The 72,089-nt window shown below is 45.4% G+C and overlaps 1 protein-coding gene across 1 annotated transcript; it reads left to right on the top strand.

Annotated features, from left to right (window-relative positions):
• Positions 1 to 25,881: 25,881 nt before the first annotated feature.
• Positions 25,882 to 50,013, top strand: LOC142768323 (uncharacterized). Its single transcript, XM_075870292.1, has 6 exons — positions 25,882 to 26,354; positions 28,738 to 29,158; positions 38,741 to 38,745; positions 40,842 to 41,164; positions 46,008 to 46,332; positions 49,522 to 50,013. The coding sequence occupies exons 1-5, from the start codon at positions 25,995 to 25,997 to the stop codon at positions 46,315 to 46,317; spliced, it is 1,419 nt and encodes a 472-aa protein (XP_075726407.1). The 5' UTR covers positions 25,882 to 25,994; the 3' UTR covers positions 46,318 to 46,332; positions 49,522 to 50,013.
• Positions 50,014 to 72,089: the final 22,076 nt, after the last annotated feature.

Genomic DNA, 72,089 nt, shown 5'->3' with positions numbered 1-72,089 from the left:
TTTTACTTATATTATTGCCAAAATTGAGCATCTATGAAATCAGGGTAACTAGATATTTAATTACAACTTAATTAGGATGAGTTGCTAAAGCACTCATAAACTCCAGAATTATCTCAATACTCTTGCCGCAATGAAATATTGAGTGCCTTGAAGTTACGTAGTAGCAATTTGACGCATGTACATATAGTTCATCATAGGTGGCGCCCGAAAGGGGGAGTGGTAGGTGCATTATCCCACCTACATAAGTAGGTGTACGCCTAAAGCAGGGAGACACGATCTCTCCAATTCTATTCACCGCGCGCTTACAAGATGTTCTCAGGGCTCTAAATAGGGAAGAGTTAGGAATAAGAGTTAATGGAGTGTACGTCAGTAACCTGTATTCGCTGATGATATTGCCTTGATGAGTAATTCAGGGGACGAATTACAGCTCATGATTACTGTACAGGACACAAAAAGCAGAGAAGTAGACTGAAAATTATTATGCACAAAGCTCAAGTAATGTGCAACAGTCTCGGCAGAAAACAGCACTTTGCGATTGGTGGAAGTGATGAATGAATATGTCTACTTAAAACAGGTAGTGATTGCGAAGCCGAACCATGATAGTGAACTAACTAAAATAAAGATGAGTGGATCACATTTAACAAGCATTCTCGAATCTTCTATGGTAATCTGCCACGAACCCTCAAGAAGAAGGTATATAACAGCTGAATCTTGCCAGTACTTATCTACGGTACAAAAACTTGGAGGCTTACAAAGAGGGTTTAGCCTAAATTGAGGACGACGCAGCGAGCGATTGAAAGAAAAATTACACGTGTAGCCTTAAAAGACAAGAAAAGGGCCGAGTGGCTCAGGGAACAAACAGGGGTAAAAAATGTCACAGTTCAAAATCAAGAAGAAACGGACATTGGACGTAGCATGTAGGCAGGATAACAGCTGCTTATTAGGGATAACTGATTGGATTCGAAGACGAGGAAAACGCATGAAGGAGACACAGAAAGTTAGGTGGACCTATGAGATTAAAAAGTTTGAGGGTATAACGTGGACACGGAAAGGACAAGGCCGGTTGAGTGGCGGATGATGGGAGACTTCTTCACGCTGCAGTGGGCGGGGTCAGGCTGATGATGATGATGATGTATCGTTGCACCGCTTTTTTTTCGACATTCCAGAAGCAATACATGCTCATTACTGTTTTATAATACACCTTGTTCTGCATCTCTAACTTGCCGTAATATTGCTAACCAGTGGTCCCTTCAAAAGAACACAGACATATCCACCCGTAAAGTATAAAAGTGAGTAGTGACGTCTGAAGCTGTGCACCACTAAGCCGCAGCCAGCAGCCGACTCACAGCGCCGCCAGTCAGGATCTATAGGTTCTGCAGCACTTTCAGGCTCGAGACATTCATTCACTTCTTGAGATGCATTGAACATTAAAAATTCATTAAAAACATTCTAAATGTCCACCAAAAGTGAAGGAGGATTATAATTTCACGATCTACCTACTTCAACAGATTAAAAGATATTTAAAGGTCCTGCCAGTTGATCTTCAGAGAGCCCTTACAAGTGAAATGTGTTTTCGCTGAATTTGATCAGAGCCTGAATTTGATCAGAAAAAAAATCTAATGCGTGAATGTGCAGCATGGCTCGAAAATATTCAATAAAAATGCTCCAAGCTTTTTTAACCAAGGCAATACAGGCAAGGAGACTTGTGTTGAGCACCGCCAAAAGCGAAGCAAGCATTAAAGAAGACGAAGACTCCCAGATTTCCCAAACCGAAAACCTTAAGAAAACAGAGCTCGAAACTGAACGATAAGACCACAGCATTTTGTCGTGTCCGTAATAATATGCGTAGAGAGTTTGTAGCCCACGGCTCAACTGTTAAGCAGCGTTTTCAATTGACTGTTTCAGAATGTTCATGACAGATGTGCAAAGGCACCGCGTGAAGCCTTCGTTAGGCGGCTGCTTCATTTTCCAGGTCAGTGCCCCCACTTTAACCATGAGTTTACGAGTGGACCATAATTTTGCATTTTGTTCTTCCTTGCCTCCATATACACCTCACTTCATGCATATGATTTTGCTTTATTTACAAGAATGAAAAAGATAACGATAAGAATGACACTTTATAATGATGAAGCGGTGGTGAAAACAGCTTCGCAAAGCACACTTGATGACATAAAGGTTGAATATTTTTAGGCATACTTCAAACAGTAGACACAAAATATTTCGAAAGCGCGTCACGTTTTTTTAATAGTACTTTAAAGGTTACTGAAAGAAGTCTGCGAACTATTTCACAAGTCAATTAATTCTGTAACTAATGTTTATTGTTTAAAAGGGAGGGGGCAGGGCCCTAATTATGGCTAGCATCGTCTGCGTGAAGTCAGTGACGTTGTTTCTGACGTCGCCGAATTTCGTTCGTAAACTCCTTATGATGTGTTAGGTTTAGGATCGGCAACCTTTCGAGGGGGAGGGCCAACTGTGCGGACAGTGAAAGGGCTGTGTGAGCTAACCTATATAAGCATGCTAGCGTGCGGGAGGGGAGGGGAAGGGTTGCTTTGAAGGTAAAGCAAATAACTTCCTGATAATTAGAAATCAGGTTTACTTACTGCCAGTTTTCATGTCACAATGTTAGCATGAAAGATATCTTCTTAAGATATATCTTATATTTGGTTAAAGTGACCATTTCGGCGTTTATTTTGTAAACGACAAATTTATTTGAGGATAGGGGGATGTTTGTGGTCGTGCTGGGGCCGCGTAATGCTGTCTTTCGGCTGCAGGTAGCTGGCCCCTGCTATTGGTCACTGAACTTTGGGATACCTCAATAAAAATATACTGATTTTTTCAGTTTATTACTACTAAAGTGTACGTAGACTCCATGGTAGCTCATTGGCAGCCAATCCCCACAAAAAACGGTAGGTTGATTGTTCGCACAACGTTTTGCAGTTAGTGATGTCCTTATCTAAATGACAGAAATATTGTACCGGGTATCACTCAGGCTCCGACACTGGTTCTTTTTGTGTTGGGTGTGTCAGGTTAGACGTTCACCGGGAGTGATGGTTTTATGGGCAAAGCTGGTGCCGGGCCGCGCTCTAGTGAGTTAAAGTGGCCTAGCAAAAGGAGAACGGCCGTTTTCATGACAGTTTCTAGCGGCACGACACCCACACTCACGTGTCGCTCATGTGCGAAGCGTTTGAACGCCTGACAGAAAGAACGTCAAATACATGTTTTTTAGTCTCTTTTGTTTATATCATTGGGACTTCTTCTGCTTAAGACATGATTCAGTGCTCTAACACTTGTAATTAGCTCGCGTTGTTTTTTTTCTTGAGTGAGACAGCCACATAGACAATGAACTTTATTAGAGCTTCAGGAGCAGCTGACAGAATAAATCCAACAGGGGGCCGTTGAATTCCATTTTTTCTTCGCTTTATTTATGGTTTTGTGCGCTCGCATCAATCTCCTTTGATCCGGTTTTGTCTCGCAGAGCAAATAAAAGTCACAGCTTCGTGGCGAGGGCTAAGCCATGATTATGAAAGTTAGATATAGGAATGTCACACAAAGGGCGACAAATGGCTTTATACTTGAACTGAGTTGTTGAAGCACAAATATGCTGCACGAAAAGAGCGTACATGTAGACGCAGGACGAGTGTCACGTGAAGTTAGAACTGACACAGTTGCTACTTCTTTATATTCGAGCAAGCCGCAGCGAATGTTCATATAGCGAATGGCGATGCTCAAGGATGATTCTTTTTATTTTGTTTTGACCTGAGGTGCATTGAGTGACCCCACTGCGTCCTCTGACAAGCAGTCGTGTAAGACGCAGGGTGTGCATGGCCTTCTTTTAGGGGCAAAACTCCTTAGAGCGGCACCCGCTCGTCCCTCGTAGCCGTTGTAGTGCGAAACAAGTATAACACTTTGACCTACAAGGTGGTGCTGGTGACAGATTTCTTTTGTGCGTTGTTGAACAATAAAAAATAGTGTTTAATGTACATGTCAATGGCTGCTAAGGGAAATTAAATACAGGAGCATTCGGCTTTTAGTAAACGTGCACGCTGCAATCCATATTAGCAGCCATTGGCACGTACATTGAGCACTATCTGACAACAAAGGGTTCCTACGTTATACTCGCTGGGTGTAACCTCCTTAGTTTTAGAAAGGTTTAGTAAGCGTTTAGCCGCAGTGCCATGAATACAATGAACTAGTATATACCATGAATTCGAGGTGGTTAAAGGTGGGAAGTAGATACGAAGTGCAAGCCGTAAGAAAGTAAAAGCCGAATTCTCCTGTCTCTCATTTCCCATTAGCAGCCATTGGCATGTACATATGGCACTATCTGACAGGAAAAGGTTGCTAGCTTATACTCGCTAGGCGTAACCACCTCAGCTTTAGAAAGGTTTATCGAGCGTTGGGCCGTAGTGCCATGAGTACAGTGAACCAGTATATATCATGAATTCGAGGTGGTTAAAGGTGGGAAATAGACCCGAAGCGCAAGCCATAAGAAAGTGTGCGTGTGCCACCTCTCGTTTAGTCCTTGGAATGTCCGCTGGATGGCGTTGCTTATATAAGGGGAATATATGATGAACAGAAGCGAGATTGTGGTACTTGGAGTGTTGATTAAATGGACGAACGGAGACGCAGACAGATGCATGGATGGACGCGAGAACGGACGCAGGGGCGGATGCATGGACGAACGCAGGAACGGACGCACGAACAGACGCACGCACGGACGGGCAGATGGACGCATGGACGGACGGAAGCAAGAACGAATGACGGACGAATGCTACGTTCCACTCTCCTTTATTCACTCCGTGGATAAGCTGCCAATTTTTTGGTGTGCGTTTCCGTTTCAGATCACGAGAGGGTACGAAGAATTCCGTTTTTCAGTGGGCGTCTCAGGGGCCACTTTTAAATTTGAAGACAATCGAGGAGCGTTGCGTAATGAAGATCAAGCTCAAGCTCCTGCGAGATGCGCATAGCACCAGCGTTAAATGCTGTATACAAATAGCCCACCCTTATGGGTGAGCGTGGTTCAGTCGTCTTGTGCAACACACTCTGAAGCGAGGAATGCAAAATGGAATGCAAAACTTTATTACAAATAGCTTTTTTCCGGTGAAGGTGGAGCCATCAGTCCAGGGCCCCTGTGGCCTTTGCCATCTTGCAAGCTCTCTCGATCAGCTTGAGCTGTTCTTCAGGCTTAGAGCAGGACAGCGCAGCCTCCCACTGCTCCGGTGTTGGTGTACAGTTTCTTGGCACTACCTGTGTGTGTTGGCAGGCCCATGTTACGTGGTAAAGCGTGGGGTGTTCTCTGCATAGCGGGCATTTGTTGGCGTATATTCCCGGATAGATTTTACTCAGAAGACTGAGATTGGGGTACGTATTAGTCTGCAGCTGTCTCCAGGCAACCGACTGCTCTCTGTTGAGGTCTTTGTGGGGAGGGGGGTAAATCCTCCTCAGGGCTCTCTGGTGTTCTAAAATTGCTCCATAGCGTCTTGTAACTGTGGCTGGTTCCTCTTCGTTGTGCGCCCCCCGGTCGGCGTATTCTCGGGCAATGGCGTCGGCACGCTGGTTCCCTGTCACAGTTTCATGGCCTGGTGTCCACGTAATGGAGCAGCTCGAGAAGTTGATTTTTCTTCCCTTGAGTATGCGGATGGCAGCACTGGATATGCGTCCACTGCTGTACCGTCGACACGCTTCTTGCGAGTCAGTAACAATTTCTGTAGTAGACTCTTCGCTCTGGTGTGTGATGGCGAGCGCGATCGATAGTTCCTCAGCCTCGAGGATGTTGTTGCTTTTGATCGAAGCGCTGTTGACTTCCCCAAGTTGGTGATCAACAACGCTTACTACTGTCCCGGAGTGCTCTCTGTATGTGGTTGCGTCAACGTACAATACGCCGGTTCTCACCTTGAAATTTTTTTCTTGTGCTTCTGATCTGGCTTTTCTTCGAGCCTTATGGATTTCTGGATGCATGTTTCGAGGTATTGGGCTGACTTCAATGATCTGGCGAATGTCCTTTGGTATGCTCGCCGTGTTATTGATTTTTCCGCAAACATCCCTCATGCCCATTGCCTGCAACGTATGCCTGCCCGTAGCAGTCAACATTAATCTCATTTTCTGCGCAACAAGATGCGCCTCGATGTGTTCTTGCGCTGTGTTGTTTATCCCGAGTTTAAGGAATTTCTCTGTCGAGGTGCTGACAGGTAGACCAAGGGCGCACTTGTAGGCTTTTCTGAGGATTGCCTCTAATTGTTCTTTTTCCTGTGGGAGTGGTGTTTGGTAGGGAACACTGTATACAATCCTACTGACCACGAGGGCCTGTACAAGCCTACAAGTGTCCTCCTCCTTTAGACCCCGTCTTTTGTTAGAGATTCTGGCGATCATCCTCGTGATTTGCGCTGTAGTGTTTGACAGCTGTCTGATGGTGTGGTCTATACGACAGATGCTTTGTATCCACATGCCGAGGATCTTGATTCGGGACACTTCTGAAATCTTCTTTCCCCCTATATAGACGTCTATGGAGCTTTGAAGATCGTATCCTCGTCTGTAGACTCTCAGAACTTCTGATTTCTCCGGAGAGCAGACGAGGCCACAATGACTCACGTAGTCGTGAACTGTATCAGCTGCGCGTTGCAGAAGATCTTGTTTTTGGCATAGAGATCCTCTTGTCACCCAGATTGTAACATCATCTGCGTAGATGGCATGTCTGAGTCTTTCAATGTTTTCGAGGTTCCGAGCTAAGCCAATCATAACGATGTTGAACAGCATCGGCGATATCACAGAACCTTGGGGTGTTCCTTTTGTGGGCGTATAAAACGTATCTGTGCGGATGCCTCCTATACCGATTGTGGCGGTTCTGTTACTGAGAAAAGCTTTGATGTAGTTGTGTATTCGCTTTCCACAGCCTAATTTGCTAAGCCCCTCTAGCACAGCCTTATGACTGACATTGTCGAAAGCAGCCTTAAGATGCAGTGCAAGTAGTACGTTTTCGCCATATTTTGGGACATCGGTAAGCACCTCCTCCTTGATTTGCAGAAGAACGTCCTGTGTTGAGAGGCATTTTCGGAAGCCAAACATGGTGTGCGGCATAAGTTCGTTGTCTTCCAGGTAGGTCTCCAGCCTATGAAGCACGATTCTCTCGTATACTTTTCCCAAACACGAAGTCAATGAAATGGGTCTTAAATTTTCCAAACTTGGAGCCTTTCCAGACTTTGGAATCATTATTATTTCCGCATGTTTCCAGTCGTTTGGAACGGTACCCTCTTCCCAATGTTTGTTGATGAATTCTGTAAATCTTGTGATAGATTTGTCATCGAGGTTCCGTATCATAGCGTTGCTGATGCCATCCTTTCCTGGCGTAGTGTTCTTTGTTGCCGACAGCATAGTATGTCGAACTTCTGTGGTGATGGGTTCGTCCAGAGCGGGATTAGCTGCACCAGTGTATGCCAGTTTGCAGTCAGTATTCGTTGTATCGCCAATATAGCGCAGCTTTGTGTATTCTAGCAGTTCCCGGTCTGTGCCTTTGAATTGGTGTGCAATCTTTTGAGTCGTCTTACAGGTTTCTGTCTTGGTCATGGTTGGGTCTATGAGGGCCCTCAGCAAGGCCCATGTCCTTTACCAACCTAGTGTATCTTGTAGCTCATTGCATTTTTGGTCCCAGTTGCGCCTTGACAGCACCGTCGCATACTCTTCGGCTTCCCTGGTGACTGCGGTGATCCTAAGTCTCAGATTGCGGTTGTGTTTCTGCCGCTTCCATCTTCTTAATAGGCCCCGGCGGGCGTCCCAGAGGTGTAGGAGATGCTTGTCCACCTCGGGCATGTTTGTAGATAGGATAACTTCTCGGGTTAATCGTTTCCAGTCTGCCTTGATTCCCGAGACCCAATTCTCCATGTCCGCAATTTTATTATCCTCGAATTCTGCCCTAGTTTTTCTAAAAGCTTCCCAGTCTGTAAGTCGAGCCAGGCCATGTCGTTTCTTAACCGGGAGGGTTTCTGTCTCGATGCGCAAAATGCAGTGGTCACTGCCAAGCGTTTCCCCGCCGTTTTCCCATCGGGCCTCCCTGACACCTTTGACAAACGCCAAGTCCGGGCACGTATCTCGGTTGATACTATTCCCAACTCGCGTTGGTTGAGTGTGGTCTGTAATGAGGCTTAGCCTTCTGCGATCAGCTTCTCTGGCCAAATCCTTGCCTTTCTGAGTTTCCTTGACATATCCCCAGCTCTTGTGCCACGCATTAAAGTCTCCAAGGATGACAAGACCCTTTTTTGCCTGCTGCTTGTTCTGCCTTGCGCAGAAGGGAGCTGAAGTTCGTTTTCCACTGGCTTGGTGGGCTGCAGATATTGAGGAGAAATATGCTTTCGTCGGTTCTTTGTTTCGTTATGATTTCAATGAGAACGTGGTCAATGTCTGTTGCATCGATGTCATGTCTAATTGCGGTGACCGCTTTGGCTTCCAAAGTAGCGACCTTACTTTGGCCAAGACCCTCATAAACCGAAAAGCCAGTGAGTTTAGGTGAGCAGCCGGTTTCCTGGAGGGCGATGATGTCTGGTGGTGTTGTGCATTTATTGATGTATTGATTCAGAAGACCTTGCTTTCGACGGATTCCACGACAGTTCCACTGCCATATTTCGAGGGTTTCCAACTTGAACGAGCATTTACGGCTGCTCGCCATACTCAGGTGATGGCCGAGCGTAGGGTTTGCCTCTGGATTTCATGGCTGTGAGTTGCACCAGACGTTCTCTATTCTTGCGCGCCTCATCTTGGATGTTAGAGATGAGGTTGCCAAGATTCGCTAGGGCATTTTGTATGGCAGCCATGGTAGTTGTGAATTCCTGGCGCCCTACGGTGGCTGTCAGCGTTAAGTAGTCTAATTGGGGGTTAGCATTGGTCTGTCCTGTTCTCAGGGCTTTCAGTTCATCTATGAGATCGTTTAGTTTCTGCCGGAGTTCGGCGTTTTCTGCCCTGAGTGTCTGAATAGTCTGCCTTAAACCTTTTACTTCGTCGTTAGGTGGCGCATTGCCATTCTTACCGACTATTACTGTCTGTGTATTCGTGTTGTTTGGAGCAGTGGGAGAGGCAGAGAAAAAAGGCGCTTTCCTGCTCACCATACCGTCGTCTTCCTTCCTGGTGGAGGGTTTCTTCTGCTGCTTTTTCTGGTTTTCTTGAGCCTGGCGGGTCCTGGACGCCGATCTCGACCATGACCGTGGTTTCGATGCTGATCGGGACCTGGATGGTGAGCTTCCATCTCTGCTGAACCAGCGTTTCCGGGCCCGGCCGCGTCCATCGGCGCCTTGTGCTTCGGCGGCCGTCCGCTCTTTTGTTCTTGGTCGTGGGCTTCTCGGTCTCCTGAGGCATTCCTTGCACTCCTTTGCCCGCGTAGGGTGCGCTTTCTTGCATAGTGCGCACCGGGGCTCACAGGTGTGTCCGTCCTCTATGACTGGCTCGGTGCAATTTGAGCAGACAACAGAGTCTGGTGTTGGGCATACGTCTGCCCTATGCCCAGGCTTGAAGCATATATAGCAAACTTGCCGCGATGATCGATAGAGGTAGCACCGTGTTTCACCACCATAGTAGTAAACATAGCGCGGGACGATCTTGCCCTCGAAGGTAATGACGGCACTTTGGGATTTTCCGAGTTTTCTTGCGTAAAGTATTTTCACTCCTTGGGTACGCACCCGAAGATGGGCTAGTAATTCGGTTGGCGTGGTCCCGGCGTCCAGTCCGTGAATCACACCCTTGCACGAGTTGTCCGGCGCGGCTACGTAAGCCATCACTGCATAGTCTTTTGCACCAAAACGTAGACTTCGAAGGCTCTGCACATGTTGGTGGTCTCCATGCTTGGCGTGCTGATTATGGCGATGTTGGATCTATTGCGCAGCCGTATAAGCAGGTTACCTTCGTTGCAGATGTCTGGGTTACCACATGCCATAGTTATAGCGCGCACCATCTGATGCGTGCTTAATTGACTGATGTTGAGCCCATCCCTCGGTCTAATGATGACCTTGAAGTCGGTTTTCGGCAGTAGAGGCAGTTTCTCTTTTCGAAGAGGATTCCCTTTCTGTTTATGTTGGCTCGACGCTGATTTGTCTACCGCTTCGGCCCCGGTCTTCGGAACGGCGATCAGCCTTGAGTTGTGGTACGTAGCAGTGAACCATCCCCCGTTGTCAAAAGGCTTCTTTTGCGAGACGCTGGTAGCATTTTCTCCGCCTTGAGTTTTTTCTTCGATCGATGTCGTGGCTCCGGTTGACGCAGCCGCGTCGTCGTCAGCCATTCTCGCGCGTTGCGCGGAAACGCGAGTAGCGTTTCGTCGGGCCAACGGCCCGACGCCGCTTAGGCTTAGAGCAGCGTTCTTCGCCTTGGATCTTCAAACAAGCAGACTTTCAAGAAATGTGGACTTACGGTTAAAAACCGGTTATCCACCGACTGCGCTTGATTAGTAGAAAACGGTCCAGTACTTCATAGGTGGTGGCAATGAGGTTTTCCGGGTGAGATGAGGCGTCGAGGCGGGAGCTCACGAAGCACGTTTGCTTCGACTGGCCCCCTAGCGTCGTCCTCCTGAAGCGAGGAGTCGCTACTTGGAATACCCAGTCAGGTGCGTAGATTTTTTTTCCTTCTGATTTATTTAATTGGTCTTTTAAATACATACATACATACATACATACATACATACATACATACATACATACATACATACATACATACATACATACATACATACATACATACATACATACATACATACATACATACATACATACATACATACATATCCTGGACATGACGGGAACGGTGGCGGCGAAAATCTGAGATTGTCCATGTTCTTGCTATCATAAAGGTGAAATTTTAGACTTCCACTCTTTCGAGTTTGCCACTGTCCGCTCACCAGTGCCAAAGATTCAACGCTACAAGGGTGGGGTGGGTGGCTAGAATGTCTATTTATAAAGACTGCTACAATGCTTCATGAAGTCATCTTATAATATGGTACGTGTTTGTAGGTGTTCTGTACGATAACGGGTTGAATATCACTGATTAGATCTTATCACAAATCGAGAAATGCACGTTACTTGATAGATAACTGAAATATACTAATCAAGTGGTTGTAGTATTAGTTTCTTTCCTTCGCAGCACTCTAGGTGGCGGTTGCGGTCCGTTGTGGGATCACTCGTACTTGAAATATTTGGGGGCTTGCTCGCGTTCGATTCAAGAAAGCACCGGGAAGAGGTGTAGTACTCGTAGCTCTCTCACCTGAAGCGAGTGCAAACTATTTTACTGGTGCATTCAATGACCGGCACTCAAAAACACAGGACATTCTTTAGTTTATTTCTGCTTGACAGCGCTGATCTCTATCAATGTCACGTACATTTCCGTGCGTTCATGACATGTCATGTTCGCGTCACTTGCACCGAGCCACTAAAAGTACGAAATGCCATAACTCAAAGGAAGTAGAATTAACAGACTGTATTGCCCGGAAAAAGTACTGGAGAGGTGATTAAAAAGAATTTTAATGCAAATGAAAGAAAGGAGGATTGTAAGATCGCTTACATCTGAGATGATCTAAACCTGCGACCTTCGAATAACGCATTCGATGCCCTACGCCTGAGCTACGGTGGCGGGCATCCTTTCATCAACCTCTTAGGTTTATGCCGCCAGCGCAGCTTCCACGCCACCAACGGAAACAGACCAAACGAAGGAACGATGAGTAGCATGAGAGGCAGCGCATACGTCGACTAAAAAAATGGCAGCCTATCCACGGAGTGAATGATGGTGAGTGGGGCGAAGCATCCGTCCGTACATTCGTTCTTGCTTCCGTGCGTCCATGCGTCCGTCTGTGTGACCATCCGTGCGTCCATTCACCCGTCCTTGCGGTCGTCTGTCCGTGCGTCCGCACGTCCACGTGTGCGTCCATCCCTGCGTTCGTCCATGCATCCGCCCCTGCGTCCGTCCATGCGTCCATGCGTCGGTGCAGCCATTCGTGAGTCCATCCATGTATCTGTCGGTGTGTCCGTTCGTCCATCTATTCCACACTCCAAGTACCACCATCTCGCATCTTTTCATCATATATTCCGCATATGCACCGCCATCCAGCGGACATTCAAAGGACTAAACGAGAGGCGACACACGCACATTTTCTTACGGCTTGCACTTCGTGTCTACTTCCCACCTTTAAGCATTTCGAGTTCATAGTATATGCTAGTTCATTGTATTCATGGCACTGCGGCTCAACGCTCGCTAAACCTTTCTAAAACCAAATTGTTTATGCCCAGCGAGTATAACGTATCAACCCTTTCTTGTCAGATAGTGCTCAATGTACATGCCAATAGCTGCTAAGGGGGAATGAGAGACAGCAGAATTTTTCTTTTACTTAACGCGCACGCTGCGAATTCTTTATTGTTCAACAACGCACAGAAGAAATCTCTCACTGCCACCATCTTGGAGGTCAAAATTTAAGACTGGTTACACACTACGACTACTAATACGACTACGAGGGACGAATACGTGCCGCTATAAGGAGCTTCGTCCCTAAAATTTTGTTCATCACGGACACCTTGTCCATTGTTGAACGCGTCCTTGCAAATGGAGCGCACCGTAAATTCACCAGCGTTTGTGTTCTTGTTACTGAACCACGCCACGTGGGAGCACGTGAGTTCATCGCTCGTCAGGAGAATCTCGTTGCCCGATGCCAGCAAGTGACAGATGAGAGAGTGTGAGAGAGAGAGGCCACGGTTTTTTACGCAACCACTTACGTATTTCGAACGTGCTACCATGTGCCGGCGCCCTCTGACTAGGAAACAACGCGATGGTTCATGGCGCGTTGGCTGAATCACGTCCCCCTATGCCATTACATCATTGCTGAGAAAGTTTAAGGAGAAGCCACTGCGTTCTACACAGCCCCTTACACACGAAGAAACGCGCTAGTCCGTGAGGGTGTTCTGGCAGTAATGCGGCTAATTGCTGTTCATGCGCAGTAAAGGTGGTCATGCTGCATACCAGATTGAACTCGTGCGCTCAAAGTGGATTTTATGAAGTAGTGAATTCGCTATGAGCAGCTGCAAGGGAAGCTTTATTAACTGTTCAATTGCTGGTACAGTGGTGTGTTGTCTGTTTATGTCCTTGTCTAAGGATTAGGGTGGCACCACTTCTCAAATTTATCACACATAAATGACGCAGAGAAGTTCTTTATTCAGTTACGCATTAAAGCATAGGGTTCTGCCCCCCACAACTTAAGTGTATGTGTTGATATGCTCGAGTGAATTTGCAGCTTTGGGCGCGTTAAGAAACCATTGATAACTGAAGAACTCTAAATATTTATCCTCTAGTTACTGCCATTTTTATAACAATCACATTGTTTTTGCGATACTCCTCACGCGGCTGTCCTTAAATGCTGAACAATCTGTCGTGGTTTTCTGAGATGTCTAATGGTGCTTACTATTGCAAGGTTGAGCAAGCGCAGTATCACATCTGGGCTACGATGGAGGGTACCCTGACTACCGACTCTTGCTTTGCTACTCACGACACATTGTCATGTGTGCACAATCATTTCTTGCGCACTCATAAAGCCCTGGTTGTGAATTTGATATCTTGGTGGGTTCAAAGTCGTGAAAATAGCTGATGACTTCATTATTCTTCGTATACAGCCTACGCCAACCCTGTGGATACCGATATGCTGTTGGCCCGTGAGCTCAGATTTGATTGCACGACAAAGAACCCCATGTAGCCAGAATTTTCGGAGCCCTCCACCAAGGGGTCTTTCATACAGATATGGTGGTTGTGTGACGTTAAACCTCACATATCAGTAATGTGGGTAAAAATAATAAGAGCAAACATAACTGGCCAATTTCAATGAATGTTTGAGATTGAAACGCTGTGGGAATTTGACATTCATACTTGAGCAGTTGATCGCAGCATAGAACAGACGAAAGGCGGGGAAATTGTTGGCTCCTTTCTCTTTCTTTCACATAAACAAAATAAACCTGACAAACAATCAAAATAAAACACACATAGGAGATATTCATTTCCTAAGGTGGCGAACGTACTTTTGAGCCAACCGATCAGGCGCAACACGGTGGCACTGACCACTAAGTTTTGCTTCTTGAACTCGCAGTGAGCAGCACATGGTGTCTAGGTAGCCTATGTAATGGGCAAGTCATGGTAACTTCATGCTGAGCTTGGTGCTCGCAAGACGTAAGTCAGGTGGAAAATATATTTGCAGTTTTTGTTCTATCAACCTGTCATATATTGTACATTTTATTTATTGATTGAAATTTACTGTCAATTTGAGAGTGTATATAACAGGTGAACAATCTAGCAGTGATAAAGTACAGCAAAAAGAGATAAGTACAACAAATATAACAACAAACAAAAATGAAGCGCATACGAGCATATTTTTCAAAATTACAAACGTATCAGTACTTTGCTTCAGCTAAAAAAACGTACTACAAGCGCAACACCGTATGAAGTTTGCGTGGCTAAGGAGTCGCATTCTAGACGTTTTGAGAAAGTAGCTAAGGATGCACTACTCGTAATGGAGGGGGACAGGTTATTTCATTCTCTGATAGCAAAAGGAAAGAACGAGAACTTGAAATTATCTGTGTCACATTTGTAAGGCGCAAAGGTATGAGAGTGAGTGTGGCGGGTAGTTCTAGCTGCGGATAGCTTTATGTGGCGGGACTTGTCTAGGTTTGAATGATTGTGCAATACCTAATACATTAGCTTTGAACGTGCCAATTTCATTCATGCTTTTTCATGGTTAGTAATCCAGCCTCCTTTAGCAATTCTGTAGGCAAATCTCTGCGGTTAAATTTGTTGAAAATGATTGTAAGTGTTTTTTATTGAACACCTTTGAGCTTGCTGGTAAGATTTGTGTGTGCGCGCGTGCGTGTGTGTGGGAGGGGGGGCGAAACAGTGTTTGCGTACTTCAGGATGGGGCGTATTTTGTCTCGTAGTGGTTGCTGCGATCGCCGTTCTATAAATAACAATCTCTTTAGTGCGGATGATGTGAAGTAATAAATATGAGTGCCCCATCGTTGGTCATGTGACAAAATGACACCTAGATACTTATGTTTGGCGACTTTAGAAGGAGAAGCTGAAATAATGGCGTAATCAAAATCGGAGGAATGTTTTTTTTTTGTTATGAATAACTAGAAAAAATGTGTGTTATTGCGGCAGCCATCGTGCCTTTTTATGTATACATAATGTCAACTGGTCATGAACTCCTGGTCATGAACGTATGTATATAAAGAACGTAAGGAGGCAGTCATGTCCGCACCATAGGCCTTTCATTTGTAGACTTGGTTTGCGCTGTAAATACGCATGCTAGGTAGAAGCAATTTCCTATTGGAATTCATCGCTTGCTGATTTAAGCATGTCAAAAGCCTTATTTCAACACAACACGGCATGGGAACGTGGTGATATCTTGATAGGTGTCGTTTACTCCGAATGCTGGAAAACACAATGACTGCAAGGCTCTGAAAAAGCGCTGGATTTGTGAGTGAGACGTGAATTTGTGACATGGGGTTGACCATCGAAGCGCATGCACACTAGAGCGATGAGTATAAATGATAGTTTATGACTAAATATTAAGTGAAAATCTCGAACTATACGCTACCAATACGTGTTAGAAGATTAGTTATTGATAGTGTGGCATATAGAGCATTAATTTGAAATCAAAATAATTACAATCTGTTAACAATAAACTACAAGTTCGCTACTTTTCATAGCAGTAAAAGCATGTACGAGCATTACCAATAGTATAGAAGTCAATGTTCATAACATTCAGAATACCCTGCTGAAAATTTTCCCTCTCAACCTGCAATGCCATGCCATCTATCGATTATGCGTCTTCCTATACAGTCTCTTTAAACTGTCATGTCTAGCAGATAATATTGAAATTATTCATTTTTTAGGTCAGTCAATCATGACCTAGCAGAAATTCGGTAGTTCTTCAGTTATATTTTTTTATTTAGTACCTGCTCTGCGTACGCTGCGAACCTCGTACAGACGAGAATGTCTAATCACGTGTGACTGAAGCATTTACACAGTTTTACAAACTGGTCCACTAGCTGGGTAGCACAGGGGATTTCCCTTGCGTCTTTTCTGGACGCAAACTTCTATCATCATCATCGTCTTCTACGTTGTTCCTCTGTTGCTGTAACATCCGCCATGGCTAACAAATACAGGCACTGCGGGATTGATAAACAAACTGTTGCACGTTTGATTAGATGTCGTTTATTTGAAGACGAAGGAAGTAACAGTGAATCGAAATTTGAAATTATATATATATATATATATATATATATATATATATATATATATATATATATATATATATATATATATATATATATATATATATATATATATATATATATATATATATATATATATATATATATATATATATATATATATAGGCAGGCATGGTGGTTGAGTGGCCATAGCGTTGCATATAGTCCAGTAGATCCTACGTGAGTGGTCACAACGTGCTTTGTTTCGACGTTTCGGCCTAGAGTCTGGCCTTCATCAGGATTAAAGGTAGAGTTTGTTGGTGCTCAGCTTTATACGCTCTCAAATCAGAGGCAAATGAAAGAGGAGAAAGACAGAAAAAAAGAAAAAAAAGAAAAAAACAAGAACAAAGAAAAAGGAAAGAAAGAAAGAATATAAGGTGGACTCCCCTCAGGTGCCCCCCTTCCACTCTTCCTTCCACTTCCCCCTTCATCTCTCTCCCCTTTCTCCCCTTCACCTTTTGATGTCAGTGGTCTGTATATGCTTCCTTTCACTAACGCATTCTTCATGACGAGACGGCGCCTCCTGGCACTGGCGGTCCGGTGTGGGGCAAAAAAGAGCTTTCTTAGGAAGTTCTAAGCCTTTTAACTACTCGGAGCCCTGTCAACAATTCGTCGTAGAAAGAGGGGCACCGCGTATTGGGGCAGAGGCTGGTAATCGGGCATTTTAGGAAGTTCTAAGCCTTTAATTACTCGGGGTCCCGTCAACATTTCGTCGTAAAAAGAGGGGTTCCGCGTATTGCGGCAGAGGCTGGTAAGCAGGCGCAATGCGAATTCCTTGCCCGCTTCTGGATTACGCGTGCAGTGGGGGCCTCCCGGCTGTGCACAGCGTTGATGTTGGGCATGTAATGCACGGCACAATTGATTGGGTAGTAAAATAAAACAGAAAACAGACGACAGCTGCACTTAGGAAGAGTAGTTACACTTGGAATAGTTTTTGAGTTGTCCAGTGCCCTTAGCAGCTGCAGTGCCGTGAACTCAGTAACTATTTTCATTTCTGCCGTTATTATTTTCTAATGCTTTAATTGCTGCAAGTGTTCCAGGATTCTCATTTATTCCTCTACCGAAGGTGTTAAATAGGTGGATAAGGTATGACTCTCGTTATTCACGTTCTCAATTTGATTTAAGTCCCGTCTCTAAGAGCGTTACTGATAGTTTGTCGAATGCATGGTCGGGAAGATTGAGATGTTTTGATAGAGGTAAACTTGGGGTTGATTTCGCATGGGTTCTGTGATTATTGAAGCGAATCCCAAATGGTTTTTCTGTTTGTCCGGCGTACTGCATACCACACACGGTGCATTCGAGTAGGTATACCATATTAGAGGCATCGCATGTTAGGTTTCCTCGTATGTTAATCGAAAACTTGGATTGTGTGCTGGTTGCTTTGTGTGTTTCTCGCATCACCTCACATACAAGACATCGTGGCTTTAAACAAGGTCGGCATGAATTATTGGGGGGTTATATGTTAATTTGAGAGTGGACAAGTGTGTCTTTGAGGTTACGTGGTCGTCGGTAAACGACGCCTGGAGCAGGTGGAAATGCGCGTTTCAGACGCTCACTTTGTTCCAGAATGTTGTAATGTCGTTTAAGGATTTCTTTTACATTGGGGAAGTTTGTGCTGTAAGTCAAGCAGAAGTTTGTTCGTTGTGGCTCTTCTTGTGGTGGTCGCTTCATAAGTCTTCACGCTTTGGTTTTCTCGCTTTTTGAACAGCGTCATTAATTACATGTGGGGGGTATTTTTGTTTCTCAAGCATAAGTTTTAGCCTCTGTGAGCTCGTGTCAAAGTCAGCGTCTTTAGAGCAGATTCACTTAAACCGGTGAGCCTGGCTCTATGGAATACTGTTTTTACAGTGGCGTGGGTGATCGCTTTGGTAATGGAGGTATTGTTGTCGATTCGTTGGTTTGCGATATAGGGTTGTGGAGAGCTTCTCTTCTTCTATCGTTATGGTAAGATCAAGAAAATTTACGGTTACTTGCGAGTATGTGTGTGTGAAGTGTATGTTCGGATGTACAGCATTGTAAGTGTCGATAAAGCTGAGAAGTTCGTCCTCGCTGTGGGTCCAAATAAAAAAGATGTCGTCTATGTATATTCTGTATAACATTTGTTTCAAGGAACTTTGTGCAAGAAATTCAAATTCTAACTTTCTCATAAATATGTTGGCAATATTAGGTGCCATTTCGGTGACCATAGCGGTCCCGCTCATTTGTCGAAAATACTCTTGGTCAAACTCGAATGAATTTAAATCGAGGACCATCCTCGTCAAAGTTGCGATGGCAGAGAAATCTGGGGTGTTAGATTGTCTATGGTTTGTGTACATGTTTTGTAATGCAGCTATGCTGTCATCGTGAGGAATATTTGTATACAATGAAGAGACATCAAGAGTAACCAAGTACGAGTTTTTCGGCACACACATACCTGCAATGTCTCGAAGAAAATGTGTGGCGTCTTTTATGTACGACGCGAGGGTGCGTGGAATGTGGCTTATTAGTTTGTCCACGTACCCTGATATGGGTTCAGTTATTGTACCGATGCCTGATATGATTGGTCGACCTGGGTTACCGGGTTTATGAGTTTTTGGGAGGATGTAAAGCGACCTGGACGAGGGTATGCTGCTCACATCAGTTAGTGGTTAGTGTTGGTTATTTTGTCTGCCTCCAACAGTTTCTTTAGTTCTGTTGATACGATACGTTTGTATTCGTATGTCGGATCACCTGGGAAGCGTTCGTAAAATCTTGAGTCGTCTAGTTAGCGGTATGCTTCTTGTAAGTAGTTGTTTGTATTAAGGACTAAAGTTGCTCCTCCTCTGTTAGCGGGTTTATTGTTACGTCTGTCCTAGATGCCAAATTTCTCATACTTATTGTAACAGATTTTGTCAAGTTTTCTCGGTTTCCTTTCAGTCTGTGGTATTCGTGTACTATATCTTTCTGTACTGTGGTGATATAAAGGTCCAAGCACTTGTCTCAATTACTGTTCGGTGTCCAATCATTTGATATACGACGGTGAATTGTTTTCGTGGCTAGAAAGCCTGTCCAAGAAATATTCGCGCAACCTTAAGCTTCGAGCGAAGTTGTCGAGGTCTCGGAGCAAGTAGAATTGATCGAAAAATTTTGTGGTCGGGCAGAAGCTTACTCCCTTAGATAGCAGTTTTTCTTCGTTAGGTGACCAGCTCGTGTCCGATAAGTTTACAACCACAGTGTCACAGGGTGTGTTCCGAGATGGGTGCTCGTTTGTAACCTTAGTGGTTTCCTGTGTGGTGGTGTTGTAGTGATAAGGAACTATATCAGGGAACGCGGGTTTGGGCACATGGTCTCTTTTGAGTTTATAAATTTTTGTAATCATGAGGGCTTGGTATTTATTCTGTTCAAATTCTGTTAATCAGGTGATTTCTTCGTTCGATAAAGTTTTGTAGCGGAGAATGGTGTTGGTCATAGCGACCAGTTTTTTTACCTGCTTATCAGTGTGAATAAAAGCGATATCTGTTAATTTAAGAGATGCCTCAAGGAGGGAATTTTTCTATGTTATTTGGTCGTGTTCATCTAGATTTGTAGCGGCTGGTGTGAGGGAGATTGTCATACCCTTGGGGGCTATTCTAGCACGTAGGTACACTTGCAATGTTGATTTATGCATTTCATGTCTAATTCGTTTGTCAGCAAGTTTTCGTACTTTAAGGAAAGTGGCACTGCAACTGGGAAGCGATGAGCTGGACTTACATTTCAGAAGCCAATCTTCTTTTGGGTGCGGGGATGGCACTGATGAGGTGCGCAGGTTGTAGTTATGTCCGGCAGGCCTTCGTCGTTGTAGGAAGGATTTCGGCGTTGGACTGCCGGTGAACGTCTTCGTAGGCAGTTCCGGGGTCCGCAATAGGGGGACGCGGTTTCGTAGTTCGGCAGGCTTCTCTTTGAGGAGTGGTGTAGTGGTGCTGTCGTGTAGTGCTTTTGGTCTTGACGTCCGATATGGAGGGAGGCGTGTTGGCTGTTCAGCAGACTTCACCCCTAGTTGAGGTGCGCTGTTGATGATGGTGAGGGGGTGCTTGTGGCTCGCGGGAGTCACAGTTTCGCCGCTTTGTTGCTTTGATCGCTGCTTTGAACGCTTTGATCGCTCGTGTCGCTTTGATTACCGAAACCCTTAAAAGTGCACTCGGTCGTGGGGACTTCGAAGCTACCACGGGGTGGTCGACTCAACCAGCAGCTCTCGTCAATATCCGTTCAACACAACAAGACACCCAGGACAAGAACTCTGCATATCAACATACACGAGGAGCCCCACACCAGGAGCCACACCCACCCAACTTCACAGATGAGTTCCCGACGATCGGCGAAACTGTGACTCCCGAAAGCCACAAGCAGCTCCTCACCATCATCGACAGCGCACCACTACTAGCGGGGAAGTCTGCTGAACAGCCAACACATGTCTCTCCATATCGGATGTCGAGACCAAAAGCACTACATGACAGCACCACTACACCACTCCTCAAAGGGAAGCCTGCCAAACTACGAAACCGCGTCCCCCTATTGCGGACCGCGGAACTGCCTACGAAGATGTTCACCGGCAGTCCAACGCCGAAATCCTTCCTACAACGACGAAGGCCTGCCGGACATAACTACAACCTGCGCACCTCATCAGTGCCATCCCCGCACCCAAAAGAAGATTGGCTTCTGAAATGTAAGTCCAGCTCATCGCTTCCCAGTTGCAGTGCCACTTTCCTTAAAGTACGAAAACTTGCTGACAAACGAATGAGACATGAAATGCATAAATCAACAATACAAGTGTACCTTCGTGCCAGAATAGCCTCCAAGGGTATGACACTCTCCCTCACACCAGCCGCTACAAATCTAGATGAACACGACTAAATAACATGAAAAAATGTCCTCCTTGAGGCATCTCTTCAATTAACAGAAATCGCTCTTATTCACAGTGATAAGCAGGTAAAGAAACTGGTCGCTATGACCAACACCATTCTCTGCCACAACACTTTATCGAACGAAGAAATCACCCGATAAACAGAATTCGAACAGAATAAATACCAAGACCTCATGACCACAAAAATTCATAAACTCAAAAGAGACCATGTGCCCAAACCCGCGTTCCCTGATATAGTTCCTTATCACTACAACACCACCACCCAGGAAACCACTAACGGTACAACCGAGCACCCATCTCGGAACACACCCTGTGACAGTGTGGTTGTAAACTTATTGGACACGAGCTTTTCACCTGACGAAGAAAAACTGCTATCTAAGGGACAAAGCTTCTGCGCGACCACAAAATTTTTCGTTGAATTCCTCTTGCTCCGAGACCTCGACAAATTCGCTCGAAGCTTAAAGATGCGCGAATATTTCTTGGACAGGCCTTCTAACCACGAAACAATTCACCATCGTAAGTCAAATGATTGGACACCGAACAGTAATCGAGACAAGTGCTTGGACCTTTATATCACCGCAGTACAGAAAGATATGGTACACAAATACCACAGACAGGAAGTGAACCAAGAAAACTTGACAAAAATCAGAAAAAATAAGTATGAGAAATTTGGCGTCTCGGACAGACATAACAATAAAACCCGCTGACAAAGGAGGAGCAATTGTAGTCCTTAATACAACCAACTACTTACAAGAAGCATGCCGCCAACTAGACGACTCAAGATTTTACGAACGCCTCCCAGGTGATCCGACGGACGAATACAAACGTATCGTATCAACAGAACTAAAGAAACTGTTGGAGGCAGAAAAGATAACCAACACTGACCACAAACTGATGCGAGCAGAATACCCTCGTCCAGGTCGCTTCTACATCCTCCCAAAAATTCATAAACCCGGTAACCCAGGTCGACCAATCATATCAGGCATCGGTACAATAATTGAACCCATATCAGGGTACGTGGAAAAACTAATAAGCGACATTCCATGCACCCTCGCGTCGTACATAAATGACACCACACACTTTCTTCGAGACATTGCAGGTATGTGTGTGCCAAAAAATTCGTACTTGGTTACTCTTGATGTCTCTTCATTGTATACAAATATTGCTCACGATGACGGCATAGCTGCATTACAAAACATGTACACAAACCATAGACAATCTAACACCCCAGATTTCTCTGCCATCGCAACTTTAACGAGGATGGTCCTCGAAATAAATTCATTCGAGTTTAACCAAGAGTATTTTCGACAAATAAGCGGGACCGCTATGGGCACCAAAATTGCACCTAATTATGCCAACATATTTATGGGAAAGCTAGAATCTGAATTTCTAGCACAAAGTTTCTTGAAACCAACGTTATACAGAAGATACATAGACGACATCTTTCTTATTTAGACCCACAGCGAGGACAAACTTTTCAGCTTTATCGACACTTACAATGCTGTACATCTGAACATACACTTCAAACACACATACTCGCAAGTAACCGTAAAATTTCTTGATGTTACCATAACGATAGAAGAAGAGAAGCTCTCTACAACCCTATATCGCAAACCAACGGATCGACAACAATACCTCCATTACCAAAGCGATCACCCACGCCACTGTAAAAACAGTATTCCATACAGCCAGGCTCACTGGTTTAAGCGAATCTGCTCTAGAGACGCTGACTTTGACTCGAGCTCACAGAGGCTAAAACTTATGCTCGAGAAACAAAAATACCCCCCACATGTAATTAATGACGCTGTTCAAAAAGCGAGAAAACTAAAGCGTGAAGACTTACTTATGAAGCGACCACCACAAGAAGACCCACAACAAAAACACCTCTGCTTGACTTACAGCACAAGCTTCCCCAACGTAAACAAAATCCTTAAACGACATTACAACATTCTGGAGCAAAGTGAACCTCTGAAACGCGCATTTCCATCCGCTCCAGGCGTCGTTTACCGACGACCACGTAACCTCAAAGACACACTTGTCCACTCTCAAATTAACACATCACCCCCCAATAATTCATGCCGACCTTGTTTAAAGCAACGATGTCTTCCATGTAAGGCGATGCGAGAAACACACAAAGCAACCAGCACACAATCCAAGTTTTCGATTAACATACGAGGAAACCTGACATGCGATTCCTCTAATGTGGTATACCTACTCGAATGCACCGTGTGTTGTATGCAGTACATCGGACAAACAGAAACACCATTTAGGATTCGCTTCAATAATCACAGAGCTCATGCGAAATCAGTCCCAAGTCTGACTCTATCAAAACATCTCAATCTTCCCGACCATGCATTCGACAAACTATCAGTAACGCCCTTAGAGATGGGATTTAAATCAAATCGAGAACGTGAACAACGAGAGTCCTACCTTATCCACTGATTTACCACCCTAGATAGAGGAATAAATGAGAATCCTGGAACACTTGCACCAATTAAAGCATTAGAAAAAAATAACAGCAATAATGAAACTAGTTACTGAGTTCACGGCACTGCAGCTGCGAAGGGCCCTGGACAACTCAAAACGATTCCAAGTGTAACTTCTCTTCCTAAGTGCAGCTGTCGTCTGTTTTCTGTTTTATTTACTTCCCAATCAATTGTGCCATGCATGACATGCCCAACAGCAACCCTGTGCACAGCCGGGAGGCCCCCACTGCACGCGTAATCCAGAAGCGGGCAAGGAATTCGCATTGCGCCCGCTTACCAGCCTCTGCCGCAATACGCGCAACCCCTCTTTCTACGACGATATGTTGATGGGACCCCGAGTAGTTAAAGGTTTAAAACTTCCTAAAATGCCCGCTTACCAGCCTCTGCCCCAATACGTGGTACCCCTCTTTCTTCGACGAAATGTTGACAGGGCTCCGAGTAGTTTAGGGCTTAGAACTTTTTTAGAAAGCTCTTTTTTTTGCCCCAAACCGAACCGCCAGTGCCAGGAGGCGCCGTCTGGTCGGGAAGAATGGGTTAGTGAAAGGAAGCATACACAGACCATTCACATCAGAAAGGTGAAGGGGGAAAGGGGAGAGAGATGAAGGGGGAAGTGGAAGGGGGGCACCCGAGGGGAGTCCACCTTATATTCTTTTATTTCTCTTTTTTTCTTTTTTTCTTTTCTGTCTTTTTTTCTTTTTTCTGTCTTTCTCCTCTTTTCTTTCCCTCTGATTTGAGATTGTATAAAGCTGAGCACCAACAAACGGTACCTTTAATCCTGATGGAGGCCAGACTCTAGGCCGAAACGTCGAAATATTCCAAGTTGTGACCGCTCACGGAGGATCTACTGGAATATATATATATATATATATTTATATATATATATATATAGTCAGCTCACAGCTGGTTATTTTTTCATCCACTTTTCTTTCTTCTTATTTACATTCCACTCGTTCTAATAACTTCCCCTGTACATTCCTTGGCATTACTGTCTGTTAGATCTCATTAATATTGTGTTAAAACACGGAAAAACGAGCCCTTAGGTATACACTTCTTTCCCATATATATATATATATATATATATATATATATATATATATATATATATATATATATATATATATCTTGACTTTTTTCTATACAGCAACGTAAATATATCATAATAAGTCCAGCAAATGCTTTCATCCAACTTAGATCAGGTGTTGTAAAATTTTGTTTGAATAAAACAAGCAGGAATTGAAATAAGTTAACCAAAACTTTTCAAAAGAACTATTTATCACTTCAACATTAAAAATCACAAAAATTTAAAGTTGTATTTACTTCGTTTTCTGAAGATAACTACAAACGGCATCAAAATCGTCCCTGCGACTCAAGCCCAGATCCGTAGCACCAAAAGAAAGTATGTCCTCACTTAAGGAGTGCAGCCCATGGCTAGCGAACGTGATAAGGAGTAGTCTTTTGAGCAACCTGAAGCGTCGAAATGACAACCAGTAGCGTTCTATTGCTTTATTTTAAACAAACAATGCATGCGGGTTATATCACCAGACCACCTTGTGTGAATGTATTATTAACGGGGGTACACGACATCGCAATCTAGTTATTATGACATTCTATTGTCTTATTGGCACCAATGAGTTTATGACGGAAGCTTTAAATGACTGTGTTCTGTACATGAACTTGCTAATTATATTGCGTCTGCATGAAGCGAAAGTGATGCAAATCTTGTTGCAGTTGTATAGGCCACTACAGAAAGGACCTAAACTATAAGACTATTAATTGCCACTCGGACTATTGAGTCGGCCTTTTCATTTAATTCTAATACCAATGACCAGGTACCCGGAAAAATTTTAGGAACTTCAGCTGTAAAGGAACTAGTGTGAAGAATGTTTCAAGGCAATTTATTTTTGTGAAGCAGCGAGTGACATGCACACTCACTAGGAGTCATATATTATTATTGCTAAGCCAGTGTCTTCTATCACCGTGCTCAGGTAGGTAGTTTGTTTTCTTTGCTATAAAAGTTTTAAGTGGGTCAATGTGGTATCATACAGTCCTATCAAAATAGTTTATATAAGAAATAACGTAAAATCAACGAGAAGTACAAAATGTATTGCATCGAAAAAAATTGTTGAATTTACTAGTTACTCTTGATTGAGAAGTGTCGGCAGCATTTTTCTTTTTCGATTCTCGGGCGGCTGTTGTGGTCATGCGCCTCTCAAAACCTCAAAAGCAGCTCTTGCCATTTCAACGAAATACTTTGACCCTGAAAGTATAGAATGCCTAACTGCATGCATTGGCCATCGTGCAAGAATTGTAGCGTTTACCCTCTATCAGTCGTTTTACTCGAAACTTGAATAATGTTTTATAAGACCACTCAATTATTGGCCAATGCCCCACAGTGGGTTTGATTCACAAGTGAAGGCCAAAAAGAACAAGAACCAGACGCACGAAAAAGAAGCAGAAGAAGAACGAGCCTCCATGATGTCGCAGCGCTCTAGCTCCGATCTTCCCCAGCCAACGTCCACTTTGGCGAACATGGTGAAAGGTTCCACCAAAAGTGTGCCTCCCTCCAACAGTGCGGACATGTGCCGACTGCCGGGCAGTGTGGGTTCCGCCAGTGCGGCGTCGCGGTTCCTCACCACGCCGAGGCTGCAGGACGGCTACATGACGCCATCAGAGACCCAGGTGGAGAGCAGGTCTGCGTTCGGCCACGGACGATTCCAGAAGACGATGCTCCTCTGTGCACAGGTGCGTGCTAACAAATATATTTCACAATGAATTCATAATGTGCTACCATTCTGCAAATCCTGTCTTCCCTAATTTATTTTTTTATTGTTTGGTAGCATTCGCTCCCAATGTGTTTCACGTCCAGATCGGCTGAAATATTTTCCTGGGAATTTTTTTGAGCGAGGTGTTATTTTTGAGTCTGCTTTGCCTGCCCGATCCGTCCAGAATTGCAAAACATTTATAGGCAGGTTAGAGTTGGCGACTCTAGGCAAGTTTTTTTCTATAACATTAAAGTAAATTTGAGTGCAGCCAGATTTTTATATTTTGAAAAACGGCTGCCCCAGCTCACAATCAGGCTATCTACGTACAGTATCTCAAGCGTTAATGTAGAACTGCTGCTTTAAAAGGCAATCAGGCAATCAAGCAAAGGATGTTGGCATGTTTGCGTCCTGCACTGCAATATGATAATTATTAAGTAACGTGATCTTGCCAAAATTCCAACAACTCGTTCGAAAACTGAATTCCGAAGCTGCTTCCGAAGTGAATTCGTTTTCGACAAACATGTCTCTGAAACAAAATTGAGTACATGGGGACAACCAAGAAAAAAAATCACGTGACAAATTACGTAAAGGAATTCCAAAAGTTCCCAGTACGCTATTCTATGTATATATATGAAGCGTGTCCTGCAAACTTTTGACACACACTGTAAAAGTCATAAACAAGGCAAATATTCGAAAACATGGTTGTTTTTTTTCGCATAACTAGAGACTACGGCGCGCATTCTGCGTGGTTCTGGAATCAGCTGAACTCAATAAAGTGTCCCAAACAGCCCTGAGGCCTAAATTAGGTGTGCTGTTGAGCCTGAGACTACAATGAACATATGACTGCGATTTTTAAAAATGGAGCCCTGGTAGCTGAGCTATGCAACGTTGAATATATACTTGTGGCCGTCACTCACTTTTCTAGCTCTCTCCTGCGCATTTCTCTTTTTCTTGGCTCGTCACACCTCCTAAGCGACTGTTCATTTTCGCAATGCAACGAAAAGAACCAAGTGCGCCTACTACTCGCGAGCAGCAAACAGGCTTCTCTTGCTGCTCACATAAGCATGTTATACCAAGCTCTCTTAGGGTTAATAGAAGCACACTGCAAGCTAGGTGTCCACTAGACCACAAATATTAGTAGTACATTTTGTCAAATTGGGAAGCGCCCACTGAGCCAGTGTTCAGCACATTGCAGATAACCAATGTACCACTACACATCTGTAGGCCATTATGGGCACTTCGTTGTTGTTGTGGCTGAGGACGATAAAATATTATGGCGTTGCACCTTTTGCCTGATGGGAAGCTTCACAGGAGACGCTAGTTCAACTGGAGGTGATAACGCATATGTTTAGCAAGCAGTGAAAAAGACAGGTTAAACACGAGAAAGCGCACCGAGTGCGCTTTTCTGTATTTTTCGTGTATTTTTTACTGCTTCGATCACCTGTCTTCTCCACATAAACGCCATAAACGCCAAGCTCAGCTATGCAACAGCAAGGCCGACAGCAAATGGTATGATGTGCTAGTTGCACAATTCAGATTGTATGACGCCTGAGTATTATTTGGCTCGGCTACAAACCTATACACACGAGTCGACGCCATTTCTCGTGCGGCATGACGCCTGTACAGGGTCTTTTTGGAAACCAGTGTGATGCTCTAGCGCACCTCTGCAGTGGAATGCTCTGCTATCAGAAGAAGGCGTGGGCTGAAGTCCCATTCGATCGTAGATATGTTGTTCGCACTTCGCATAATAGAAGTTATGAACACGAACCATGGCAGCAGAGAACGACGTCATTGCTATTTTGATTTAATACCAGATGTCGCATTAAAACAACTATTGCTCATTTGTAACACATCCTGTCCTTAAAATGTAGAAGCATGGAACCGAAGCAGTTTCTTCTTTTCGGTATATCAATGCGAGATAGGCTGGCAAGTGTAGTGGTCGGCGTTCTGAGAGAAATACACGAGGTTAATGGGTATGCTGTCACCGTCGGGTATCAGGCATTTTCTTTAAAAAGGCTCTGTTTTGTATCTTTGACCCTAAGTAATCAGGTATCTAATCGTACCCTGGTGACAATATTGAACGCTCATCCCTACTGATGCAATATTCAATATGTATCAAACTAGCATTACAGAAGAAACATGATACTTCTCAAGTCAGGTGCCCCAGGCACTGCACCAGGTGGCCAGCACTCGTTTTCGAAAAGGGGGAAGTGTGAAATAAAAAAAAATCAGACGCTGCGCACAATCAGTGAGAGTTTGTTCCACTTATCATGCGCCGTCTCTCCGAAGGTGGGTGCTCCATAGAATCAATGAAAACCTTCGTGTGTATACACCAGCAATCATTTCACTTCTGATAAACGCAGCTGGCAACTATGCTCGCCTACTCCTACAGCTTCACACTACTATTCATCGATCTTGAGCCAGTAGAGCACTGGTGCGCGCCTCCACAGCAGTTCGCCACTCTATCCGAGCAGATGTGGAAGGACATCGCCAGCCCACGCGACTCTAACGGGGACTTCAAGCAGTGCGAGCGCTACGAGCCGCTCGATGCGCCAGCTTCGCCCCTAGCAGCATCCACGTCGCAGGCTGGCGCCCCCACGACCCCGAATCTGGAAGCCAGCACCCAGCCACCTATAACAATGGACAGAACCAACTCCAGTGAGGTCCGCTGCGAGAGCTTCGTCTATAAACCTGATACGCCTGGCAGAAACGCCATCGCTCGCTGGAACCTGGTCTGCGACAGGTCGTGGTACGAGGGGCTTCTGAAAGCAGCATACACTGGAGGTGAGCTACAATTTCAATGCGTTGGCTACTTTTGGATGTCCAGATGACGCGGTCGAAATGGGAAAACGTATGAATATTAAATAGGAAATCGTAGATGCCTCACAAGACACCAAAAGTAACCGTCAAGGTACACGGCGTCAACACGAGTGATGTCAAAAGTAGTCATGTGATAAAGCCACGACATAGCGTCATCATGACATCAGATATCACCGCAACCTGACATAATGCCTTCATCTTGACACCACATCAAAACGTTATCGCGTAACTTCGTCGCTTGGTGAAATATAGGCTGCAGGTACCACACAGCCATGCGATGTGCAAAAACATTGCAACGCCTCCAATCGCACAAGTCATGCCGAACCACTTTCGTAGTGATTAGCTTCTGTGGAAGGTGGGTACCGATGTATTACATTGATAAGAAAGCTGTAGACGATGAAAATCATGAATGTGCACTAGAAGTTGTCTTTCACCACTGTATGAGGGGCTGGGTGCTTTGTTTAAAGAATTAGGTCAATAAGCCAGTTGAGCTATTTATCATAATAACCAGGCAGCGCAAACAAAATAGCGATGGTAGAAGCGGGACACAAGAGTGCCTCTTCGCGTACCATTTCATCTGGGTCCCGTTTCTTTTTGCTGCAACGTTAACGAATCAAAATAAATTATTCCTGACGTTCAGCGTTTCAACAACAATGAACAATTTTTAGAGACGCTGTAGTGGAGGGGCCCCGAGAATTTCACCATCTGGCACCTTTTAACATGCACTTAATCATAAGCTCATGGCCCCACCGCGGTGGTCTAGTGGTTATGGCACTAGACTGCTCACCTGAAAGGCGTGGGAACGAGTCCCGGCTGTGGCAGCCACATTTTTGATGGAGGCGAAAAGGGTGTAGACCAGTGTGCTCAGATTTAGGTGCACGTTCAAGAACCCCATGTGGTCGAAATTTTTGGAGCCCTCCACTACGGCGTCTCTCGTAATCTTGTGGTGGTTTTACGACGTTAATCGCTACATATCACTGTATCAACATGAGCCCATGTGCCTGAAGCATTTTCGAATCCAACTGCCAAGGTACTGTAGTGAATCAATACGAGCTACTTTGCCTATTGAGCCTCCTTGCAGTTCATTCAGGTCGAATCCGCCACACATACATAAAGGTCACTGTGATTAAGAACACCCCATCGACAGTGATTTCATTGCTGATTAGTTCGATAGGCGGGAGTTGAAGCGACGTATTGAATGCATAGCTGCACGCCCGGTATTCCGTTTCAAACAGACAATGTTGCTTGGTCGACCAAACTTGTTTGCAATTGAGGTCTGTGCTGGGAAGATTATGCTAAATGCTTTTCAATAGAAATGAATGGAGTAAAAGCAAAAAATCTTCCATTTTTTCTGCGTTGTATGCACGTCACCTCAAAACATGTTAGAGCAAGTATGTGCTCATCGTCTTTTGATTCGCTGCGCACAAAAGTTTTGGAAGCAAAACAAGCTTATGGTAGAACTAATAAATGTCACCGAGCACCGTCCGAGTAAATAGTGATGGCAGTTCCCTATAGTGATCGATTATCGAAGTCATATAAAAAGAGTGAGGAGGGATGCCAACAAAAAAAGAAGGTTCTTCTAAAAGAAGCCTGATATTTTACTGGTTGTGCGGAAGTTTTACCCGGTGCACAGAAAGTCGGCCAGTGTTGAATATTCATTGATTTCCCAATTACTCCTGTTTAAAGTATGAGTTTACCATAGGAGACAAGAAGAGAGCAGAGTGAATTAGAGAACAAACGGAATTTAAGGATATCATAGTTGAAATCAAGACAAGGAAATGGACATGGGCCGAGCATGTAGCGCGTAGACAAGATAACCGCTGGTCAGTAAGGTACCTGGATTCCCAGAGAATGCAAGCGCGTTAGGGGGAGACAGAAGGTTAGGTGGGCAAATGAGGTTAAGAAGTTTGTGGGTATAAATTGGCAGCAGAAATCATTGGACCGAATTAACTGGCGGAAAATGGGAGAAGTCTTTGTCCCGCAAGGGACGCGGTAATGCTGATGATGATTATGACTATGACGATGATGATGATGACGGTATGAGAAGTAATTTTATACGAGTTCACCTTTTTGAACTTCTTCGCCAGCCTAACAGTCGCCATTCTTCATCATGGCCACTGTTCTTCACGAGCCACCACTTTCCCGAGGCCTAAAGGTCACCTGTTTTTTTCAGTTGATTATCAGTCAATTACACTTTTCGTTTTAAACCTGTACACCAATTCTAGTCCGACACGGTAGCCTGGTAGTCGGTGGAACTTGACATGCACCCCACAGCTTATCTGCTCGATTACGTGATCAACAAGGCAGAAACTTCGGGGCTCTTTGATTGGCTGTGAATAAGTGTGTGTACTAGCAACGTTAAAGTATATTGCTTACGAAGGCAAGCATTCCCGATAGCGTAGGGTGCTACGTCTAGTCTTTATTAGCAATGGGTTTTTTATACACTTCGGCACAAATGCGCATATGCTGCCACAATATGCACATCACTGCACGTACAATACTCTTGTGAATGCGTGCCTCTGTATCTGTTTTATTTGACGCTTCTAGTACTCAAATGCAGCCTTTCTTTCATTACTAATCAATAAGTAAATCAGTCACTGCTGTTATTTGAAGTAGTCCATATTTATACTTTTATCTGATAAATTGGTGAAGCGTATGCATTAAAAGGTTGTTATGAATATTCTGGTAGTCAATCAATAATTTCTGCTGGATTTTTCTTGCTTGATTTTGTGAATGAAAAATGAGTTTGGGCAAAAGAAGCATGGTGCTAGTTTAATGAGAGGTGCTGTACGTACTCGCCTTGCGGACTTTTCGTCCAAAGTTATTTTCAGTAAAAAATTAGGTAACTGTTGTCTTAGTGAGACCTTCACCAAAAATAGAGGAGTTCGCACTAGAAGGAAAGGCGAATTTGTATTTTTTTGTTTGCATTTTCATTGCTTGAATGAGTTCTCATATTATAAAAGATGAACACATATAGTGCCACGTAAAGTAACACACTGTGAAGACTCGCATATTTTAAAGTCGTGGTACACATTTCAACATTACAAAGCAAATTTGACATACGTCAATGTTTAGAGAAAGGAGCACTCTATATTTGACAATAGGAGAAAGTACTGTCAGTAATGCTCCTTGCGAAGGGACGCGCAATATTGCAACATGTTGGTCTGAAACAACATGGTGAAAGATCAATTCATCCTAACTTATTTCGTCTTTGCAGCGAGTGTCTTGGCCATACCGTGCGTAGGTCTAGCATCAGACAAGTTCGGCCGCCGCCCTGTACTCCTCTGGGCGTCAAGCTTAGTGGTATTGTCGGGTTTGGCTACCTGCGTGGCGAGCTCCTTCGTGGTCTACGCTCTCCTGCGCTGCTTATCGTTGGCTGCCTGCAGCGCCATAGAAGTGATCTCGTTTATTCTACTCTTCGAAAGCACGCAGCCTAGACCCAGGGCGCCCTACTGTGCCCTAGCCATATGCTGGCCTACTGTACTCGCGCCCATATACGTCGCTGCACTCACCGCCTTGATAAAGGTACTTGTTCCAACGCGATAGGCTTAAAAAGTTTGTTTAGTAGAAATTACAATTCCGTTTAGTATGAATTACAATTGAACCCTCAGCATGCGTATACCGTGTACGCAATAGTCCAACACGCCAAACATTACAACACCCCCACATGCGTTTTTCTTGCGCACCAGCGCTAACAATATGCCCCGCTGCGGTGGTCTAGTGGCCAAAGTACTCGACTGCTGACCCGCAGGTTGCGGGATCGAATCCCGGCTGCAGCGGCGGCGTTTTCGATGGAGGCGAAAATGCCGTAAGCCCGTGTGCTCAGATTTGGGTGCACGTGAAAGAACCCCAGGTGATTCAAATTTCCGGAGCCCTCCACTACGGCGTCTCTCATAATCTTATAGTGATTTTGGGACGTCAGACCCCATATATTTTAACGGGGAAGATTTATTCACTGAGAGCTGGTCTTGCTAACGGCTTAGAGAGCGCACAGTCAAGCAGGCCAACGGGAGAAGCTCGAGAGTTCAACCCACAACAACCACGTTGTCGTCTTTTTCATGCGGGTGCCAGTTCAGCTGTGTCGGGGCGACAGTTCCATACACGTATCATCACCCCGGCCCGTAAGGCACCGTCTCGGTGCCTGTTAAATGAGCGAGTCGGCATTGTGGGGCTTGAGACGAGAAACGTGGACTACTTCCGTTCTGGGTGCCGCAGCTGATGAGTTTGTGGTAGCGGCAATCTCGTAGGTCACAGGTGTGACCGGACGAATGTCTCGGTAGGACCCCGCGTATCGCGATAGTAGTTTCTCGCAGAGGCCAACGCGTCGAGATGGGAGCCACAGGAGAACAAGAGATCCCGCAGAAAAAAAAACGGCATCTCTATGTCGATGGTCATAAAGGGACTTCTGTGCTGTCTGCGACGACGATAACCGAGCGCGCGCTACCACGCGCGCCGTCAGGGCCCGGGTGATGACATCCTGAGCGTATGAAGTGGAGGACGGGTGGTCTGATGAAAGCAGTGTGTCGAAGGGCAGTAAGGAATGACGTCCGAAGAGTAGATAAAAAGGGGAGTAGCCCGCTGTTTCATGAAGTGACGAGTTATACGCGAATGTTACAAACGGAAGGGCTATGTCCCAATCAGTGTGGTCGGTAGATACGTACATGGCAAGCATGTCTGTCAAGGTGCGGTTTAGGCGCTCCGTAAGGCCGTTAGTCTGAGGGTGGTAAGATGTGGTGAAGTTGTGACGGGTAGCACAAGATCGGAGTAGATCATCAACCGCACGAGATAGAAAGCAGCGACCACGGTCTGTGAGCAGGTGAGACGGAGCGCCATGTGGAGAATAATGTCGTACAGCAGGAAGTCGGCAACCTCGGTCGCGCAGCTGCTTGGTAGCGCTCGAGTGATTGCATATCGAGTGGCATAGTAGGTGGCCACTGCAATCCATTCATTTCCAGTTGTAGAAGTGGGAAAGAGACCTAGCAAGTCCAACCCCACTCAATAAAATGGCTCGGCTGGAACTTCAATAGGTTAAAAAAGACCGGCAGGGGGAGTCGTAGGATTCTTTCGGCGCTGGCAGAGGTCGCATGATGCGGCGTAACGGCGAACAGAGCGGTAGAGGCCCTTCCAGAATACTTGTCGTCGAATGCTGTCGTAAGTTCTGGAGACGCCTAGATGTCCAGAAGTCGGAGCGTCGTGGAAGTGTCGGAGAACATCTATTCGCAGGTGATGCGGTATGACGAGTAAAAGTTCCGCGCCGTCGGGGTGTAAGTTGCGGTGGTACAAAACGTTGTCTTGAAGTAGGTATCTGCTAAGAGAAGGGTCAGTATAACGCGATTGAAGATGGTCAATGATGGTGAGCAGCAATGGATCTCAGCGCTGTTCGTCGGCGAGGTTCAGAAAGTCGGTGATTGCTAAAACGCAGGCATCGGCTTCCAAATCAGTGGAGCTAGGTGGATCAACGGGTTGCCGGGATAAGCAGTCAGCATCGCTGTGCAGCTTTCCAGATTTGTAAACAACTGAGAACATGTACTCCAGTAATCGAAGTGCCCATCGGCCGAGTCTTTCTGTAGGGTCCTTAAGCGTCGACAGCCAGCAAAGCGCATGTTGGTCCGTGATGACTGCGAACGGACGTCCGTATAAGTACGGACGGAATTTCGCAATAGCAAACGAGGGCTAAGCATTCCCGCTCAGTGATGGAATAATTTTGTTCCGCTTGCGACAAAAGGCGGCTAGCGTAGGCTATCACACCGTTGGTGCCATTCTGTATCTGAGCGAGTACAACACCAATGCCCTGACCGCTTGCATCGATGCGAAGCTCTGTTCGAGCCATGTGGATCAAAATGAGCCAACACAAGTGGTGATGTCAGGGCGGTAATTAGCGACGTGAAGGAATGTTCTTGGTCCCTTCCCCAAGAAAAGGCCACATTCTTTTTGAGGAGATCCGTGAGGGGCCTAGCAATAACCGCGAAGTTGAAGACAAAGCGGTGGAAGTATGAGCAGAGCCCAATAAAACTGCGAACTTCTTGTGTAGAACGCGGAACCGGGAATTCTCGGACTGAGCGAACTTTGTCAAGGTCGGGTTGAACACCAGTGCCGTCAACAATGTGGCCAAATAGTTTAATCTGCCGGCGTCCAAATGAGCATTTCGACGAGTTCAGTTGGAGACCAGCGCAACGAAAAGTGTCGACAATTGCCGAGAGACGAGACAGGTGGCTTTCGAAGGAGGGCGAGAAAATGATTACATCATTCAGATAGCAAAGGCAGGTCGACCATTTGAAACCGCGAAGAGAGTCCATCAAACGCTCAAAAGTAGCTGGGGCATTGCACAACCCAAAAGGCATGACCTTAAATTGGTAAAGGCCGTCAGATGTGATGAATGCTGTCTTCTCGCGGTCGCGGTCGTCGACCGAAATTTGCCAGTACCCGCATCGAAGGTCGAGGGACGACAAATAGTTGGCGCCGTGGAGGCAGTCGAGCGCATCATCGATTCGGGGTAAAGGATAAACGTCCTTCTTGGTGATCCAATTCAGGTGGCGATAGTCGACGCAAAAGCGCCAGGTGTTGTCCTTCTTTTTAATTAAGCCCACAGGGGATGTCCAAAGACTCGATGAAGGCTCAATGACGTCTTTACTCAACATTTTCTTGACCTCCGTCTGTATGGCGCTCAGCATGTGACTCGCGATAAGGGCGTTTGTGGAGTGGACTGGCGTCGCCGGTGTCGATGCGGTAGGTTACGACACTTGTGCGGCCCAGGGGACGGTCGTCGACGTCAAAGATATCCAGGTAAAAAAATAGAACACCCCGGAGCGCTGCAACTTGGGAAGGTAAGAGGTCGCTGGACATCATTTTGTCAAGGAACGCATTATATTGCGACGTGGTGACAGGTTTCGCCATGGTCTTAGTGTCAGGGGTAAAAGAACAAATCGAACATTCATCAAGGGTGGAAAGATCAGCTAAAGTGATGCCTTGGGAAAGAACTTGGGTCAACGTAGAAAAGTTCAGAACTGGAAGTAGCACCATGTTGTTAGCAACAACCACTATATTATGTGGTAGTGCGATGTGGTGCGTAAGGGTCAACTCAATGAGGGCAGCCACCAGATAGTCTCCATCAGGAACGGACGGGAAGGGCGACAGAGGAATGTGCATAGCAGCCTGGGGTTGTAGCCGTAGAGACTCCACGGATCGTAGCCGAGTGCGACTTGGAGGAGTGAAATCAGTGCACAAAGGCAATTCGAGCCGTAAGATACCGATAGAACAATCGATGAGGGCGGAGTGGGTGGTTGAGAAGTCAATTCCAAGGTTGACGTCGTGTGGGCAAGCATCGAGGACTGTGAAGAGAACGGAATTGTGGTGGCCAGCAACAGTAAGGCGGGCAGTGCACATACCAAGCACCGATGTTCGACTTCCGTTGGCAACTCGAACAGAAGAGAACATAGCCGGTGTGAGAACCTTTTTCAGGCGAGATCAAAGTGTAGAACTCATAACAGATACTTGGGCACCAGTGTCATAGAGCAGTAACGGAGTGGCCATCAACGAACACCCAAGTAAATTGCGTCTTGAATTTGTAGCCGGCTGAGGGTTTTCGTTCCAAGTCGTCAACGCAGCGCCGCCTCCAGGAGCCGCACTCGTCAGTTTCTCGGGGAATGGCCAGAATAAGCCGGTGACGGAAAACGGCGGCGTTGAGGGGAGCGTGACGGCCGACCCTGAGGTGACGGCGAGTGGCTAGACCAGTTTCTTTGGGCGACGACGTCAGCGTAGGACGGTTCGGAGCGTAGAGATAAACGGCGAGCTGAAGCGTCCTGAGTATGGTCATCCGGAAAACCGCGTTGCGAATAGGGTCCACGGTCCTGACGGCGGTCGACATTAGAAAAGCTTGGCCGGAAATACCACCTGTTGCGGCAATGGCGGGAGATGTGCCCAACTCGAGAGCAAGAAAAGCAGATGGGTTGATCATTGTGCGTGCGCCACTCAGATGGATTTCGGTAGCGTGGTGGAAACCGAGGAGTCGCAGCTGCCGCAGCGACAAATGGAGCAGGGTGGTGGTCAGCGTTGTGGACGGGAGTGCTCATGGGCTGCGGTATAAGTCTGGCGGGCTGGGGAACCTGGACGACCAGGTTAGCAAACTCCTGACGTACGACGGCTTGAATAAGCGAGACTGTTGCCCAGTTGTCTTGCGCAGGGGGCTGATAGGAAGCGGGTGCCATGGCTCCCAGCTCCTGGCGAACAATCCTTGCGATATTGGCAGGAGGCGCAAGTGAACGGGGCGCTGCAGAATCCTCACAAGACGAAGTCGCTGCAGTGTTTGGAGTCTCGTGATGTGGTGGGTTATTCGCCTGCTTTTAGCTTGTTCAAATCGTCGGCATTCAGATATGATGGAGTCGACAGTGGCGCAGTTCTTGCACATTAGTATGTTGAAAGCATCATCAGCAATGCCTTTCAACACGTTGCTGATCTTGTCCGCCTCGGACATGTTTTTTTTCAGTCTTCCGACACAGTGCCAGTACGTCTTTAATGTGCGTGACGTAGTACTTCGTCGATGATTGAACACGCGACGCGAGTTCCTGCCTGGCTGCCATCGGACGAGCAACTGACCGACCGAACAAATCGCGAAGCTTTTGCTTGCATGTGTCCCAGCTGGTTAGTTCATCATCCTGCGTCTCATACCGGGCGCGTGCCGTACCCCGTAGGTAGAATAGAATATTTGCCAGCATAAGCGTTTCGTCCCACCTGTAGCGCTTGCTGACGCGCTCGAACAATGCGAGCCATTCTTCGACGTCCGTGCTGTCCGTCCCGGAAAACGTGCCAGGGTCGAGAAGATAGGGGGAATCACAGGTGATGGAGCCGGCGCGGATGGCGAGGCCTGAGTGCCGGTTTCAGGCATCGCGGCTGGACAAAGATGGCATCCACTGCGGAGTTCCTGAGCCGGGTTGTGTAAAGACCCCGCAGCTTCCACCAAAAGAAGTAACGGGGAGGATTTATTCACCGAGAGCTGGTCTTGCTAACGGCTTAGAGAGCGCACAGTCAAGTAGGCCAACGGGAGAAGCTCGAGAGTTCAACCCACAACAACCACGTTGTCGTCTTCCTCATTTGGGTGCCAATTCAGCTGTGTCGGGGCGACAGTTCCATACACGTATCAATATCAATCAAGATCTAACGATACATGTAGACCCCACATTTTATAGATGTGGTGCTTTCGTTTGAGCTTTGCAGCAAGATCTAGCCTGACGCTGTTTAACTGTTGGCGTTATACAGCACCGTCTAATACCCACGTTACACAGGCAAGTTAGCCACAGTTACAACAAACCATAGTTAGTTACTCTCGTGCACGATCGCGTGAAAGAGCAGTTAGCATCAACCACGGTTCGTCAATGTTACACAGAGCCAAATTATTCTCGGTTAAACGGGCTTACACCACCTGGCGTATAATAAAGGGACGCACTAATCAGCAGATCGCCATTCCCTACGCAAATATGTTCCTTATTTCTACCATAATGTTGTTCAAATAATTTTCCCATAGCCTTATAAAGCTTTACGTGGTTCCTGCAGTCCAGGTAATCCGTTTTTCACGCACGCTCACGGATATGTACTCACCGCTCAAGGGTACCGTCAATTATTTGTTCGGTCAACTGCCGAACCGATGTTGCCAAGCACGGTTTCCTGCAATCGTGATATCCGGCATTACCGTGGTTTCCCGTAAACTAAGCGAACAGCGGTTAACGTAACTACCAAAACGTTAACCATGGTTTAGTCGGCCTGTGCAAGACTAGTATACATAATCCTAGACAAGTTCGGCCGAAGCCATGCAGGCTGGAGCAAGCTGGCCGGCGTGGGCGCTTGCGTGTTCTAGCTGCATTAACTGGTGCAGCCCTGAAATTGCCAACACGCCAACTATAAGATAAGTGATGAAGCAACATAAAGGGAAGCAGCGAAAGCATCCTGTTCCGAGACTTCATGCAATGGTATGCTACTCCGTGGCAATTTCAAACTTTTTATTTGTCATTTCTTCTATAGGCTATCTTCTATGAACTTCTATCAACTGTTATGTCTTCTTTCAACTAACTTCTATAACTAAGGTTTTTTATCCTAATTAAAGTGAATACTCACTTTTGTTGTTTCTAGGTAAAGCTACCGTGCATTGCCTTGTTTTAGATTGTAGGAGTTCGCCAATTAAGAGTATAATTACGATGACATTTATATTTTTTGTATTGTAATTTGTTCAAGTGTCTTCTTAATAATTTATGGTTCTATTGACAGTACAATGCATTGTTGCTGATCATGCTGTTTCTCTAACAATATTATTTTCATTACCTTTCTGTGCGCTCACACTTTTAGGTGGCTGTTCATGTGCACAACAGTTTGCTGTAGACTATCCAACTTGTACTTTTCAGGAGTCGTAGCCAGTCAACTTGGCTCTCAGCTTTTTCTTCCACCTTCGCTCATCTTTTTGACTAAAAACAACCGTTATTATTTTATAAATATTTTATATTATTGTAATTATTAATTTTCATAAGGATATTATAATATGCAGAATCTCTCTAGAACTCAATTCTCCAAGCCTTCTATAAATTGTACACCGCAATACATCTTCTTCCACTTGTGTCATATACAAGCAAGAACATGTGTGTTGGCCACACTTTGGTAGCCTATAGCGCAGAAATTTCGCTCATGTTTGTTATTTAACGAAGTTGTTATTGTTATTTTTGATATGTGCGCAGTGAATTTGTGTTTCGGTGACCACAGAGCGCAGATCTGAGGGCTACAAAGTGATTATTTCTTTAAATAAACCAGTTGTTAGATTGGGCCCGTTTGAATTCTTATCTGTGTCCCTGTGATCTTCCGCAAAAACTTCAAGAAGAATATGTTCCAACTAGGTCAAATCGTTGTTTTTCTTGACTATGTATATGTGAACTGGGTTGACATTTTCAATCTGGCAGTGACATCATTTATTGAGTCCAGTAACTGTTCATAAGCATTTAAAATCATGGTTTCTCTGTAAATGACTCTGTATCAAGTTCCAACGCTGCAAATTATCACGATCGCCGTCACTTCACTGCCGACGAAATCATACTGACCTGTTATTTCTTTTCAAACTAGCTCACTGTATGTTATCCTGTTCATTACTTCTTAGTTGTGTAAATTTTCAGATTCCGCTTTTGTTGACCAGAGAAAATTGGCCATTTCATGTGCCCGCCAACTTCTTTCAACACTCTACTGTTCAGACAGCACAAAGTCTCTATAATTTTAACTTTCATGATCTTGGTGCTTTTCACAGTCCACTGTCATAGTTTCCATCTTATCATTGCACTGTTTTAACATTGTTTTTCTCGATGTACGGATTCTTCCCCGTTTCAACTTTCACGAATTTTTCCGCTTATTTATGTATATTGCCCTCAATTTATCACTTCATTTGTTATAATTCTCGCCTAGTCTTTCTATTCTTCTCATTTTCCACTGATTGTTTTGTGTACTCAAATTTTTATTTGACTTTTCTGAAGAGTATTCGTATTGTATTATTTATTTGTAATGTTTTCCATCTTTTCGCGCGCCTGCACTAAAATTACCTGGTTGTTTCAGGGTACGTTAAAAATATTGATTGGCGATGGTTAATTGTATTGCCCCTTAAAGTAATTATAACATTGTACTTCAGAACTGGGTCATGTTCAACCGGATGGTCCTGCTACCGTCGTCGCTCCTGCTGGTCACCACGGGTCTGGTCGAAGAGTCGCCCCACTGGCTCCTCGTGAGCCTGCGCTTCGAAGACGCCGAGCGCGTCGCCGTGTACGCGGCCAGGTTCAACGACGAGGACACTTACCGCGTGCGCAGGCGAATTGACGCCATACGACACGCGGCCACGATCAACAAGCCTGGAGGCCGAGCCGCACCGCTGCTGGAGGCTGCCAAGCGATCGCTGGCCGCGACAGTTGTGTGCGGTGGAATGGCGTACCGAAGCTTCGTCCTGAGCGTAGCCTGGTGAGCTTGCTCGACAACGGGTTATTGACGTGTAAACATTTTACGTTCAGACTAGGTAAAGATGGAAAATTGATTTATTCTTTACTGCAGCCACATTATGCGCATCAGCGTTTTGTGGTATTACGAGCGACAAGAACAAAAAGAGTTCGCTGCTTAGTGCATGTGTATATCACTTCAATTTGCTGCTGTCACATACGCTTATTCGCTTTGCGGCCATACGCACGTGTAAACACAAAAGTGTCTGAATCTCGAATCGAAGAAAAGCTCCCTGACGTCATTGTCGTCTCAGAAGTGACGTGGATAAATTTCAAACGATGAGAAAAAAAAATGGATTCGCGGATTTCGATGACGTCGGAGTCGTAACCATGTGCTTTAGGTCTGCGATGATGGGTGGCGGATGATCAGCCGGCTCAGCTACCGATGCACATTCACGAGGCTTCATACTCATAAACGCGTTTTTTTTTTTACATCGAAAGCTGTTATGAGATCACAAGGGTCACGTGCACATTAGTTGTCCGCCACCGCTGCTGCCACTGCTGACGTCGCCACTGGTGCCCGTAACAACTATCGCGCGAAATTAGAAATTGGACCTACAGAATAAAAACGCCAAGCTCACGATGGGATTCGATGAATGTCATTGCAGTGTTCCCTGCATGTCAGTCCAGTGTTCTACCACTGAGAGATGCTGATGGTAAAACTTCATTGCAAACAGCCACTAGGCATATAAAATTGCACAAAATTCTTTGCAAGTGTGCAAGAGGTACCGCACTTTTCTGAAGAATTACGAAGGATTGCATTGTAAATACGTTTCTACAAAACTAAATTTACGATGATCTATAACATCGTGCGTACCATGAAAGTGCTATTGTAGCAGCTACCCAAAAATTGTTTTAAAAAGGCTCAGAAAGGCCGCTCTTCCAGTTTTCGCTGCGATTGTGCTGCGCGTTGCGCGCAGGCCTGGCGGCTTTTTAAAGACGATAGTCTTTCTTGGGGACCTTCGACGCAAAAATTTTGGTCTGGCTGTCTATCTGTTTGTACATTTGTCTGTTTATCTACTCTTAACAGCATCGGGTATTTGACGCGGCCAACCCCATCCATGGCGCCCACCTATGTTGCTCAAGAAGCAAGCATACTTGTGTAATTGTCGTATAAAAAGCAATTATTGCGCGTGTCTGAGACACCATATCAACACGTATATATTCTGCATGTGTGCTTTTTACCAGAAAAGGCATACATGAGTAATTTTAAGGACCGCAGCGCTTATCACCCTGCGCCGACCATCCAATGCTTGCACGGAACGGTGAGTGTTTCCAGCGCTTTGCTAAAACGAGACGGTGGTGGCACCTACCCGTCGCCTTGAGTTCTACACTATATCATCTCTGAGGTGGGGGCGCACACCCTTCTCAGAGCCACGCACTTTGTTTAAAAAAAAATGCCAGATGGCACTCATGTCTCACGTGTGACGTGACTTGATGCGCTCGTTCGCCTCCGCTGCACGCTCGAGGCAGTCTAACGCAGCGCCTCTAGAATACCATTCATAAATTTTCCTAAACAGAACATCGAATAAATGTTTTGTTCACTCTCTCCACACGCAAGACTATTGTCTTTCGACGACATGTGCAGAGTAAATACAGATACGGTGCCAATTTTTTTTCGTGCTTCTCTATATCTCTCCGCTCGCACATCTCATTCCTCTCACAGTATTCTTGGCTGGTCGGTTTGGTTTCGTCGTCCGGCAGCGAGGATTTGAACTTGTGCATCATTACGCTAAAGAGCGGCAGTTTCGCTTGGATAGATTCAAGGCAGCGCCGGCTTTCCGTATAATATCGTAAGAAGTTGTATGGTTGGAGCATACTTTGTGGTTCGGTTCGGCGACCACGCACGAAGTGCTTTGCATTTCACCTCTTGTGAACGTGCCGCCTCGTTAATGTGACATCTTGTCACCGAATAGCGCAGCTCATACATGCACCAACGGTATTTCTCAGTAGGCTACTTCATCGAATTTTTTGAGCCGCTATGTAAGCCATTTTGTGTGGCCCACTCGTTTTTGCTATTGGCATCAACTAGAAGCTATGAAAGAGCAAGATATGTTGTACTGTAGATGAATTGAACAATCTGCATAATAAATATGTCTTCAATTAACTGCAGTTTGCAGTGTACTGATACATAAGTCCACTTTTCTGAAGGCACTACACCGTTCGACGAGTCGAGCGACGTTTTGCTTCCTGCGAGCAGTGTGAAGTGCAGAATTTTTCTGTGCTCAAATTGGACATAACTAAACTGAATGTGCAAAATGCACTATATTCTTAGCCTGAAATATTATTCTGTTTGTGCCAAATGCAAACATTTTTTACTTCATGTAAAGGAATATTTATCTTTCAACTTAATTGGGATGAGACACTAGAACACCGGGTAAACTTAAGAATTATGTTACTATTCTTCTAGCGATAGAAGATTGAGCGCCTTCAGGCAACATGGTAGCGAATCAACACACTTACGTTCAGTTCTCAGAGTTGGTGTCTGAAAGGACTAAAGTTATTTAGTGGACTAACGAAACTGTTCTAAAAAAGGTCGTAATGCGATCACGCCGTAGACAGGTGAACGCCGCTCCTCGAGCACTTTGCTGCAGTGACAGATCTGTAACACCTTGGAGCATTCACGGCTCAAGCTGCCACTTAATCCTCGCTTTTCTGAGGCGCTGTGTGGTATATAGATGAGCACAAGCGCAGGTAATCTATTAGCTGACAGCGCACGCCTTTGTGTTTATTGCCTCAAATACCGACACTTTGAGTTTGTTCGTAACGAGGTGGAGTGCCTATTGTGCATGCGTTGATGTAGTCATTGAACGGCACCCACGACAAGCTTTGCCTGAGTGTATGTTCTCATAAATTACCACAAAGATAAAATTATGACGATGGACGTTCATCTTCGAGATACATATTTGCCTTTAGGCATTTGAGTGGCTGCTTTTGTGTCATATGTTGCCATAACAGCCAAAAAATGGACATTGTGCAAGCTCTCCATTATCAAAGTGCGCATAAACATCAACTACTCATCAGAAGACATGGTGCACTTTCGTGTTACGAGAATCCCTATGACGGAGGGATCAGTGCCATTTTTTTTCGCATGTCGCAAGTGCGGCGTTTCATGATGCTTGCATTTCACATGTGCCTTTCACAAGCGCTCGTGAGGTAAGGCGGTCCTTAAGAAGCAAAAGAGAGCTTTGGTTGCTTGGAACCTATGCGATACCATCGTCGTTGTTTCAAGCAGAGACAGACAAATGGAGAGCAAAGGCTCGAAGGTCAACCAAGCTTGGCTTGGTTGGGACGGGAAAAAGGGGGAATAATAGAAGCCATTGAGGTAGATAAAATGAACATGAGTAATACAGATATGAATAAATATTCAGCTCGCGATTACGCCAACATGTTCTCACGCTGCTCTTTCACAAGCGCTCGTGACATCCGATGTAGGGGCCCTACAACACCTTTTGAGCATGGTCAGAAAACGCTGCCGATCGGTAGTAGGGGCTCCCGACAAAACGCGATCCAAATATTATAGCACAGCACGCGGCCACAATAAATTATCAAAGTGAGCTACAAATAGCTTTTTTTTTCTCTCGACAAATCACGGAATGTGCCCAAAAGTCAGACGTGAAGTAAATTACCCATCTCTCAGTCGTTGGCTGATTTGAACATGGCTCGCTCGCTTGTTACAGAGACCGCCAAGGGAGGTCACTACGTGTCCGCGCGTGCGCGCGCGATGACACTGACTGGCCCAATCGTCCACTTTGATCACACTGAAAAAGCACCGCATTCGAAAAAAAAAAATAAAATGTGCTCAACGTCACGAGGCGCATGTGACATTTTCTGTGGCCCCACCGCCACCCTCCCTGCTTATCTTCGAGCGCTTTCGTCGGGACGAAAAAAGAGAGAATGCAATAGCACCGTGCATGCAACAAGCTTTTGTCCCTCCACTCGCACTGGACAGATTTTTTAAATTATTTGTGGCTCTGAATTCGTGAGGCAATAAGCTTTTTCGGTGAATTTATTCCATGGTTACTTGAAAAAGCGTCTCAGGGCCCCTTTAAGCAGCACACGAGATGCTTCGGTCACTTTGCACGTATGCCAAACCATCTACCAAGGTCTCGGTACCTTCTTTTTTGTAAGTTGTCGTGAATCCAGGTGACCGAGCTTGACTTCGATAGAACGTCTTTAAGATTGGCCACTTGAACAGTCGCATAAAATGTGCTCTAGTGTCTCCTCGCAGTTGTAAATGTTGCATGGCCGCACTGCTGGCCATTTCAATGGAACACGAATACGCAGTTCTAAATGTCACGCGCAACCACATGCGACACAGCATTTTTATCACGTCGTGAGTGCCCGGGCGAGAAACGAAGTTGAGAATTTAGGACGAATACAGGCGCGCGTTGGAGAAACCCTGCCTACTCCATTGTAGAAACTTGGTACGGCGAGCAAGTGACTTTAATTGCCGCGCTGCATCCGTCTCCAAGATTAGTATAAGCATGCGCAGGTCTTGGTTATGAGCCAAATGAGCAGCTTTATCAGCGTGGTCATTGCCGAGAATTCCGAAATGACTCGGCAGCCATTGAAATAAAATATTGTGTCCTGCCTCGAGCGCTTGGTGGTAGTCCTGCCCTATATGATACACTGATTGTTCGTGTAATCCATGCCGTAAAGTAAACGGTAGTGTCTCTATGGTGGACCACGAGTCGCAAATATGCCCTCATGCCACAAGCAGAAGTTGACACAAACGAGTCAGCACTAATTCACCATATTATTGGCGCTTTTCCTTTCAAATTGAACAAAAGGTACGCGTGACCCAGGTTCACGTTGTTCCTCGTGTACTACGGCGGACTGGCGACCGACAACAAAACGGTGAGCCGCGACTACGAGCTCGCCAAGTGGGTCGTGGTGATCGGAAACGCGCCAGCCATGGCGGTCGCCTACTTCCTGGTCAAGCACTACGACCACCTGTCCGCCATCATTCGCCTCATGTCTACGGTGGCTATGGCTCTCGCCTTTCACGCTGCGCTCGTGGCCTTTGGGCTGTCGTTGCCACTCACTGTGCTCATCATGTGGGTGAAGCTCCTCCTGAACATTACCTACGTCGTGTTCTCCGTGGAAACCGTCTAGATGTTCCCGACAGAGGTGCGAAATATTTCATTCTCTGTTCACGCTTCGAAAGTTGTGGCGACGTTCTCTCGGTGACGTAATTGTTGTTCACAGCAGAACTAGGCTGCGACTGGACGGAACAGGAATAAAACTTCTCCTAAGCTTTTTCCGACATTTAATTTCTGTGACATGGAGAAAATGCATAACTTCGGCTCAAACGTTTTTCACTGTCCAGAGAGGAATGTAGCAAAATAAGATTCCTATTCAGCTGCAGTTCTTTTTCAACTTGAATGCTTTATGTCGCATCAGTAAGGCTAGATATTTACTTTAGCTATACTCCGCTATGTTTCTTCTGAGACTTGGTCTTTGTAGGCACTGAATTGTTAGTATTGCTTCTTCGCAATTATGATGACTGCGATTGATGAACTCTCTTGCATTATTGTACACTGAGATTATGTTTGTCGTCAGTGACTGGCAGCAAATGAAAGGAACAGTCTGTTTGCTGCTCTTATTTGATGACCTTGTAAATGATATGTAATTTAATCACAATGGTGCTTCGTCCTGAAACCAATGTATTCTTTTTACAAAACTGGTCAGTGATCGAAACTGTTGAATTTGTCTAGCTATGCAAAAAAATGTACTATAAAAAATTATTCCACAGATTTTTGTGTGAAAATACACTCACTTGATGCATGTGCTTGCCTATTCTTTGTGTAGTTTTGTGTCACAATTTAAGGAATAACAGCATGCAAAAGGTACGAAATAAAACCATATCCCACTAACTGGGATATAGTCAACACCATATCCCACTAATTAGAACTATGTGCAGATGCGAAGCAGTGGGCGCTAACGCTTACACTAGCTGCGTTGTTGACGTTGGCGCTCACCGTGGCGTTGCACAGGAGAGAAAACTTGGGAGGCGCAAATTATGCCGGTTAATAATTATAGACCGGCGTTTCCTGCTAGAACATGCCAAATGCTGCTAATGGGCACTGAGAGACAAAATTCTCGAATGGAACATGATGACGCGCAGTCTGCTTTTAGCGATCACACAGGCTGTGAGTTTCTATTGTTCAACGCACAGGAGAAATCTCTCAATGGCGTTACCATGTAGGCCAAGATCCAGGGCCTGTATATACGGGGTAGCCGTGAACGGCTGTGTAGCGTGAGCAGTTGGGTTCTTTTTTTTTTTTTCAATCAAGAAGCTCGCTAGCAGACGCTGCCTGCGTCGACATTTCGAGAAAAGAGCGGAGAGTGTGGGAAAGGAGAGAGGGGACGCGCATGTGCAATGGGTGTGTGGGCATGATGAGGAGCGAGGTCCAGAGGAGAGAGAGAGGGTGGTGGTAGTGGTTAGAAGATGAGAAAGACACCTAATTTCTGCAACCCGGTCAGGAGCACGGCGCAGTGCCTGGAGAGAGGGGACGAGCAGGCGTAGACACGTAAGCTATGTTGCCTGGGAGGAAGAGCACAGGATAGAAGAGGGGGACGCGCATGCGCAATGGGGTAGTAAGTGCTGCTGCGAGAGATGGCTAGAGGAAAGATAGGCGGAGCGAGTGTTGGCTGGCAGATGCCTTTTCCGTCGACGTTGCGGGGCGAGAGAGGAGAAGAGAATAGAAGAGAGAGGGGAGGTGCACACAAGCGCTGTAAAGGCGCTCACGCTGGACACCGTATTGAGCTCAACCATAAGATGCTTTGCATCAAAAAAATATGTGCATGTTTTTATACTGCCTCATAACTACCTTGAAGTGTTGTCTACTATAAACCTCAGAGGCCCCTCTGGAAACACAGACACGCTCCTTATTTTAATTTCCTACTGAGCCCACCAAAATTAAAACGTCGAGATTAGACGAACCAACAGTTTCTTGCATTTTTTTACATTTTTCATATTTTATCTTTGCATGAAATATCATTGTCTTCATTTTCATTAATTTTTCAGTATCAGGATTTGCATTGTTTACCTGTTCCATTTATGAAGCTCTGAATGACTTTAGATCTCGTATAATGTACATTTTTTAAACACGTTAATTAATTTTTGTATCGGCTAGTTGGATATACCACTGAGCCCACCAAAATTAAAACTTTGAGATAACGATATTAATCAATGGGTTGTTTTTACTACTCACATGACCTTCTTTTTACATTATATTAAAGTATAAAATTTGATTGTCCTAATTTTCATACTTTTTTCAGGGTAAAGAATTGTTTACTGGTCCGCTTTAAAAAGCACTGAGAGAGTTCGGATCTTATATATTGTATGTTTTCTGAACACGTTATGTATTTTTCAGATTGAGTAGTTGAATGTACCGTTCAGCCCACCAAAATTAAAGCGGCATGAATATAGCAGCATGAATCAATAGGTTTTTTTTACCATTCGCAAAACCTTTTCTTAAGTTTTACTTTATTCTAAAATTTCAGTGTCTTTGTTTTGATGTTTTTTCATCGTCAAGTTTAGCTGTCCGCCTTATGAAGTTGTGAGGAAATTTTATATTGTATGCTGTACATTTTCTAAACACGTTAAATAATTTTTTGTTGACTAGTTGAATACACCACCTTTACAACCTTGCAACATTCTATGCTCACTTCTCTCTGTAGACGCCATTGCCCTCCGAAGCTGCAAGTGACAGATTTTCGCCTAGGGAGGACCCAGCATGCATTTTTAGTAGAGTGGATACGATTTGATTTTACTATCTTTTCTTCCTTATCAGAGATAAATGTGGAGTATTATTGACATTTTATGGCTACCGACTACGTTAAATTGGCGTTTTAGTAAACCAAGGCGTCAGAGCAATATTCAATGTGCGTGTTCTGAGGAAGTAGAAAAAAAACATATTTGGCGTATTGGCCAAGAATGTCTCTGCGCTTTATTTATTTATCTATTTATTTATTTATTTATTTATCTACATTGCCATTGTGCATTGCTTAGGGGGAAGTTAATATGGGTGTTAACACCCTACAGTTAGCAAAAGATGCATTAGCTACAGCAATGCCCAATATACTTCACATAGTATACCTAGAAATATATTGTATACCACAAACTGTTGACATTCAAACGATACATTATGAACTTCACAACGCTTCTAGATGAAAAAAACGTTGCTGTGGACTATAGTGAACAAATTCACTATACTGTGGACCGTAATATTGCCTTAATTCTAGGACGTTTTCGGGGTATGAAAAACCGCTTCATATGCGCAGTTTTGTACATTTTCTACGCATATGTGCCAGATGCGCAGTGTGGGCTTCGCTGGCGCCTACATGTGGGGTCGACTGGGTGCGACTTCTGCCAACGCGGTTAAGGACCTCGAGAACCAGCTGAACGGAAGTGCGAAGGCCCTCCCGGTTGCCCTCTGCGCTTTCTGTTTGTCCCTGTCATCGCTGATGCTAGTGACGCTGAGCAACGAGGAGGCGCCTGACGCGGCAGTGATGGCACTCATGTGGAACGACGAGAGGCAGAAAGAACCGAAACACTGACGCAGTCGCGTACCTCCTTGGCGAGGATTATTGGCATATTTGGCACACGCGGGCTCATGTAGCACTTGCAACTTTGAGTGCCTGTGAACTGTCTGTGTTTTAAGTATATGTTAGCTATTATTCTGCCACTTTAAATAACGTCTAATCGACACCACTCTGCCTAATCATGTATTATTTTGCCGTGATAAGCGGCCAATTGCAGTTCATTTGTTCGTATTTTAAAAGCATCTCGTCATCGCTTTTTCACGTTTGTATACACTTTTTGTTTCCCTTCGATGCAATAAATCACTGCATTCTTATTAACAGTGGCTTTCTGTGAAATCGCAGCAAATACGTGTCGACTCATTGATTCTGGATGTGTGCTGCCTAATATTTTTACGTGATTTTCATACATTGCACAAAGTAAATGTTCAAACCAAGTAGCATTGAAGTACCACACACAGGATATATGTGTCGATTCATGGATGCTGGAAGTGCGCTGTTTAATATTACTATGCAATTTCTAGAGACTGCACCAAAACAAGTATTCAAACCAAATAGCGTTGAAGTAACAAAGTTTATTTAAAAGTGAGATTTATAATGAACACCTCCGAAAGGTGAAACCTCATAAAGACGGAAGACGGAAACCTCATAAACGCGGCAACCGTCCGAACAAGCCATGTCCACGAAGCCGAGGAAATGGCGATCGTGCTAGCCTTGCAAAGCTGCCAAGCCTACTCCACAATATACACAGACTCTAAGACAGCGGCACGAACGTTCGCGGCTGGCCTAGTAGCTAGAAGCACTGGAAAACTCACCGTCAACGCAATAAGAGAGTACGAGAGCAAAGAAACCCTTGTTATGGAAGAGAAAGGTCAAATCTACGTATCCTGGTTCCCAGCCCACATGGGACAGTTACCGGGACTCGACCACTGCAATCCCAACGAAGAGGTCAACCGCCTGGCGCGTGAGCTCACACGCCGCGCCGCGAACAACGACCCCTCGATGAGTGAGCGGTACGAGAATCTCGGCAGCCAGGACAAAGCACTCACATACCACGAGACCACTTCACATTACCGGGGACAAAGACGTGCCTTCCCAGCACCGCACCCAAAACTTAACAAAGCACAAGCTCTAACTCTCAGAAGATTGCAAGCACGTACGTACATAACACCATCCACCTTACACAGAGCCAACCCCGACACACCACCCAATGCTCCCTTTGCAACCATCCCTATTACAATTTTGAACACATGCTCTGGCTGTTCCCTACCCATAGCGCAGCACAACTGAATACCCAAGAGGCTTGGCAGGAAGCCCTCAAGAGCAATCAATACAAGAGGCAACTACAGGCGGTCCAGAGGGCCCGGGACATCGCTACAAGCCTTCTGCTGCCAGCGCCATCCTGGGTGGAGCCTCCAGGTTGAACTAAGGGTCGGAATGGCCCTTTCTCGGCCTCCTCAGGATATGTTTAAATAAAGTCAATCTCTCTCTCTCTCCGAAAGGTGAATTTCGATTATTGCTGAAGGCGCTTTCATATAGCTAATCCTTAGTGTAAATGAAAGTATACTAGCGTGTGTGTTACAATTCGCTAGTGATAGATGCCAGAATTTCAGTTGGTAAAATTTTAATGGTCCGGGTGGAAATTCTTTTCTTATGAGCAAGTGCATGTACACATACCACAGTCTGGTTACGTCAAACGCGCGTTCCTTGAAATGTCTCAAGATTGGCATCTATCTGCTCGCGCGGCTCCTCTGAAAGAATGATCTGTTCGCAAGAAATATTGTGGCGTTCGTTTCGCAGAAATTTTGGTGTCGGCATCGTAGGTTGTGAGCGATTGATTGATATGTGGGATTTAACGTCCCAAAACCACCACATGATTATGTGACACGCCTTGTGGAGGGGTCCAGAAATTTCCGCCACCTGGGGTTCTGTGACGTGCCCCCAAATATAGGCACACGGGCCTACAGCATTTTCGCCTCCATCAAAAATGCAGCCGCCGTCATCGGGATTCGTTTCGGTGACCTGCGGGTGAGCAGCCAAGTACCTTAGTCACTAGACCTCCATGGCGAGGCGTAGGTTGTGAGCGAAAATTCGTCTCATGCTTGAGCGGAAAACCACTAAATATTGAAATGAAATAAAAACATTTGGTCTGAGTGAGCATCGAACCCAAGTAGTTTGCGTGGCAAGCAGGTGTTCTACCTGACAGCCTTGAGCCTGCCTCAAAATAGTGAAAATGAGTTACTCTATTTCGAAATGCAGTACAAATAGATTTCATGTTTTACAAACACACGCGACATGTACATGCTTCACTATGCAACATGTAATTTCGCAGTAATACAATGCGATCGGGAGTCGCAGCATGTATATCATGCTCTCAAGGTTTAAAACGGGCCACCCTTTGCATAAGGCACACATGTTACTGCGCATTTCCTCTTGAGGCCCCGTAGTGGGTGCAAAGCAAGTTCCTAAAGATTTTACGCTACCAGTTACACAGAATGTTGCCACATGCAAAAGCTTCGCTGACACAAGCTACTTTGAATTCTATATACACTAGGGCCAGCATATCGCTATCGCATTCTACTCCTGAAGGCAAAGCTTATAGTGCTCTATTTTATTTAGCGCTTCGACGCCTAATTTTGAAATCGAAATTTATGCCATTGTGGGTTTTAGCCAATTTTTAGGACCAAATTTTTTTGTGGCAGGGCCAACCATTGCTACAGTGTTGTATTTCTGCCACGAATATCACGTAAACTATAGGCTAACAGGTGACCAAAAAAACTGAGAAGACGATTCTAGCGTTCGGAGCTAAACGACTGAGTCCTAGTTGCTTTACGCGTTGTGCGAGACGACTAGGCCACAAAAATCACGTACTTCAAAACACTGACGGTGCCCTATTTATATACACTATTTGCCGTAGGCCACACTCCGAGCTCTGGTGCTTCAGATTTTTTTCGTCATGATTAGCGAGGTCGTGCGACAAGTCAATGCCACTTAGATAATTTCAGGCCTTCTCACTGTATCTGCCATGGCCTCTGACGTCACTTCGTCTAGACTGGTTTGTTTCTCTCAAAACACGCCTCGACAGGCATGAATTGTCAAGTCTGACGAACGTTTTCGTGGCGTGCTGGTGTGCTTGTTGGCGACTCGAGAAGAACGTGTTTTTCTGTGTCCGTAAACTTAAGCGTGGATATGTGATGCGCTTCGTGCACTGGATATTCACAATCGGTACGGGTGCAAATCTGAACAATTCGGCGATGATGTGTGGCAAATTGTTGTGGCAAAAGAACCGAAGTGGCGAGTGTTCTTGTTTCCTAACAAGAACCGAGGAACAAAGTTGGGGCGTGTCGTTCGTCAAGCTTGCGTCGACATTCGTTTTCTTCGTCACCCGATGGTTCGTCTGCTCGTACTACGTATTCCCAAGTCGTGCCAACAGCTCCATCTCTACCATCAGGTGGTCGAAATTTCCGGAGCCCTCCACTACGGCGTCTCTCATAATCATATGGTGGTTTTGGGACGTTAAAACCCCACATATCAATCAATCTATCTCTACCATGTTCTGTTCTTGCTCTAAAATATTGGTATCATGGGTGCTTCCGACTTGTTGGCGTAAGCCGTGGCATTACTTAATAAACGCGCGTGGCAGTACCTTTTCAGAACAGGCGTTTTTTCTTTCAGGGTCGGCAAGCGTTTTGCGTTGGCGATGTTGGCCGCGGAATTTTCGTGTCACTTCTATTTACTTGTTTGAAAAAATTGAAAGCATGCTGCTAAATTGCTTAGTGCATCGGTTTTGTTCACAGTATGGTCTTACTGTTGTCCCCACCAATTTAGTGCGGTAATAAAATTTCGCACCATGCAGTCTCGTTACCACTTCAAAGCTTCGAAAGATTTTCCCTCTCTGCGCATACAAACACACTCGCGTTGCTTCTGGAATTTGGCTTGCACGAACATGGCATCAAAGTGCTCCGCATCAAAAATAAGTACTCTGCCAAGCGTTTTTTTTATGTTACAAGATGTTCGCGAGTGCATTTGCACAGAAAACAATCTGCTGAATCCAATGTTATTTGTTCCTGAAAAGGAAGCAGCTGTCACAATGAGGCATTGCAATGAGCAGCTAGAGAGGGAGAAAACTTCCTTAAAATTACTGCGACATACGATGCTAAGAGAAAAAAAGCAATAAAACAAACGGATTGAAGAAAAACTTGCTCCAGAAATAATGATAGGCGCTAGTGACAAAAGATTTTAGAAGGAAATGATGGCGCTGCAATGGCATGGACAGAATAAGTTTAGGCAAGTGAGTACACATGAACCCATTTTGTTGTATAAGTTTCCTTTAAACTGCCACCAAGCTTGTTGTTTTTGAAAAGGGCTATGCGGGGCTGCTAAATGTACGTTAGGTTAGGTTAAAGTGGTTCGCTTGAGGTTGGCTCAGGTGAGTTTAGGTACGAATATATTAGGTTAAGTTAAGTAAGTCAAATTTGTTATTTTTGTTATGGAGTTTACTGCTTTACTTGGCTGGCACTGCTCAGCTAAATGTAAGTGCCTTTGAGCGCTCGCCAACTGCTGACGTGAATTTTACAATGGAGGCAGACTGTCGCTCATTATAGACTATTCCAGCCCACTTTTGGCAAAATTTCGGCAACCATAGACTCGTATAGTAGACCACAGCCTGTATTGGCTTACTGCGGTGGCCTATATAAACAGCACCAGATGATGGTCACACAATCCACGATGAACAGAACAAAAAATGCCAGGCTTTCACGGAAGGCGCAGCACGGTCGCAGCGAAAGCTGCAAGAGCGGCCTGTCAGAGCATTGGTTGACCACTCAATGGGTAACAGCTCCAAGCAAACTTGCTAGGTACTCACTACGCCACTAATAATAATTATTTTTGGGTAGTAGGCCGGCATTCGCTGTGTTATTTTTTGTCGTTCTTCTGAGAAGCGTGATATCAGCTAAACACTTGCATAGAATTTTGAGCCAATTGTTCATGCAGTGGCTGACGATAATGAGTGAGTGAGTGAAACAACTTTATGGACAATCCGGAATAAAGGGGGAAGGGGTAGGGGGATTAACGCGAGACACTAGCGTGCTCGGACGTCCCGGAGCAGCAACCTACTCGCGTCAAACCCGTGGGGGCGCCGCTTTCGACCGCTGGCGTTCCAGGATGCTACACCGACGATAATGAGGAATTATCGTCAACCGCTGCATGAGCAACTGCAGGGCATACCCTGAAGTGGGTATGCCCCACACGTAATAGGTGGTAAATAACAAGCTTTTGTAATTGATTGTAGCATTGGACGGCCCACTTCTTACGCTATTCGCATTGTGTGACACCAGGTTGTTGTTCTGCTGGTATAAAACGCCATATTAGTCCTATTAACGGGATTACTTTCCCGACATCAAGCCTACTTAAGGCAAGTTTGCGAACAATTTCGAACCACCGGCATGACTCAGTGGTGGAATACTGGTCTGGCAAGCAGCGGTCGTGTTTTCGAGCCCTACCGTGTCCTTGATACTAGGTTTTTTTTCTTGCGAAAATGGCGATGGACACCGGTGGGAGAGGACAACTATGGCGCCACGCGTGACCCGAGTTGTGATATCATGGCAGCTTTATTTGTTAAATTGGGACATCGCACTTCATTTGCTTGGGAGCCCTGCTTTTACAACGCTGCGTACATGACGAGCGCGTGACCAGTACATAGTGTGCCCTCTACTCATTAACATGGTCGTCTGTGCCAGAAGGACAGTCTCGGTGTTACGTGAAACTATGGACAACTACTCAGGTATCAGAGTGCAACTCACATAGCCAGCAGGTTATGCACTCACCTACGCTATTTACTACTCAAGTCATATGATTCACCATTTTACCAACACCCCAGACTGCCATAAAAACATTGCACGCCACAATGATTGAATCTACGTGTTTTGTTTCTTTGCCCAGTTGCTACAACAGCACTCCTGAGCTACACAAATACAGCTGACAAGCAATGTATTGAAGCGCGTTCATTTTCAATTCAAAATGCCCCTTTATCATTGAGATAACCTAGCTTCATGGAAAATGACACAAAACACTGTAGTAACGCATTCTGTTCACAAGCATAGTCAGCGGAACGTTGGACCTTGCATGCCTTTGAGTGCCGCACTGAATTTTTTGAGGACACTAAAAGCAGGTTCAGCACATTGGTTGTTGGGGCCCTCGTTGTGCACATTGTAGAGGAGCCACGCAGTATTTGCACGCAAATTTACAAAGTCAGCTACGGCCTTGAGGAACTGCAAACAATGAAATGGCAATCGATGTTTTATTTCAATTGCCATATAAAAACGCGTGTCTCAGCCCGCCAGTTTACGGCGGATGAAGCAAACAGGTACGCGCAGTGCGCCTCAATGAACAGCAGCCTTTTCTTTATTATTGCGATATCAATCTTATGGACAATCTGGGCTCATTTCCGTCGTTACTGTCATATCGCCTCTACGTATTTAGCTGTATATGAGAGAGCAGAAAATTTTAAATGACCAGATAAAAATTTTCAAAATTTAAGGCCGGCTATTCCAATCAGTGACTCCTCACTCCGCAAAGTGGAGCCATAGGTACAACTCTACCAGGAACCATGCGTGCAGCGGCTTGATAACGGCGAGCTGTTTTGTATAGAAAATTTACCCATGTTGGTACGCAGTATCCCGGGGTAGCATGAACGTTTTCTCAAATATGCAATGCTCCTCATTTATTTGATGCGAAAACTTTGGCGCCGGCCCGAGAATCATCTCATAAAAAACAGACTGAAGAAAACTCAAAATGCGAAGCCAGTCTTAAGTTTCAATATTGAAAAGTATACACTAAAATTGGCTGTGCAGTTTGGTTGAGTCCCTATAATTTTTACCCAGCGAGACAGATCTCTGTTGAATGTGTGTACTTTCAATCTCCCCGTGATACCCGCGAAAAAAGGAACCACTGTCTTTAACTCCTTTTGTTAGGAAAAAAATAAAGCTTGGCACGTCTAGAGGTAGCACATTACCTCTAGGCACACACTGCGCTGGACACCACCACTTGGAAGGAAACAAAAAGGGGTCCATTTGGTGCCATGGGTGGAGAGTTGTCATATTCCTGCAGGGGCCGGGGGCTCTACCTTTTACTGTGGGATTACGTGGATCTCATGGGAGCCTCAGCGTGTTCTCTATCACCGGGGAAATGACGCGAAGGGTGCCCTTTAAAACAAGAATCCTACAGTTTCTTTCTCTTTCAAAACTGTCCTTGAGACGCAGATGAAAAAGAGGCTCCCTGCTGTGCCATGAGAAGCCTTGACCTTGCAAGCGTTTCTACTCCAGATTTAGGGGTGAATCTCTTGAATGTCGAAACATGCCCCCCCTCCCCCCATTCGTCTTCGTCGTAGCTGCATTGACATCCACTAGGGCGCTGCAGTCTACACGGTGCTAGAGTTACTTTATATGCTAGCATATACAGTAGCTGTACTCGGTGCGTGCTTTGGTTTGATTGGAGTCTGCTAGGGATGATAAGGTCAACTATTTGCGGGGCATGATGATATTAACTCTATGGCCCAAGGGCTCACTCCCACTGGTCGCTTTCTCTCTCGCCATGCGTCAATAAGGACGCACACGCTATGGACGATGGCGAAGAAAGGAAGGCAAGAGTGGTGGCTGCTTTCCATTATTTGCGTGGCATTCCCATTTGGTGGTATCGCATTCATTGCTTCACCTTTCCAATTCTTTAAAATAAGATATATGTTATCGCGCTTTTCGTATTGTACAGCACCTAGTGAGGAAGTGCAAACAAATGTGTCATAGCGCAGAATACGATCTCACCTACCTTTGTAGCAAGCGAGTCCTTGTACTCACTCAACGTGAGCACTTTTGACGAATTAGAGAAAACTCCATACGTGTATACAGGATTACCGATGTAGTTTTCGGGACCACCAGTGAAGTCTTTATGCCGACAGAGCTGAAAGAAAAAAAAGGTTTGCGAATGCCTAATACATACACATGTACAGTTATAAAGAGGAAACCAGATTCAAGAACTGTTAAAGCTGAGCGCGATCTTCGAATTGACGCCTGTTCATTGCACACACTCATCGGCATTCGCGGGGTCTCCTGCACTCTTTTGCCTAACGTTGTGCATTGTCACACTTCCGACGCGGCTCCCACAAGCAACTAAAAAAGAAGAGAGAGAGAAAGATGCAAGGCAAGGCAGGGAGCTGAACCAGACGCACATCCGGTTTGCTACAATGCACTGGAGAAGGGATAAATGGGAGAAAAGAGGTTTCAGAGAGATGAGAAGGTACACACAATCACGAGCACACTCGGGGAGCACACACAGTCTACAGGCGGTCGCTCAGGTTTGTTGACTTTAGGTAAATTAGCAGTGCTTTAGTTGCTTTCTGCGCAACTGAGGCCGATGCCCAAGGTCCTAGTATCTTCTGCACACAAAATGGTCCGGGGTCAAGTTGATTCAAAACCATCCGGAGCTGGCATCGCTGTGTGTCGTAGCAAGCACAGCTGCACAGGACGTGTTCGATGGTCTCTTCAGCTCCGCAGTAGTCGCATGTAGGAGTGTCTGCCATACCAATGCGAACGGAGTACACCCTTGTAAATGCAACACCCAACCAAAGGCAGCATAACAGTGTCGCATTGGAGCGGGAAAGTTGTGATGGTAGCTTTAGCTTGAGCGAAGGATCCAGTTGATAAAATTGACACCTTTGGAAGCTGGTAGACGACCAGAACGTGCGTGTGAGATCTCGAGCCAGCAGGTAAAGTTGTCTTGATGCATCATTCCTTGATAGAGGAATCGGGACTACACAGGTTTCTTCATGGGCTGAGCGGGCTGCATCATCGGCTATTTGATTTCCGGTAATACCGATATGTCGCGGCAGCCATTGATATATAATATCATGCCCTCGTGCTAGAGCTTTATGATGGCAATGTCTTATTTCTTGTACCAATTGGTCATGACTCCTCCTACGCATGGCAGACTGCCGACTCTGAAGCGCTGCCTTCGAATCACAGAATATGACCCATCTTCATGGACGTTCTTGAACGAGATATTGTAAAGCAGCCCTTATAGCAGCAAGCTCTGATGCCGTAAATGTAGTCATATGCGACAACTTAAACTTGATTGTCATTGCTGCAGCCGGAATTACAGCTAAAAAAGAATTGGCGCAACATTCCTCGCTGCCTAGAAAAAGAAACGTGTGCTCCTTGAGTGAAGAGATTTACTTCATTTGTCAGTATACCCATCTATATCATCTATGTGCGCATTCATACCTTCTAGTATAAATATCTCGCGCTCTCCTCCCGACTCCTAATGTCCTTTGATATACACCCTATTTGCCTGGTTTTCCTCTGTTGCCTTTGCTTCCGTTCACAAGTACACCAAACCAAGGAGTGTCATTTGCCCTGCCACTTTCCCTTTTAGCTATAAATGTTCCTTGCACTCCTGCTTGAACATTTCCTAGTGTGTACTTTTATGAATGAATGCCCCAATACCACCACCCTTTCTGCTGCCTTCTGTTCTATTACAATATTCCTAAGCGTAGTCCGGATTGTTACGAGGTTGTTCAATGTCCCTAAGATGTGTTTCTACAATGCCACATATCATCGGCCTCTCTTTCCTTAGCTGTTCTTCTATCTCTTCCCAATACAGCCTGTTCTTGCCACACTACATGTTAATATACCCTATGTCTGAATTGGCTCGGCGCTCGTGACGACGTCCATTTCTGCCCGGGACTCTACCTATCTTAGATACTGGTGCCTCTTTGGAATCTGTCCATACCACCTGTCAAACAGTCTCACCTGCAATACAGTAGTGGTACAGGCTCTTTTCACATTCTCTCAAAAAGTCTCCCTGGTTGTTTTCCTCGTTACTAGCTCTCCTGCACCCCGAAGGTCCCGCGTCCCCCCAAAAATGCTACTGCGCGACCTGCAAGTCGCCAACCCATCTCACGACCTAGCCGCCCAACGAAGTTAATTCTGTCTCGTTGAAAACCACTCCACCTCTGCACCACTCTGTTTATTTTTTTACCACCTCAAAGGCTTTTCCTCGACTCATCTGCCATATCTCTTGGTTTGCGTCGACAACCGCTCTGCAGGTTGCCGTCACGCACCGGTACCCCCGGTATTGTGCACATCACTACCTGTACCTGAGGAGAAGTGGCGCGCATGTCATCGACTCCTTTCGCCAGTGTGGTTGCTAGTCCTGCCGGATGTTCATTTAGGACATCGTTTAAACCGCCTGAAATTATCACGAGGTTTCGCATATCAGCTGTAGTTTTGAGATTTGCGCTCGCTTGCCTCATGACTGCTTCCAGCTTGCGTCCTGAGAACGTCCCTATTGCAACCCTCTTGTCACCTCTTACCCTCTCTTTAATTGCTTCATCATCATCATCATAATCATCATCATCATCATCATCAGCCTGACCACGTCCACTGCTGGACAAAGGCCTCTCACATGTTCTGCCAGTTAACCCGGTCCTGTGCTTGCTGCTGCCAATTTATACCCGCAAACTTCTTAATCGAATCTGCCCACCTAACCTTCTGTCTCCCCCTAACCCGCTTGCCCTCTCTGGGAATCCAGTTAGTTACCCTTAATGACCAGCGGGTATCCTGTCTACGCGCTACATGCCCGGCCCATGACAATTTCCTCTTCTTGATTCCATCTTTGATATCCTTAATCTCTAATTGTTCCCTAGTCCACTCTGCTCTCTTCTTGCCTCTCAAGGTTACACCTACCATTTTTCTTCCCATTGCTCGCTGCGTCGTCCTCAATTTAAGCAGAACCCTCTTTGTAAGTCTCCAGGTTTTTGCTCCGTAGCTAAGTACCGGCAAGATACAGCTGTTATATACCTTCCTCTTGAAGGATAGTGGCAATTTACTTGTCATAATATGAGAGTGCTCGCCAAATGTGCTCCCTCCATTCTTATTCTTCTAGTTACTTCAATCTCGTTGTTCGGCTCCGAGGTTATTATCTGTCCTAAGTAGACATAGCCTTTCACAACTTGAAGTGCACTATTACCTATCTCGAAGCGCTGCTCTTTTCCGAGGTTGTTGTACATTACTTTCGTTTTCTGCAGATTAATTTTAAGCCACACCTTTCTGCTCTCCTTGTCTAACTCCGTAATCATGAGTTGCAATGCGTACCCTGAGTTACTCAGCAATGCAATGTCATCAGCGAAGCGCAGGTTACTAAGGTACTCTCCATTAACTTTTATCCTTCTTTGCTTCTGCGCATCGATTTATATTCGAATCTCCGGCGATTATTACATGCTGTGTCGTTTCAGCTGGAGCGTGCTGCACCAGGGGGTTTCTTGCACCTGTGACGCCGGCTGCTTCGTCCCCTCCACTACTCCACCACTACTTCGCTGAAGCTGGGCCTTGCGACAATTGAACCGGCTGAACCTGTTTTTCCAAACTTGCTTGCTCTTTCTTCTCTCCGTTCTGGTTGCCGGTGCCCTGCTGTTCTCTCCGTTAGCCACTCCTTTGTTCACTAGTGCTTCCTCAGCGGACTTCAGCCTTTCTCCCATTGCCCTCGTTTTTTCTTGCCCTGTCGCCAACGCAGTCTCCAGCTCGGTAATTCTCATCAGCAGTTCACTCTGGGCAACCATCATTGTTCTTCATTTTTTCCTCGATTTCACATTGCCTACTCTTCACGTCAGCCTCCTCTCCATTTGCTTCTAGACTTGGGTTAATTTTAAAACTAACCCTTCATCCTGAACACTTTACAGCCTTTTTAACCATGTCTTTATGACACCAATCGTCTTTATGACATGTCTCACTCTCTAATCAAAAAACACGAACCCTGCCCTAGAAAAAGAGAAAGTCTAAGCTCTACTACGAAAATTTGAGTGTTCGATGTACTTGCATCTTCCCACGGGGTGGCAAGAGAAAAAAACACAAAAAAACAAACACAAACACGCACAAACTAGTAATTACCTGGTGACTGACCCCCAGGAATGCCGTAAATTGTAATGAGTGCTACAGAATATTTTAACAATTGCCTTATTAATTATAAAGGCAAGCTCAAAACATGCAAAACCACTTATCTGAGCAGTCGATCGGGATTGCTCAAAAAACACGTCCATCCACCGTGCCAATCCCAACTGAACCACATGCCAGTCCCAATTGAAGCCCCCATGTCGCAGCGACCCCCACGAAACTGCGCCCGGCGCAGGTAATAAAGGCGAACATTATCTGCACGTGCTCTCCTTCGCGGCGGGCGGAGAATGTCCACACCTAAATAATTTTTCTTACACCGTCATGTGAACTTACCCTGTACCACAGTGTTGTTAGTGCAGGCACAACAACGGTACACATTCACGAACGAAATTTATTTTCAAATCCAAACACTTTGACATCGCCATTTCCCCGCAGACTATATTACATAGGATTGAGTGGCATGCTCCAAGAGATCTTTCACGATGTATTTGTTTTGTCAAATGCTACATGGCGGTCCCCCAACAACACAAATGTGACTCATTAGACAGCGCGTTGCAGTGTTTATCGTCATTGCGAATAAACCCTGGTTGATAGATCAAGCTAGCTAAATGACAAAGGGCTAATTAGCAGTAGAAACAGAGCCGCATGAACATTTGCTTAGTAAGTGGTATGCTGCTTATCCCGCTCCTTTCAGTGCCGTCTTGAAGTGCTTGAGGACAGAGAACGGAGGTTCCATGCAGTCGTTGCCGGGAGCCTCATTGTGCACATTGTATAGAAGCCACGCAGTCCGTCCACGCAGTTCTCCGAATGCACTTAGAGCCATGAGGAACTGCGCATGGTTACATGGTATTCCACGTGTTATTGCACGGTCCGTAAGAACAAATGCGCCAGCACAATGCTTAAGGAACGTAGATATTAACAGGCATGCGCATTGCGCGCCCATTTACTGCAGCTTTGTGCTACCTTAATGCGTACATCAGCCGATCTGAAAGAAGAGCTGCATAAATGAACATTTTTTAGGACACAAGGCTGAGTTACGCACGTTTTACAAGCCATATCAAAAGGAGCAATACAACATTCATAGATGTAATCTTTAACACTTTCTGCATTTGATTGCTCGGGGCTGAAGGAAATGAGCTTACAGGACTACCTGTGTTTTTCTTACTTCAGACACCGTTATGTAGTCAATGCGGGTGTTTTCAATTCAACAGGAGCCTCTACTACATATGTAAGCGGTGACCTGATTGACCTATGAAGATACGGTCTTTAAAAACTTCTCAGCACCAATTATATTTTCTGCAATTGATATTTTTTATCGGCGAAAACGTACAGATACCCTTGTCGAGTAATGATACAGACTGAAGACTGTGTAGCTGGTTTCATTCGGCTAATTCTAACTTCCTGGTGAAGAACTGACCTGCCGCGAAATCTATCAGCCACTGAAGAGCTAGGCCCCAACGTACATTTTGATGATCCTGTACTCACCTTTCACAAAATTACTTCCAACTGCTGAAACGATAGAGGTAAATACCTTTTACCACATGCAAAGCTCGAACGTTCGCAAGAGGTAGCTCTTCGCATGCTACAAACAAGATTGTACCCATCACGGGGCCGACTCAGCCGTTACAACTCAGGCATAGATTCACAATGCCCTCACTGCTCAGAAGTGTACTGTTCACTCGAACACAAGCTCTGGCAATGTCTCGCGTTACCTCGAGTACCTCTCAGCAGTGAGTCAGACTGGGAGGAGGCACTCAAGAGCCCCAGTCTCAGAAACCAACAAAAGGCAGTCCAGAGGGCCCAAGAACTGGCGAAACGCCACCACGTTCTTGCTCCGACTCGCGTCTCGCCTACAGTAGCGGCTGCTAAAATGTCCCTCGTGGATACCCTCGTGGCCCAAAGTCCTCAGGACCATTTATAAAGTTCTTGATTGACTGACTATTCTGACAACTCTGCTAAGTAAAACCCGATCGTTACCCGTAACAAAAAAAAACTTATAGTTATTTTGGGCAGTGCTTATATTCGCCGACGACGAGTATTTGCGATTCGTGCAGAATATAACCACCACCATTATATCGTGCGGAACAAAGTCAAGCGTGCCGAAGAGCTAATCCACCGCAAGGTATTCGGAGAGGTCCCTCCAAGAATGTACATGGAAAGGCTTAAAGTAGCTTATGGTGCTAAAAAAAAAAAACACGAGAGAAGGACAAGCGCTTGCTCTTCTCTGTTCTTTTTCTTTTCGCACCATAAGCTACGTTACGAATGAACCAACTCGCCCAGCAAGTCACTCTGCTGAAATAGATGGAAAGGGGGGTCAAAATTTCCAAGCCACTATTCCATGTATTCCTATGGAAGCCTGCTGTGGGAAATTTTGACAAGGACTGTACATTCCCCTTTTTCTACATGCTATAATGAACGCTATACATGTGCAAACAAAGCACAACACGAAGACATGGAATAGTAATTTCAATGCCCATTGTCTTACGCTGAATTCGCAATTGACAAAGTGCCCTTCAATTCTTTTTTTCTTGTTTCGTCTTAGTTTCTCTCTCCATCTGTTACTTATGTCTCCTTTTTTTATATCTGTTCATTTCTTTTTTTTCTCTACTCAATTCTTTTTCTGTTTTTTTTTCTTTCTTTCTGTCAATAGTTTTCCCTTATTTGGGTCTCTATTCATTGCTTTTTTTCCTGTCTCCATCTTTCTTGTCTGTGCATCTTCATCCGCTTTCTTTATTTTTTCTGTCATTCCTCCTCTTTCTCTCATTCTATCCAGTTTTTACACCTCTGTAACATTATTTTTTCGTTTTCATATTTTTATGTTTTCTTTAGCTTTCATGTCGCTATTCTTTTCATTTCTCTCTCATTTTTTTTCATTATATCGCTTTCCTTCTCGTTCTCGTTTATTCTCGTCCTTGTGACCTTTCTCGTTCATGTATTTCACATTCTTCACTTCACCGAGCAGAGTTTTCATATAGCGCTCGAGCCATTTCTTTAGATGAGGGGTTATAAAAATAAGTTGTGCAGCCCCCTTTCTCACCCCTAGATGTACCGCAAACCACTGATAAATTTTCCCTGTTTCGCCACTCGCCCACTCAACTCACTTTCATGGCGATCCCGATATGAGCGATCAATCTAAGGAACCTTCTTTACTCATGCTCGAGCGTGAATATGCACATCTTTGTGCTTTTATTTTTATTGCAAATGAAAATGAAAAAAAAAGCTCACCGAGCGGGGAAGGGGGCGTGGTTGAGCAGGGTTTCCTGGCACCATATTATTTGAGAAACACTGCTTTAGAGGAATTCGCACCACGGGAAATGGATGAGTGGTAGGACTGGGACCTGTCCAATTATTCTGGCTTATCCGCACTGTTATGAATGACAAAAAATTGGGGGACTCTGAAGCTTCGCCTTTAGGAGTTGAACGCGATAGCGAAATCCGGTGCCTAGTTTCACCCTTCGACCGCTAAATGTACACTTAATAATATGTTTTGTTACATACACACGCACGCACACAAACACGCACATGGTAGATTGCACCAGCGCGCGCTATTATCGCCGAATGGGTTTGTTTTCGTCGTGACATTTGTCGAACAAAATGCAATAAAGGAGCCCTGAAACACTTTTTCAAGTAACTATGAAATTAAATCACTAGAAGAGCTTATCGCCTCATGAATCCTACGCCGCAAACATTTTAAGAATCCGTCCAGTGCGAGGGGAGTTAAAAAGGTTTGTTGCATGCTGCAATTGAATTATTGCTTCTCTCGTCCCGACGAAACCGCTGGAAGCTAAAGAGGGAGGGGTGGCAGGGCAAACAAACTACCACGCCTCATGACCTTGAGCACTTTTTTTTCTTGGAACGCGCGGCTTTTTCAGTGTGATCGCGCTCGCACACGTGGACAAGTAGCGGCCTCCCGCTGCTGTCTCAGTAACTTGATTTTTCGCTCACAGACGCACACACGATTTTTTGCTCACAACCAACGGCGCCCACGCCGGCGGCGGGTTTACTGCAACACGAGCTCTTTAACGCTATCACGTTAATATGGTGTCTCTCCAGGTCGCTGCGGGTAGACGCGCATTCAGCGCCACATTCCTGGAAGAAAAAAAAGAGCACGTTGCCTGTCTCCAACCAAATATGATCCGAGGTCAAAACAGGTTCTGAGAAAGAGGGCAGATTACTGTGGTGGTCATCAAGGTACAGTGAACTGCAGCCAAAATGTGCATTCATTGTTATGTGAGTTTAACGTCTCAAAACCACCATATCATTATGAGATACGCCGTATTGAAGGGCTCCCGAAGGTTCGACCACTTGGCGTTGTTTAACATGCAACCGGATCTGAGCGCACGGGCCTACAGCATTCTCGCCTCTATTGAAAGTGCAGCCAACGCATCCGGGACATGATCCCGCGACCTGTGGGTCAACAGCAGACTACCTCAGCCACTAGACCATCGCGGCGGAACCCGAAGGGACATCATGAGAACTTTTGCTTTGACACTGTTGATGGAATACGAAAGGGCATGACCACTCACAAGGAAAAACAACCAGTGCCTTTTTATTTCGCTCGTCTACCCCGCCTCTCCCATTTATCTGTTGGGCCTGCTACGAAAAAGGGGAACCGCTGAGCGGACCTTCGCCGGCAGCGTACTCAAGCTAAGCCTTTACCAAAAAAACAGCATTTTGTGGTGGCGGTGATATCTCTATTTCTCCCAGAAAGACTAGGAAAAAGTGGAAGGGTTCATGTGTGGTAGTTAGGTGTGTTGTGGGAGACCTGTTTGAGGGACTTTTCTTCTCTACAGTGCGTGATGAAAACTATGGTCCCACCTTCATAGGTAGCGCGACAGATCACCAGGCATCCCAACGGTTAAAGCCATGGACAGCTGTGGCACAGCAAGTTATCGAGAATCGCATTGGCCGAAAGAGGGGACGATGCGCTCAGGGTTGGCCACGCGGTTTTCATAAGCGAAGGACAAATATGTCGTAGAGCGTTCGCTGGGTCGTCTAGAGAGTTTTTCAGATCGTTCTCGAATTCTCTCTAATGTTCCTTGTTTTTTTCTTATTTTTGATCACTTGATCAACCTCTTTTTTATACTATGTTACTTCAGAATTCTCGTTAGTACGAGTGTTTCATCTCTGTTGATGTATTCTACGACGGGGGCCACCTGCCTGATGCCCATATTGAAATCCACTGGTCTCGGAGTCGCAACACCACCTAAGTTTTGTGTGATGGAGTACAATCCTTTGCAGGCCTAAGCGGCTTCGCTGTTAGAAAAATCAGTGTATGTTCTTTGTGAGCATTGAACACGTGCAGACGGTTTAACCACTCTGTGATCTCTGTTTTTTTGGGGGGGCAGTACCAACCTGACCAAAATAAATTATTTCACAGTTGCTCCAGTTGCGAAAAAGTCCCTCCACCCCTCACTTCTTCGGGATCTCGTCAATGACTCTGACGCGAAAAAAGACTGCCGGTGCGTTTTCTCTTCGTTATTTCCGCAGAAATCGCTGTCTTCCCAAGCTTTTTCTTCCACCTGTTCGTTCGAATATTTCGACTTATGTCGTCAATTTTGACTGTCTATGGAAGTCTGTAGTGACGCCAGCAATGGTGACAAAGATAATACTGTCCATTCTGGGTACATTTTCTGCACTAAACCGAAGTACTAAGTAAGGAACCGCCCCGAAGAACAACGCTGCACATCGCACATATGGCGCATCGGGTGTCTTTCATATCTTGTTATGAAAAACTGCACGCAATTCTCGCCTTCTTTCCATCGCAGCAGCTACGCCAACAATTCTCGCAAGCATTATACTGCTGAAAGTAATTAGCAATAAGCACTGCATTCGTTCAAGAGGCACTCTTATCATGTGTGCAAACCGCGAGTTGAAAAAACGGGTGAGGATCGCAAAGCAACGAGCATCATGAGCTCATGGCTGTAATGGGCGATGTAATGGGCATCAGTGTCAGCCTCGCATTGGTATGGAAAGGTTTTTTTTTTTTTTTTTGAAAACTTGTCGACGCTCCCAATACTGAAGCAGAATAGTGAGCTATGTTAGTTGCTTGATGCTGAGTTGGTATATGTCAGTGGCGATTTCAGTGCAGTGTCAACTACTTCTTTCTACTGATACACTAACCACGTGACATTGTTAATTATTCTGCGATGATGATTGTAGTAAATTCGGTAACTGGTGTGACTTCCATTAAGGAGCCCATACTTGGCACTCCCTTGGGAAAGCATCTTTAAAGTGCTGGTGCACCCTGGTACGGCTTATCCGATAGGAAAAACTTGCGGTTGCTCCTCTTGGAACTTCTGCTGTCACTCAGGGTTTGGGTGCACCTCGAGCGACGGTAGGGATGGCAGTAAGGTAGCACATGCAGAGTGTGTCCAATGTACAGGAAATAGCTCCGATCTTTGCCAATGCTTGATTCCGTGGTTCGTGCCTTTTTTTATTATTGTTATTCAGTTTTCGCTGTGCACTACGCTTTGTCTGTTTCATACTGCGCTTCGAACCCTTTTGCCAAGGTTCCATGGACAAGATTCAACCCATAAAATAACTCTTGACATTATGACTTAACAGGCAATGCCACCTTTTTTTAGGGCGAAGCTTCTAAAGCCGTGGGTTGGTCTGTGTATTTTTGTGACCGGTTTGTAACTACCTAGTTGTATGACACCCTCAGCAGGTGGCGCTAGTGCAAGTGGCAGACAGATTGATGGATGAACCGACAGGAAGACAGAAATATACAGACAGGCGCAAAGACGGGCGGGCCGACAGACAGACAGATGAATGAACGGACGGATGGACAGACAGACAAACAGACAGACAGACAGACAGACAGACAGACAGACAAGGCAGGCAAGGCAGGCAAGGCAGGCAAGGCAGGCAAGGTAGGCAAGGCAGGCAGGCAGGCAGGCAGATGCACGGATGCACGCAAGGATCAACCCATGGACGTACGCACTGACGGACTGATGGACTCATGGACGGACGCATGGACAGATGCACAGACAAACGGAAGCAAGAACGAATGAACGGGCAGAAGCACGCACGGGCGGACAGACGCTTCACCCCACTCATCATTATTCACTCCGTGGATATGCTGTGAATCATTTGTGTAACTACAGTTTATTTGCTATATCTTGTTCGTATATATTCCGGTTCCACTGAAGGCATTGATTTTCGCTTTAATTTCGTGAAAACAACAATAATGCATTGCATGAAAGCCGTTATTTTTCGAGAAAAACGTACGCACCTGCCACGACGTCTTCCCACAACTCGCTGTGTCACTTTTTTTTTTGGTTCACCTTAGCAAACATTAAACGTGGGTCCTAGTGGGTTCATAAACGTTACATGGACTTTCAGGATCTTAACAGTCCTTTTATAGATGCAGCACTATGTAACTGGAAACAGATCCTGGACAGCCTGAATCCTGAATCATTCATTAATGGAAAGCTGTCTACGCAAGTTTTGCGATACTTCTTGTATGTAACTATCTCCTCGGTAGGTATTTCTTCCGGAAAGTCTGCACGGCCACCAAAATTAGCCTTCTCTGTTGGTATTCTCAAATACCGGCCCCACGACTACGTGCTTAAATATATAAACATGCGTCCCCTGTTAGTCAGTCCAACTGTATGCTTACTGATTTTACCCCGGATGTGCCTGTGGCTCCATTGATCTAGATATGCGTTGTTGCTTTCTTTCGCGCTTCGTGTAATCTTTCGCCGCCCAAAACCTTGTACAGAATTCTGCGGCATCTTTTATCGTCATCTGGTACACGCATAGGCAACGGGGAGTTGAAATCAGTCTACTGACCTTGCTAGCCAAAGAAGCGTTGTACTCGCTCACAACAAGGACATTCGACGCGTTGGAGAAAGCACCATACGCGTATATAGGATCGCCGACGTAGTTCTCCGGGCCACCAGTGAAGTCCGCATGCTTGCAGAGCTGGAAGCAAGAATAAACAAAATGGCGTACAATGCAACCATCTGCAACGTGCACTAGAATATTAAGACAAAACTTCACGAATTCATAGAAACAATTACCGCGCAAGCATTTCGCACGAATGATTAACCAGCGAAAGTTGAAACATGTGGCCCCGCGGTTAAGGATGCGTCCAACCCGGCGCAGCACTGAAGCCTTTCGCAAGTATTGGTTGCATGTTCGTCCTTCTTTATGCGATTATACACACGTTTAGCCTGGGCCTACCACAGTGCTTACTTGACATGCTGCAAATTGTGGCCCACACGATCATGGTCATGGAGGTGTGTATTGAGCGGTTACTTGCGTTTGGCAATTGTGTCAATCACAGTGGTTTATCTCCAACCACTGCTGGAAAAACTCCCGCTGAACGCGGGCGCTCGCCCTCTCGCTATCATCACGTTGACGCCGTTGCGCCCGCAATGCCACTTTGCGTAGCATGCGTTCGACATCGCGAGCTAACTTGGTGGCGTGGTTTGCAGAGTTCCTCCGCCACCCACGCTAGCATTTCCACTGGCTATTTAGCGTGGTTGAAAGGCTTCTAGATTATCAATACACCGCTGCTGCTGGCACTCGGCCTCACGGACCTGTTTTTGGGCCCAGACTGTACAGCACCGTCTGCCCAAAGAATGCGAGCTCTTTCACATTTCTCCCGTCGGCACTCTTCTAGAGTTGCCCGTGGCTTACCCATGTAGAAGCTTCTAGCAGAAACCTATGTGTGTGTTCTTGGAGCCGCGGCTGCAACGGAATGGGTGACATCACTAACAACGCAGCTAATTATGCACCTGCTTGGGTACGACGCTGTCAATTATGTGACCATGATGTTAATATATTACTCTAGAGGAGACACTTCTCATAAAGTCCATGCATTATAACCTATAATCATATAAGTGCCACCATATTAAAACAATGCCGAGCTTTCAGGTGGTCTGACTCGCACTCGTCAGTGCATGCCGTAATCACCCCTCGGCTTCATAACTCTTCCTTGGCTCTCCATTCCATCGCTGTTGGGAACGGCCACATAAAGTGGTTGCTACCTTATAGCAACCAGAAAATCCGGATGACGAGATACTACGAATCACTCGACGCACGATCAAGCCAGCGCAATCGACCGCACGGCCACACCCTGCCCAGTCTTTCAAGTATTGATGCGGTACGAGGCTGGTGGCACCATCTAGCAACAAAAACTTCAAAGCCTTCTTTCCCGCACTGTGATTGCATAGAAAATTGAATAAACGGCCGTGGCGTCTTCCGAAAAAGTAGTTGATATAAACGTCAAAAAAATTTTGCTTCTTTAGAACTCATGACCACGCTTGCTTATCATTTATACCTTGAAAATTTCCCTGTTTTATTTTGCTATCTTAGGCACCCTTCTGAAGTTTTGTGGTGGCCTGAATGGCATAGTTCCAAGATGTCACCGTTTCTTCCTGGTTATAGCTATGGTGGCCCACCTTTTCCTCTAGCGTTTGCTATACTATTTCTATGGACGTAACAGATAGCGCATTCTATGTAGACTGCTCGGGACTCCGATGCCGAATGCTTTATTGTTTCTTCTAGCCACAGACAGCTATCGCTTAAAAACGATGAAACGATGGGGTGACTGAAATCTCTGACGTAGGTGCCTGATCATGTTCTACATTCTGGTCACAGCAGATAACAAACGCCACGTATAAAGTCGACCGTGGTTGAAATTTATTTCGAAAAGCGTCTCGAAAATCCTATTTTGAAGACACCCAACACGCATTCAGTGTACTCATCTACCTAATTTACATCATTGCCCCAAGATTTATTTTCCATAGGCTAAATTACCCTCATTTACGGTATCAGACCTTTACGGGATAGCTCTCATTACAAAAAATAAAACACGTTTTTTTTGAAGCGCACGCTCTTGTAAAAGTTAGAAATATCATGTTTTTGTTCTATTTACCTTATATATTTGGCAGACATGATACCGAAGCCCTTCTTTACTTTATATTTGAGGCAAACATCCCTCAGGATGAAAATAACAAGAAATGAGTTTGTTTATAAAACGTGGCCATCTGCACTCATGGTGGCACCTGGCGGAGCACGTCTCCATCACGCACTCTTTGGTGCGGTTCCTTTGGGCTGCACTTCGGCATCACGCAATGTGCAAACTTGGCACGAGCAGTATACCCGCAGGCATAAAGTTTCAAAAATATCGCTAGCTGGAACTCTGGTGCTAGTGTCTATGGGAGCTGCAACACACGGTGCTTCGCGATGATGTGAATGATGGGTAGTACTGTTACGTTTGGCCTGGAAAGTCGTCTGGGCAGGCGCCTTTGTGTGTAAGCCGATCCACTGGAGAGGTTCTAAATCCCTTCGGCGCCCAGTCTGACCTTCGCTGCCGAAGATTTGAGCAATTATCCAGACCAAGCAGCAAGCAAGGGTGAGTGCCCGTCCTTCAAATGCGGACCCTTT

Source organism: Rhipicephalus microplus, chromosome 8, assembly GCF_043290135.1.
Source record: "Rhipicephalus microplus isolate Deutch F79 chromosome 8, USDA_Rmic, whole genome shotgun sequence".
NCBI classification, from domain to species: domain Eukaryota; kingdom Metazoa; phylum Arthropoda; class Arachnida; order Ixodida; family Ixodidae; genus Rhipicephalus; species Rhipicephalus microplus.
This window is presented reverse-complemented; position numbering and strand designations above follow the sequence as displayed.

Excerpts from the sequence above, each read along its gene's own strand:
- LOC142768323 (XM_075870292.1), top strand. The coding sequence starts at position 25,995 with ATGCCCCACAGTGGGTTTGATTCACAAGTGAAGGCCAAAAAGAACAAG. Across the intron at positions 26,355-28,737 it reads CGATGCTCCTCTGTGCACAG|CTGGCAACTATGCTCGCCTA; the intron begins GTGCGTGCTAAC and ends TGATAAACGCAG. Across the intron at positions 41,165-46,007 it reads TTCGTCCTGAGCGTAGCCTG|GTTCACGTTGTTCCTCGTGT; the intron begins GTGAGCTTGCTC and ends CGCGTGACCCAG.